Source organism: Pinus tabuliformis, chromosome 2_1 (genome assembly GCF_031772625.1).
Source record: "Pinus tabuliformis cultivar Carrire ecotype Pingquan chromosome 2_1, CPIR1, whole genome shotgun sequence".
Lineage (NCBI taxonomy): Eukaryota > Viridiplantae > Streptophyta > Pinopsida > Pinales > Pinaceae > Pinus > Pinus tabuliformis.
Window position 1 is genome coordinate 733,523,615 of NC_142299.1, and position 72,089 is coordinate 733,595,703.

Consider the following 72,089-nt stretch of genomic DNA (forward strand, 5'->3'; position numbering starts at 1 on the left):
ACCTCACAGGCTCAAATGCTAGAGAGACAATAGAGTGTGGAGGTATCTTCATTTAGAGCTCCAAGTGGCCAAAGCCAAGAAATAAGAGAGAAATATAAAGAAATAAAGGCCATGAATGAAATATTAAAGGCCAAAAGCTATGCACATTACCTAAAAATGGCTCCTACTAATCAGACAAGGCTAATGTCAGCCTTTGATGTGAAAGAGGGTAAAATGCAAATGACTTTTATCAAACCAACTACACAGTAGCCGAGGTCAATTGCAGATTACTTGAAAACTGAATTTGAAGTATTGTCAAGGGGTATCCATCCTATTGACGAAATAGAATTACAAAAGTAGATTGGGGAAATGGTCTACTCCACCTTGACCAGCAAGGCAATTGTAGCTCACCAACTCCCAAATTTGTTGAATAACATATCAACGCAATTCCAGTTATAGAACGCCTCTTCACAGTCCAAGGATACCAGAATAAAGTCCTTAGAGGAGTTAGTCATAGAACTGGGGCATGATCCCAAGGCTGTAAAAGCTACAGAAAATCTTATTAAAAAGAAAAATTATGACATAGCTACACTAAAAATGCAGCTCAAAATTCCTCCTCTTCATCATCCTTAGACAGCTGAAGTATTGGAAACTCACAAGGAGGAAGAGCTTATGGAGTTAGTCCTTAAGCTGAATGAACAACTAAAAGAAACAGAGAAAGAGTTGGATAACTTGATACAATCTGAACATAGTGAGTTGGCCACCACTCCTCAAATTGTAATCCTTACAGTCTCTACAACAATACCTTCCACGTTGGCTACTTCATTAGCACCCATAGTTCCACCAGCTACAACTCTACTGGTCACAGGTACATCAACAAGCACAGGGACATCCACAGAAAAGACAACTGAATTGGTAAAACCCATGGAGGAATGAGCATCCAGGCTACTAAGCTTAAGAAACTTAGAGAAAAAGTGTCAAATTTGGAGACTGATTGCAAACTTGCACAAATACAACAGAAAGAAGAAGATCAAAAGAATCGAAGAATGGGAGAAAGAATAAAATTCCTTGAAAAGGACATTACATTGCAACAACCACTTGGAGACATGAAAGAAATTCTTTGGGCCAACATCATTGATTCTATTAATGATGTTTGGCCATCTATTCAAGTAATTTTTGAACAACTAAACTAGTAAAAGTGGCTATAGAAGAAATACACAAGACAATAGAAGAGTTAGGAGATAAGCCTAAAGAAGCCAACCAATTGATAGAATTTTTCAACAATAGAAACAGGTACTAGCTTGATGAACTAGAAATAGAAGATAGAGAAAGACCTATCATAGAAATAAATAAGGTTCTCACTAAGAGGAACCTTATGCTCAATCTGGAGAAAAGGTGCCAAAGCATCCAAGCAGACATTAATAGATTTATTACAAAGTTTGGTATTTTATGGGAAAAAGGACTTCCTAGTCCTATGGTAATACATTACAAGCTGATGACCCAAGATGATTATGTTAAAAGACTAAACAAGTTGGCCACCATCCAAGCTAGCACTTCAGGGGTAAAAAATTTGCCCACTAGAAAGGTATTATATGATAGTCTGGAAAATTTGTTTTTCATAGAGCATGAGGTCAAGCACTTGTTTGTCAATAGGCCCAATTTTTCCAAGTATACAGAAGCTGACGAGATATATAGAAATATGATAAGGATGAAATTACCTAACAATGAATGGTGGATGAAACTAACAGATTTACTATAAAATTACTACAGTAAATCTATGTGGCTGCCAGTTAAAACAGGTAAAATAGAGTCTAAGTGTAGCAGGTAAAGAGTATCAGTAGGAAGAATATAGAAAGTGATTCCAACATCCAACTATAATGTAATTGAAAGAGGCAAACCTGAATTACAATAGCCAGCACAGTCACAATAAAAGGGACAACAAGAAGGTAGTTCTCCATCTGTCTCTATCTTCGTGCTAAAGATATTTTTGGTTTCCTTGAATAATTCTCATATTGTTATGAGATATTTTGTAACATTTTTTGTATAAATACTTCATATTTTGAAGTAATTAGGGTGGATTAAAATACATTTTTGTAGACATTTTATATTAAGATAAGGAGCTATTGTATTCAAGACTGGACTGGTTTTGCTGGGTCATGAAATAAACCTAATGACATTTCACTGGATTCTTGTGCACAATTTGAACCAAATAAGTATTTTCTCTTCAGTTTAAATATTGTTTTCTTGTCATGTTATAAATATTCACATGTGTAGATCTTAAGAAATCTGAAAAGTAAACAAGGAATGATATCTTCGAATTAGCTTAAATGGTCTTTGTTTTAACTCTTTACATTCTATATGTTTTCTACTAAACTATCTTGGTCTGGGAATTCTTAATTGCTCCCTCACTACCATAGTTTCCCCCCTACCCCCCACCCAACTTTGGTCCATAGTATAGGATTCTTAGTTTCCCTTTGCTACTGATCATCCTTATTTTATTCATCTTAATCCCGGTTAAGGATTCTTCATTGCCCTTTGCCCTGGTTAGGACTACCTCATCCATTTGAACTTGTAGATTTGGTTTTTGTTGTGCTATCCTGCCCTGTGAGCTCTTAGTTTAGTGATTTATCTGATCCATTTCATCCACTCTTTGATTGACTCCATAGCCCAATGGACTAAATACTTGTTCTGCACATCTATTTTCTTAATTCCACAACCCAATCAAAGCCAAAACATCATGAGCACTAATAACTAGCCTAAACTCCCACATAAAGCAAATTTAAATTATAAAGAGAGAGCCCTCTCTGCACTTAGGTTGGCTAGAACCTGAGTCTAAAAGATTGGGTTTGTGGTTATCTCAGACTATTCCTTCTTTGATAACTTCTAGGGAAGACATCTGAGTGATAACACTGACTCATAAAACTGAAAAAATCCCTAGTTTTTTCTTTAGGCTCATTAAAAATTTATAAATATGACCCGAGCATTATTTTAGGTATTTTTCTCACTCGTTAAACTGAAAAAATCCCGAGTTTTTGTCACCGGGCTCATTAAAAATCTACGGCAACAACCACATCACTTGCTTTTTTTGGGACCATTTCTTGCTCTTAAATCAAAAATTCACTAGTTTTCCCATTCTTTAGGCTCGTTAAATCTAAGAAGAAGGAATGAGTAGTTCATTTACCTCTTTTTCATTGCTCAATAAATTGAAAAAGATACCTAGAGTTTTCTTCATTTGACTCGTTAAAATTTGATGAAGGTATTGAGTTTATCGTCACGTGACTCATTAAAAATTCAGGACGAAAATCGAGTTTTGTCCATCTCCTCGTACTTGTAACAAAATGAGGTCAACATCTATTGAGCATAGGTTTCTCTTTATCTGGACCCAATAGATCAACTCATAGAAAAGTAACTAATTTGGGTTTACTATTAAACTTTCGTCGCACCCTATTAAAAACTATGAGAAAGGGACCACCCTGGAGTCATTCTTTACGATCTTGCAGACTCTCTAAATATGAAAAGGCCACCGAGTTGTCACGTTTGGACTCATTAAATTAAATAGACGAGGTATAGAGTTGCTATTTTTACAATCCTTTCAGACTATTAAAACATGAAAAGATCGATGATTTTGCCTGTCTGGAGTCATTAAACTAATCAGATAGCGCATAGAGTCGCTCTTTTCGCGGTCCTTCTCAGACTCTTAAAAATATGGAAAGATTAATGAGCTTACCCATCTGGACTCACTAAACTAATCATATGGGGAAAGTAGACAATACAACTATATTCAGTATTAGAAAGTGTGGTTTGGCAATAGTCGTTCCCTTCAACAAGCCACTCCCTCAGATAAACCTTCCTTGTGATGGCCTCTCAATATGAATCCTATCATCCTATGATTTTAGCCTAAAATACCTCGATGTTCTTGCATCTCTGTATCCTAACAATCTTTTGTGTTCATGATTCTAGTGCTGCATGGTTAAAACCGTTGTCAAGCCTTCTATTGTTGAAGGGTTAACCTTTTGTTTCCTCCATCAATCCGTCGAGCATATCCTTTCATTATGCCCTCTATCATTTAGACCCAATTCTCAAAGATTCCTCCAAAAGCAAATCATTCTTGTCCCGTTTTGTGTCGGTTGATGCAGGACACATCATTGCCTACCTTTCGACAGGTACATTCCTATTGACTTCAACACTCTATCTATGAAGACAACCTAGAAACACATTCAGTGCCTTGGTACTTGCAGAAATTAGTGCCAGGTCACCTTGTGTTTGATCAGGAGTTCTCATTATTGGCTCCTGGTTAAGTGATTGTACGGGTGTTTGACAACAAAAACATTTTTCAGACTCGCTAGATTGTACTGTGCATCTTAGACACCATCACCATTATTGGTGGCCTTCCTCGCATCTATTAACGGTCTCCATTATTGAGTTATAATCAGACAATTTTGTGCATGTTCGACATCAACACATATATTCACATGTATTGATCTATGTTGTTCGATGAAGCAGAAATCAAGACCTTGGGCAAAGGCTTGCATCACTCAACCTTGTTTCCTATCCCAAGTTGTGTCTATTGTTTTTTGCAGTTAGCTCATGAGAATGATACTATTATGACACCTGATCCATATTGTGCTTATCGGTGGCCAACATCGTCACATCTATTTCATGAGAAAATCACCCTGACATAGCTACTAAGCGTGGGAATGCCCAACTGAGAACATGGTTTTAGTTGTTTTATATATATGTGTGTTGTATCAGGTTTCCCGTACCTCCCGAAGCTCCGATCCTCTCTCTCTTTTTGTCAAAGAAGGAAAATTATAGTTAAGTAAAGTATTTTGGCCATGATCGTAACTTGTGATCTCACACTTTAGGGGGAATTTGTTATACAACAAAATTACCTCCTCATCATCTCAGAGGAGAAAGACATGATGGCTAAAGCAATAGCCAAAATCATAAGCCTTGTTTCCACACTAACGTTATCTATACACTGACAACATTCTTTATAAAGCTTCTTTGTAAGCCTAAGGGAGCATTAGTGACCCTACTAACTCTACTTGTTGGTTCGGGGACAACATTAGTGGATCCTAATGAGAATATAGAGGTCAAAGGAGCAAATTGACTCATTAATATCTCTATATTCCCTCCTAAATATACTCGGAAAAGTATGGAAACATATAGAGCTCAACCTATTTGGGGGATTTCTAATCCTAATGAGGGAGATAAATGGGAAAGAGCTCAAAACCATGGTAACACCATTACTTTTACCTAAAGAAACTCATGGAGGAACTTGGCAACCCTAACTCGAATGATACATAAGCAGAGCTAGGGCTATGGTGATAGAGGTTAGATCATTTGAAAGGATAGCTTACTTGATTGTCGAGCATAGTCTCAAATCTAAGCATAAGAAGTTGGTAAGAAGGGAGAGAGAGAGAGAATCTAGAGGGGTAAGGGAAGGCTGATGCAACAGATGGTTGTAATCACTCTTCTGACATTAATATAGAACTACAGTTGTACTATGTACTCTATGGTGCTACTTCTATCATTCATTTAGTTGTTTTTCCAATACCTTTTAGCATGAGTAGCTTAGTTATGTGTAACTAGATGTCTTTTATATATTCGTATATCAATTATCAAAGTTGCATGTTGTGATAATGCTTGTCTCTTCTGTGTGCAGGACTTGATTTGGAGCAACCTTAGGGGACTTCCACCTAGCGGCATTCTGCTCTCCAGAAAATCTACACGGAGGCTTGAGCTAATGAATATATTTTTCTTTGATAGCTATTCATTGAATATGGACATACATGTAGCTTTGTCATAGCTACAGATAATCTTACAGTCTACCAAGGATCTCAGGAAGACCCTTTAGGGTATCTCCATTTTACGTCATCCATTTTATCCTATAGCAAGGAAACAGATTTAGACAGTGAAGGTGAGGAAGCGACATAACTTTGAGGCCAAAGACACCCTCCAGGTATGTACAAAATGAAAATCCAGAGTTAGTTACTTGGATATCAAATACATGGTGTCTAGACCAGCAGGAAACTTGTTGGCCATAGAAGTTATGCAGATATGGCTATGTTATCATAGATACAACCCATGAACCTCTCTCAAGCAAGTGAGGACAAGTTCTGGGTGAAAGCTATGAATGAAGAACTTGATTAGATTAAAAATAATGACACTTGGGAGCTTGTTCCAAGGGCTAGAGAGAAAAATATTATTGAAACCCACTTGGGAGCTTGTTCCAAGGGCTAGAGAGAAAAATGTTATTGAAACCAAATGGGTTTTCAGAAAGAAACTAAATGAACATGGGCAAGTAATCAAGAACAAGGCTCGATTGGTCTACAAAGGGTATGCCCAAATAGAAGGGGTAGATTTCAAGGAAACCTTTGCACCAATAGAACTATCGGAAGCTATCAAGAAATTCCTTGATTTTGCTATCCAAAAGAATATAATGGTATATCACATGTATGTGAAGTATGAATTTCTCAAATGAGATTTAGAAGAAGAAGTTTACATTGAGTAGCAAAAAGGATTTATAGTCACCCTAGTTGAAGGGTTTGTATGCAAATTGAAGAAGGCCTTGTATGGACTAAAATAGGCTCTCAGAGCATGGTACGAATGGATGGATAAATACCTTCAGCAGCAAGGATTCAAGATAGGTATATTTGATAGTAACTTATATGTAAATATGAAAGGAGAACATCTACTGATAGAGGTTGTGTATGTGGATGATATAATATTTGGAAGCGATATTGAATAGTTGGGGTATTATTTACAAAATGTGTGCAAACAAAATTTGAAATTTCCATGGTTAGAGAGCTTTCCTTCTTCCTGGGTCTGCAAATTGCTTAGTCTCCACAAGGAGTGTTTATATGCTAATCCAAAGGAAACTCTGAAGAAATTTGGGCTGAAAGATTGCAAACCAGTAAGCACACCTATGACTATAGGCTAGAAGTTGTGCAAAGAAGATGGAACACCACTAGTAAATCAGACTAAACACAAATCAATTATAGGAAGATTATTGTATCTGATAACTTCAAGGCTAGAAATCATGCAAGAAGTGGGGCTTGTAGCCATATTTCAAGCTTTTTTGTGTCAGACTCATGTTGCTGCTATTAAGAGGATCTTCAAATATCTTCAACAAACAACAATGTATGGATTGTGGTATGTTAAGAGCAAAGAATTCAAGTTGAAGGCCTACATAGATGCAAATTGGGTTGGAAGCCTTGATGACAGGAAGAGTACTTTTGGCATAGTTTTATTCCTAGGAAACTGCTTGGTGTTGTGGGTCAGTAAGAAACAAGCCTCCATCTCTTTATCAACTGCTGAAGAAGAGTATATTGTTGCTACTACCTGTTGTATGCAGATTCTGTGGCTGAAGAAAACTTCGAAATATATTCAGCTAGAGCTTATTGGTCCCATTCCAATAATGCGTGACAATGCAAGTTCCATCAACATCTCCAAAAATCTAGTCATGCATTCAAAGACTAAACATAGTCCTATAAAGTTCCATTTCTTAATGGAACAGGTTGCAACTAATATTGTCAAACTTGAATATGTTTCCACTAAAGAGAAATTTCTAGATATATTTACTAAGCCACTCAAAAGAGAACCATTTTAATATCTTAGGTACTAGATAGGAGTTGTATCTCCTCTCTCCAAATGAATACATTTTGGTAGGTGGTTGTAGCTACTCAACATGTGGGAACCATGGAAGAGTAGGCTACAATGGTTCAGGGTGGGATCTCAAGAATTATTCCTTTCCATTGAGGTCAAAGGGAGAGAAGATTACTGGGGCATCGGAGAAGATCATGCCTATCCTGAGGGGGAGATTATGGTGTTGCCATCAATACCAAAGGGGGAGATTATTGGACAATTGCTAGTTCTATGTTAGTATTGGGATTAATGTTGGCATCGATTTAAACCTAGATGCCATGAATTCTTGTCATAAAAAATGCATGCGGTAATGGCTCAGGACCTCTCCTATGATAGGTGCAAGACTTTATGTATAGAATCATCACAATAGCAGGATTGTTAGAAAATCCATAAGTTGATTACTACTGTGTTTTTTAGGAGGAATCCCATAGTTGTTGGAGTGCTTTGTAGAAAATCATCATAGAAGCAGGCTTATACTAGAATATACATAAAATGATAACTATTGTGATGGACCAGATGGAATTGCATGGTAGTTGTAGGCTTCGTGTAGAGAATCATCATAGTAGAAGGTTTACTGAAGAAGCCATACAATGACGACTATGGTGGTTGGGAGGTGAGCATTCCAAGCATAATAAGAAGAGTGAAGGAGAAGAATGTGGCAAAGAGTTTGCATCCATCTCATAGGTAGTTGATGGACCTTAAGCCTACATCGAGCCTTCTCTATTGACAATTTCTCTAAATGAGCATTCCAACGATATCCAGAAGTCTAAAAATGGACTCCTCAATCAAATGATATGGTTTGCTAAAGTCTAGGGACTTGAAACCTAAAGAAGGATGAAATATCAAAGATAGGAGCCCATAGGGACCTTATATTGGAACCCAGAGAGCAACACATGAGGGCATCAGAACATCGATACATTGGAGTATCAGATATTGAGATATCGGACTAGGTGGCATATCGGATATCAGGATATCAGAGTAGGTGGCATATAAAATATTGGGTTAGGTGACATATCGAATATCGGGATATCGAAGCTTCTTATGAGAGGAAATTTTAGAAGCTATGATATCGAACAGGGCTAATAGTGTTAAAAACCATTGAGGATTGTTGTGTGAGTTAAATGTATTGATGCATAGTTAAGGATGATCGAGTCTCTTTCTCTCTCTTCTAGATGAACATGTGGCGACATGTAAGTGGGCCCGAGAGAGTGCAGTGGCTCATCGTCTAAGCATATCGAAGGATCATATATCGGACATAGAAATATCGTAACATTTCAACTGAGAAAGTTATGATATTGAGGGGCTCCAATATAGATCTAAGCCTTGGTAAAACCTCTCAGTCCCATGATAAGGAGAACACACATGTAGCTAACTACAAAAAGAGACAAAGATATCGAACAAAAAAATATCGTAAGATTTCCACTGTGTAAGTTATGATATTAGGGGGTCTGGTATATTACCAATCCATCAGTCACAGGTCTAGTCCTATGAGAAAACACTTGCTAAAGGAGCTAAAGGCTAAGGGGGACAAGGATATCAGAGAAGTACAGTATCGTAACATTCTACTAGTGTAAGTTACAACATGGCTTGTTCTGATGAAGCAATACAATTAGTTAAAGGATGTATGGGTCGGAAGCAGTAGAATTGAATGCATGATGAGGGGAGTTGGTCATTGGAATTGGTAAACCTATAGGAGAATCAATAATAAGGAATCAAAGACATCTTTTTGCAGAGATGATTGTGTGGAATGGAGAAAGAAATAAGCTACTTTACGTGCATGAGTAGGAGAAATAAGTGAAGTGACAGTATCCATCCCTAAGGTTTGTCAAGCTCTATTGAGAAATAACTAAGAATGGGACTCTTCGAAGGGTGTGTAGGCCATCTAAGTAATAATTTCTGAACATGGAGATTTATGCATCTGTTCAGTAAAACGCTCCATGGTCCATTGCCTATTTAATATTGTGATATAAAATTACCAGGAGATGCAACAATAGTACAGAAATCCATGCCAAAGTACATATGGATAGTTAGAGTAAAAACAACAAATATTGCCTTGTGAAGAGTTCCTATGAGAAGAAAAACCATTTTTAGCCTATTTTTGAAGTGCTGAGCAGCAAGAGGTGAGTATAGATACAAAGTGTTGTAAGCACCAAGTAGTAGACTGAGTGATAGAGTAGTAAGTGCAACAGGTGTGTTGTGTGGAGAACAACGATTGTAGTGATGGAGAGAAGATAGTAGAAAACCCTCGAGGTATGAGGCAGAGTGCTAAGGAGTTGCTTTTGTGAGCAATAAGAAATGAAAAATTGTCTGAGAGCAAAGATAAAGTGCAAGAGTTGAATCGACAACCAACCGGTTTGGTATTTTACTTCTAATTTGTATGCCTCTATTTTCAGTTTGAAAATTATATGAAATAGTAGAACAGTGTCAAGCGCAGGGGTGTGCTTGCACTCTAAAGTGGTTGGTGTCTGTTGGAAAGTTTCTTCTTTCTTACCAAAGGGGTTTGGTGCCTCTTGTGGGTGGGTTCTCACAAACAAAGAAATGTAATTAAGTGGGTGTTTAATTTACATCATATACAAACAAAACATTTGGTGGGTTTTTCCCTCTAGGTTTCCAGGCGAAAAACACAGTGTCAAATGTTTGTGTTCCTCATGTTATTGTTGTATGAACATGTATGTTTGAAATTTTTGTTCACTTCTTTTGTGAATGAATTCCCCCACAAGTAAAATAATATGACAAGGGACTGTAAGCATAATAAAAGAGTAAAAATAATATCATACATATCGATTCCACCCCCCTATAAGTAATTCTTTATTTCAACAAGAGAGGCATGGCTACTTAACATGAGTAGATATTATCAGGTGTATGAATATCCTATCTATTTAAAAGCTACACTATCCACTTATCACCTATAAGGGAATGAATCATTATGGTGGGAGGAGATCAGGAATGTGCATAGTATTTAAGAAAAAACTATTAGTTGGGAAGCGATTAAAATGTTCTTTAAATAAAAATATTTAACAAAGAGATAATATGATTATTAAGGAAAAAAATTAATGACCTAAAGATAGGATAAATGACCATGGACGTAATTGTGGAAAAATTTACCTAGATCTTGTGATATGTTTCCTATATTTGCAAGGAAAAGTCTAAAGTACAATGATTTCTCAGCTATCTTACCCTTTCCCTTAATGAAAAAATTGAGCATGATAACTGAAAGACAATGAATGACTCCATTCAAAAGGATAAAAATTGTTATAAAAAAAAAAAAAAACAAAGTGTAAATTCAAAATATTAGCCAAAAAAGAAAAGATAGATTTATGCAAGGCGATGAAGGGCTTAAATTTTTCTCTTCTAAAATTTTTGGTAAGATGCACTAGAACACAACTTTTAATAAAGTAAATAATGAACAATGAGGGACTCAACCTCTTATTCGATCCATACAAAGATATTTAAACATCGAGGGGACCAATGTTCAAGAAAGGGGAGCACTAAAATGTTGTGGTTGTGGAGAGAATTATCTTCTATAGAATTTTTGGGGCCTTGAAAAATGTTCAAGAATCCTTCACCCTGAATGACATGGATAGAAGCATTACTAGAATTAATCCATGCCTAGAGGAGAATTAAGAAAAGTGTTAGTCCAACATGATTAAGATAGAAGGTAAAATCCCAGTGTTGGCATGTTGGGGCCTGAACTAGGTTCAACGTTATTTAGCCAAACAAATTCCAACACAACTGGCCCTTTCAGCATCAGCTCATGGAGCGCAGACTGTAGTCTCACCTAAAGCAGTATGGGGGGATGTTGGAACCAGGTTTTTGCACTGTGAGATGGTCGTGATGTTGGATTATTCCCTCTATTATTGCCTTTACATAGGTTGCTTAGTTCTAGGGCTTTCCATACTAGCCCTCTATTCTGCTCTTCAGTACCTTCACAAAAGGGTACGATGGACCTTTACGCAGCCCTAACTTGTGGCTTAGGTACTTTCACACTGCTAGGGTAGCGTACCGTGCAAATTCCCAAACTAGTATAAGTGTCTTACTTATCTTATTAAACAATCATAGTTAGCACCATGTAAATAGATGTTCTTACTTGCATTCACTTAACTAGCGTAATTACATACATTTGCACATCATAAAAGCATTATAAATGAAGTTCATACATAATAAAACAAGATGCATTAACTAGAAAAAAGACATAGAATTTGCAGAATACTTCTCTTTATTTATATCTTCAAGTGATTACAGACTCTATCCACCCTACGCACATAACTGCAGGGGTCCGCACACTCAACTGCGGACTTCCACCCTAGGCCTATGCACACTCATCTGCAAAGACTCTACCTATGCTATGACTTGAAACATAGACTTCTTACTTTATAGCTATGACTATCTTACTCCATGACATGACTCTAAAACTACTTAGAGCTTACCTTTTTTTAAATAATCCCATGGTCCACGGACCATGGGTAGATATTTTACAGCTGACTTTACTTTACAAAAATAAGGGTGGACAACCCTTCATGACTCATGACACCTTCGTGCTCCACAACCACAAAATGCAGAGACTTTATTATTCTCTTACAAAATTCGACCCAAAACATGCGCTTTTAGCCCTAAAACTGTCCTTGGGGGATCCCGTTCCCAACAGGAGCCAAACTCAAACATCGTGACTGGCCCTTGAGTCACTTGACAGACATGAATATATTTGTGTGAAGACTTTCTAGTTCAGCTCATATGACTATAACCTCAGTTTTGCATTTTCCAGCCCCCTGCTTTGCGTCTTCAACCATTTGCTCAACCACTGCTCCTAAACTATTAGCATGAATATTTTCCTGAGTCACTTGTAGAGTCATGAGCTTGCCTTCAATAGAGCCTATAATTGTGTAAGCTTCATCTGGCGACGAATTCCGTTTTTCTGTTAGCACAACTTCCTTATGTAGTGCTACATCCACCTATTCCTTCAACTGCTTTGCCTCCCACTGCTTTGTTAGTCTTTGTGTTAGCATGATGGTTTGTGTTGTACCCTTGACCTCATCATAGCGCTATTGTAGCTCACGCGCTTCCATCTCTAGCTGCTGTACATTGGGGTCCTCCTGCAAGCTTGTCAGGAACTCAAATGACTACTCAAACAATTGTGTATAGTCTACTACTGCACTATCCACAGCTGCTACTACTTTTGTGACAGGAGTTGCCCGCTTCTCCTTCACTTCTGGTGGAGTTGAAGGTTCGGCCTTTAATTGTAATTCTATGGTTTATAGGTTCAACTCTGAATGAACCCTCATCATCATAGTATGATTGTCGCACACCCCTAAGGCCCGCTTGCAGATGTACACCTCAATTGACTCCTCCTCAGGAATGGCTAACTCTGGGACCATTCGGCACGGCTCCTCAACAACCTACATTATGCACTTATTTTGACTTGTCACCTCGATCACAACGACGATGGAAGAGTATCATTGTAGTGCCATCTACTCATTGTTGATCCACTATTCACTGATCACCTAGAGGGCATGGTACTCACAGGCCCACAGATTTGCAATCACTCCATCCTAGAAGAGGTGGAGTGCTTCATGTGGGAGTGCTACTAGATTCAACCCTATCCCTTTAGGGCATTGACAGTGGGCCTCTCAGCCTCATTCTCTGTGGTCAGTGCTCCATCGGGAAACACTATCGCATTGGATTCCTTTGTGCACAACATCTCGGTAACCTCTGAACTGCCGATAGCTAGACTGGTGGACATCATGCCATCTTGAGACGTGTGGGTTTGAAGATCCTGCAAACCTATCTAGATAGCCCCAAATATTATTTGTTTCTGCTACTCAAATTGTTATAGGGCCTCCATAGTGACATCTCGCACCGTGTCACTGATGCCATGTAGATCACCCTATGTTAATGTGATAGGGTCCAGTGATGTCTTGGTAGCCTTTGGTTTCTTCCTGGACCCTCCTTTCTCCTACTCCCTTGGGCACTTGATGCAGGTGGACATATCCTGATGGTCTGTGCAGTGTTGTTCTTCTATCTCCTCCTCTGTCTCAAGTGAAGGCACCTCGTGCCTTTGTCAGAGCCTCACTCTATCCCACCTATTGGCTTCACTCTCTACGCCACGGCCTCGCACTACACCTATGGCTTATCAACGACCTCTATTTTCCTCTTCTTGGCCCGCTCTGTCATCTTAAGCTTGTACTTCTCCTTCTTTCATTGCACAACAGACTTGCTTCCTCCCACCACCAAGCCTGTTGTAGTGCACCACTCTGTCGACCATTGATCAAGTACCCCATCAATGGTGATAATCACAGTTTTTGATTCATGGCCATGTGGATGTTCATCTCCATCAAGATCCAAAAGATCTTGTCTTCCTTCACTCGCTTCATGTCCTTGGTCGCCCATAGCGAAGCATACTTTGCTACTTCTAGGAGGTATGGCATGATCGAGGGGAACTAGCTATCATCTGGTAGCTCTCACGCTACCAGAACAATTGACAACAAGAGCCACGCATAGTTGAACGTCTTGTTGAGCTCTTGTGCTTTACAATAGTTCGATAGGAGCTCACCGTGAAGGTAGTCTGACCAATTGAACTAGACTCCTTCAGTGCGTCGGGCTATTAACACAATGAAAGGCACCGACACATCATCATCATGACACTTCCTCATCACTTTCCTTGCTAGAACCTGCGTGGCTACCTTTACAGTAGGAACACAAATGCTAGATATAAAATATCTACGCGGCTACTTCACCAGTTTAAAATTTTCTTTCATGAACTCTGCAAGGGCCTGCTCACCACCTTTTCCACTAAATATCATGGCCAAATTCTCTCTTGTGTAAGGCAAGTCCGTTGTCTAGTGAATCAATATATCTCTGATGGGTATTGTCTCCTCCAGCCACAAACACCCATCATTCACCAAGCGCAATAGCTTCTTGATGACCAATACTGTCACCGAAGTGCAGTTGTAGTGCGTCACCCAAAGCTAGTTGAGAAACCATGCCGTGTCTACTACTTTAAGCCACCTCCATGGCTCCAATGTAGTCATTCTAGTATTTGTATGAATGATGTGGTGCATCTGCTACTCGGTCACCAGGTGTGGGAACTTATCGTGATTTGACAAGTCCCAGTCCTTAAGTTTTAGTAGTGTCACCCACACCAAGCATGGTCAAATGAAAACAATCTCATATGACAATAGAGGGGTTTGCAACAGGGTCTTGCTCTCATCAATGTGTTTCGGCACCTTGATCTTGGCCTTACACAGAGGGACATGCTCAGGCGACCGAGTAATAGGGTCTGCACCCTGGGCTTCAATCTCCTCCACTTCAACTCCCAAATACTCATTGTCCATCAGTATGTCTTCAATGTCTTCCTCCTCCAGTTCCAAATTTATGGCCTTGCCTTTCTCTTGTGCAGTGGGTTTCAGTGGGTTTATCCTTGGTGATGTGCCCATCGGTATGGTAGGATACTTGCCCTTTTATCCTTGGTGGTCTCCTTGGTTGGGGTCAGCTTTGGTCTCAACGTTCTCAATGATTTACAGACTTTGGCTAGTACCTCAACAACCTCGGGAGTAGTGACTTATGCCTTCATCTCAACTTCCAGCACCAAATCCTCTACTTCGGTGTCTATAGCTTTTGTAGGTGTCGACATAATCTTTTCCAATAGTGCTTGTGACGTCTCTGCTAAGTTTGTAAATGATGGAGTGTCTTTCAAAGCCTCAAATAATTCTTGGTTCATGTGTGCCTAAGAGCTCAGCAACTCAAATCTCAAAATGCCAAGTGTTTTTCACTAGACATCCACTTGTAATTTATAAGGCATTTTGAATTCAAATCCAACCGTTTCCCCCAAATTTGGTTCATTAATGCCAGAGTGGCAGCAAATCTTCAAGGATCTGACACATAAATTTCATCTTAAATGTTAGTCGCCTGCTCCATTTGGCCGCATTTCTACCGCCAAATCATGAATAGTGACTTTAACGGTCACTTTCTGGTTGACCTATGCGATTTCATGTTGGGTAGCATAGCACCCTATGAAACTTCCTTGCTTTGCACAATCCTCCAATTGGGCAGCTTCCCAAACTAGGCAGTGTATTTTATAGTCCCGCACCTCCTTTTAGCTACCTAGAGCGCTAAGACTATGCTACCTTCATTTACTCACATGGTCAGACCACCATTGTATGGCTTCAAGCGACTGCCATTCACCTTTCCTGGGAAGGGTTCTCTATTCAATTTGACTAGCTGCACCACTCCTCCATCAGTAATCTCCTTAATGACATAGGGACCTAACCAGTGCATTTTGAATTTCCCTGGAGATTTATCAATCTTTCTATCATATAAAAAAACCATGTCATTTACCTTAATGGTGCATATCTTCATGTGTCGATCATGCCAGGCTTTGTTGCGCTGCTTTTGGACTTGTTGGTGAAATCCAGCTAGAAATCTCTCTTCCTCAAGCTCATCTAGCTGTGTAAGCCTTTCCTCCAGGGCTCTATGATCCATCATACCTGGGAGTGTCGCTATGCGCAGACTAGGCACAATATATTCCATAGGAATTACCGCTTCAACACCATAAACAAGCCTAAATGGTGTTTGTCTAGTCAACTTCTTGCATGTCATTTGATAAGCCCATAGTATTGCAAGTATGCATAGGTCCCAATCACTTCCCTAAGCATTGAAAACCTTGGTTAATGCATTCTCTAGCACTTTATTGAATCCTTTCACCGTCCCATTAGGCTGCGGGTGATAAGGTGTGCTCTTTTGGTGATATACCTCAAATTCCTCCATTAGCACGCTGATCGTCTCATTCAGAAAGTGCATACCATGATCACTCATCAAAATCTTTTGACACCCAAATCGTGTCAGTGCATACTCAAAGAGGAACTTTGCAGTAGTCATGCCCGTGCAATCCTTCACAGGCTGTGGTTCTACCCAATGAGTCAAATACTACATTGCGGTGATAATGTACCTCACTCCCCTTTTTCCTTCGGGCTGAATGGGTCCCAAAAAATATATCACCCATTTCTCAAAGGGTTGTAATGTCATCTGTGGATTCAGAGGCATCTCATCCCTCCACGATGGCCTATCAGTCCTTTGACACACATCACATGCATTTCAATACACTTTTGAATCCTGAAGGAGGGTTGGCCACCACAACCCTGCATGTAGAATCTTATGTGTGGTCGCTCTTCTTGCATAATGTCCTCCTGCAGCACCCCCATGAGCATCCGCAAGGATGTTGTTTCTTTCAAACTCGCGTACATACCATTGCAATATCTCATCAGACCCCATTTTGTACAAATGCCCAGCAATGACAGAAAAATTTGTCGTGCACATCATTAACTCCTTCTTCCACTGGGTAGTGTATCCCTCCAGGGCAGTTCCTATCGTCAGGAAGTGTATTATATCCTCAAAATGACCATCCGCGATGCGCACTACAAATAGTTGCGTGTCAGGCAATCCTTCTTCCAAATTAGTGGGCTCTTCCCCTGTTTTGATGTGCGACAGATGGTTTGGTCCCACATTCAGTCATCTACGCTTCACAATAAGTTCAAAATCATACTCCTAGAACAATTACAACCACCTCTAGATTCTACCCCCCCAACACAGGCTTATTGACTAGGTACTTCAGCACAGAGTGATCTGTATACTTCTTAAAATGACCACCCAATAAGTAGTGTCAAAACTTCTGGACCGCGTATACCATAGCTAACCCTTTGAGCTCGGTGGCTGAATAATTGTTCTCTGCCTTGGATAATCTCCTCCTTATGACACTATAGGATGGTCCAAGTCTCCTCCGCTAGCCTGTGTTAGTAGTTCTCCCAGCGCCATTCACAACGCATTGACATGTACATGACACTCCTTCTTCCAATCAGGGAAGACTAAAATCATCGTGGTGACCATCTTTTCTTTCAATACATCCAAGCTCTTCTTACAGTCCTCATTCCAACAGAATGTGACATCCTTCTTCAATAACTTCTCCATAGGCACGTCAATCTGGGCATAGCCTCTGATGCACTTTCGGTAATAGCCTATGTGTCCTAGGGTAGTGCACAGTTGTTTCACACTCCTTGGTGCTTCCAAGTTCAGTATCACTGTGACCTTCACGAGATCTACCATCAGTCCCTATATGCAAACCACATGACCTAGCAGGGTCCCAAAAGGAACACAAAATGGACACTTCTTCAGATTGACCATGATTTGGTATCTTCGACAAGTATCTAGCATCAGGCGTAAACTGGCGACATGGAATTTGATCAGTCTAAACACAGTCCAGTCATCAAAGTATACCTCGAGGAACTTATGAATAAATTCCTTGAATGAAACAACGACTACATGTGACAAAATCACAGGCACATTCTTCAATCCAAATGGCATTACATTGTACTGGAAACACCCCCACTCAGTTGCGAAGCTCGTCTTGCTCCTATCCTTCGGCGCAATTCTCATTTGATGGTACCCCGAGAACCCATGGGTGAAGGAATATGATTCCCAGCCACCTACATTGTCCAACACTTCATCCGTGAATGGAGTTTGGAAAGGATCATGTACGCAAGTGTCATTCAACTTTATGAGATCCATGCATATCCTTATTTCATCCTTCTGCTTCTTCTCTTGTATCACCATTGGGCTTACCTAGTCAGATTCCTCCATAGGCTCAATGATTCCTGCCACGAGCATCTTGTCTAGCTCTAAGCGGACCTTCTCCCTATACTTCAAATTGAGATGGTAAGGTCTTTGCTTAACCAACCTCACGTTGGGCGTCAATGTGATCTTCATAACACCCAGGTCCCCGATTATCCCCTTTCGATCTGTAAACTTGGTGGGGAACAAATCCTAGTATTCACGGAGTAATTCAGCAACCTTATCCATCGTCGTCTCATCCGAGTAAGCTCAAATCTTCGCGTATTTGGGCTCTGCCTCTATACCAACGTTTACTTGTTTCATTTACAGTGGTGCGGTTATATCAGGATTATCAATCTGTGGTCATTCAACCTCACGGTGGTCTTCTGTTTTAGGGATTTTAATCTTTCATGGATCCTCATCTTCTTATTTAGCATTCACATTATAGCATTCCACTACATGACTCAGTTGAGTAGCCCACTTAGGCTGAACCAGGTCTAAAGGATCCTGTGGTATCCTAAATATTGTTACTTTCACCTCTTGTACAGTCAAACCTGACTTCAAAACCTGGCTTCAAAACCGAATGTCATTATTAATCCTTCACGCAGAATATCCCATTCACCTATACCATGAAAAAGCTCTATTTCTATGTACCAGTTCATCAGGATGGCATCCAGGGTATGACAGAATAAGTGCACCCATTCAGGTTGGGGCTTCTCTCCACAAGCCTGAGCCCATTTGGCCAAGTGCACGCGCAGATCATCCTACCCATCATACTTGTCCAGTATTTGTACCTTCGGCTTCCCAAAGCATGTTGTCATCATCCTCCTACATTCGCGCCAATCATCAAAGCTTCCCTTATGCGTACCCCACCATCTTGCATGTGTAGTGCGCTGTGCCTAGTCTAATGCTTGGAAGTGCTACTTTTCTAGTACCTCCCTCTCAAACACATCTAAAAAGATATCTACATCATTCAAACCATCATAAGTGGCAAATTTCTTACCTCCAATGACACACAGTGCCACGACTAGGTCATCATGTTACAGCTCAGTGTAGTTACTTCATGTAACCGATTTTTCCAGCATTCTAATTCTTCATCAAAGTCTAAGGTGTAGGAACTCTAGCGATCCCATGTAATTCATCCATGCGTTGATGGATTGACCAAATATTGGTCTCACACTATTATCTTATAGATATAGTCCAGCTGATCATCACTCTTATAATCACGGACTGGTTTAGTATAGCACGATCCTTCAATAGGATGTAGGGGTACCATTACATGGAGTGATTTCTTCTCAAATATCATCTTTTGCTTCTTTAGATTGAATACCCCATTCATATCATTATCCCAATCAATTCCCAGGAGCACTGGATAGGGGTTGCTATCATCCATAATTTCTATTACTTAAAAGTCAATCAGCACGCTCACACCTTCAATATCTATAGTCACCCCCTATAGCCACACCATGGGGATGATATTCTCTTGATTCGCCATCCTTAACTGAATCGGAGACCACTGTAGCACGGGTCTCCCCATCCATTCCCATGTATGCTTCAGCAGGACATTCGCATCCGACCCCAGGTCCAATCATACGCTCCTATCTATGTGGTCAGCCTCATCTCCTGTCATGTCCTTGTTTTATGCTTACCAATCTTTTGTACTATGTGTGGCTCACCTATAGAGCTTTTGGCCCATCTATTTATGAGATCCTATAACACCTTCATAGCCTTGCTATCATGCAGTAACTTCATGGAGGTCTCCAGGAAGGTTGTAAGCATAAAAGGGTCCATCTCCTGGTCAGGCTTATCCTTGCTTCTCGAGGTGGAGGCCTTAGCGAAGTTCTTCTTTTCTTCCATGAATGTTTCATGTGTGCACTCCAAATTGAACTTAGCCTCCTTCTCTAGAGTTTCGTGAACCCATGTACTCTCTTTGGATATTTCCCCTTATCATCTCTTGTTGTGATTCCACTTCGGAGCACTATATTGATGTTCAGATCCTCTTCACATGGCTCAGAACTCATCATCTATAGGTTTTGAGTTGGTTGAGGTCATAGCCCCCCTTTGTCATGTATCCTTACTATCAACGTAGGACACTCTTCCATTTCATCATCAAACACAGTGCAATACTTGCATGACGGACGTGTTGGGTTAGTGTAATCATGGGCATAGTGTCCTGGTCCTTTGCAAATGTAGAAGATCAGCTGTCCCCAACCTCTGCCAGGTCCTCCTCTGCGTCTGTCTCATTTGGGCCCATGAAAGCCTCTCCATGCCATTCCCACACTCTGGTCAGGGGGCTGCATTTCTACCTGAACCCTATAGGTGGGAGTTCTATCCATCATCAATTCATAACTTTTACAATTACACTCATCATGCCCTACCGACCTACAAAATTTATAGAATATTTGTTGCAGTGTCTGTACAAAATTCTGCAGCAAATGAGAGCTATCTGTGGCATGTTTTCCTACTACCTGATGTATAACAAATCACAATGCAGGCCTCACACTTGGTCCTAATTGAGCTTCTAGCCTCAAAGGCATCAGTCTCCCTCCTGAAATGTAGTTCACAAAGACTAGGCAATGGTCTTTGTCATGCCCCTGACCCTTGCATTTCAAGCACCATACCTCTTCGCACACCTCTGGTTGAACCGTTTTGTCTTGCTTTAAACTTTGCATCTCGAGGCAAAGATTTTTCAGTTGCACATGGATTTGCTGAACCCCCATATTTGGATCTTGCATTGGTTTTTCATGCAGTCTCATTGCAATATCCAAGGCCTCTGCCTAACTCATTATCTTCCGTTGTGATAGTGCAACCCTTAGGTGTGGCAGGAGTGAAGCCATAAACCACTCATGGTGTTGTGCATCTGTTAAGTTCATATTAGCTTCACAGATTTTACACTTCAACCTCTGATCTAGTTCCCAAGGTGTCTCACCTGGTTGCATCGTGATTTCTTTGAACCCCATAATAGACTGTGCTTCAGATTTAGGCCTACTAAATTCTTTTTTCAGCGCAGTCTGGATGTATACCACTCCAACATTCATGTTATCATTAGAGTACTTGATGTTCTAGGTTAGCACGCGATCCTGCAGAGCACTAACCAGTGTTTCCTTCTTCATGTGATCATCTATAACAACCTGAGCCTCCCATAGGACTTCCAAAACAAACCAAACTAATCCACGTCCTCGTTTCCCAAGCCTTTCAACAAAGGTAGTTTCACTGATTTTGCCATACTGAAATGTGGTGGAGGCGGAGGTGGTATGGGTGAAGTTGTTGGTGACGGTTGTGAAGTTGGTGGTCGTGTGGGTGGAGGCTAAAGTCATGGAAATCCTTGTCTTATTAACTGAATAGCACTTCATGGAGAAGCTTGCGCTACTCCCTCTTCATCAACTTGCGGAGGTGAAATCAATGGACTATATTCAAGGCCCTTTCTTCCTTCTTTGCTGTGATTTTTTCCGCTTCACGTAGCTCCAAACATCAAGGAAGCTTCATAACCCACTTTTCGCACAATAACATTTTAATCTAGGTATTCAAAGATTTCATGTACCTACTTCACGGTCCTTTTGAAAAAGTGTTGCTGAGCATCACTATAGCTGATGAAGCTATCGACCATGAATTAAGTTACAAATCCTCCTATGACACAATCGAGCCAATGATCGACAATGTGGGCAATCTTATCCTGAAATGCTTCCAATATCTGTATCAGATCCAAGGTCCAAACAATACGACCATCAAGTCTCCACCTTCCTTGGCTATCTTCTAGCTTCACGATCCACTCATATATCTGAACTGGAAAGGAGCAGAAAAATATCTCATGGATCTCTCTATATAGGTACCTGTCCAGCCATTGTTCCTTTGGTAGTCACATCTTTCTGTTCTCCTGCGCTGTGAATTTGTGGATCTTCCTATCCCACCAGTCTCCAATCTCTTTCTTAGTTGGATTCTAGTGATACGACATCACACATCTCTTATGCAGATTCCTGTCCCAGCAACGGAACCATTTATTGCCTTGTTGGGGCCTAACCCAGGTTCAACATTAGTTAGGCAAACAAATCCTTACACGATTGGACCTTTCGGCATCAGTCCACAGAGCATAAACTGAAATCTAACCCGATTTAGTATTGGGGGATGCTGGAACCAAGTTTCCACACCCTGAGATGGTCGTGATGTCAGATTATTCCTTCTATTCCTACATTCATGAAGGTCACTTAGTTTTAGGGCTTGCCAGACTAGACCTCTATTCCACCCTTCAATACGCCCGTGAAAAGGTACGATTAATCTTTATGCAACCCTAACCTATGGCTCAGGTACTTTTGCAGTGCTAGGGTAGCATACCATGTAAATTCCCAAACTAGTCTAAGTGTCTTACTTATCTTATTAAACAATCATAGTTAGCACCACGTAAGCAGATGTTCTTACTTGCATTCACTTAACCACTGTATTTACATACATTTGCACATCATATATGCATTATAAATGATTTTCATACACAATACAACAAGATGCATTAACTGGAACAAAGACACAGAATTTGCAAAATACTTCTCTTTATTAATATCTTCAAGTGATTACAGACTCTATCCACCTCGCGCACACAGTTGTAGGGGTCCGTATACTTAGCCACAAACTTCCACCCTAGGCCTCTGTGCAATTAGCTACAGAGCCTCTACCTATACTATGGCATAAAACTTAGACTTCTTACCTAAGAACTATGGCTATCTTACTCCATGGCATGACTCTAAAAATACTTAGAGCATAGCTCTTTTTATATAATGCCATGGTCTGTGGACCATGGGTAGATCTTTTACAGCCAACTTTACTTTACAAAAATAAGGGTGGACAACCCTTTATGACTCATGACACCTTCGAGCTTTACGACCACAAAATACAGAGACTTTACTATTATATTGCAAAATTCGACCCAAAACATGGGCTTCTAGCCCCAAAACTGTCCTTAGGGGATCCTGTTCCAAACACCTAGACCAACCCGTGTCTATTATAATAGGTCTATGAGCCAGTTTCAGTTATATTAATCCACAAATAGTGGACATGTGTAAATTAAATATAGAAAACTATAGAAATTATTGGTTGGTCCAACAAGGCACTAGTAATAAAAGGAAAGTTACCAGTTGGATTAAAGACATTTCCATTGATTTAAATGGATATAAAACAATTGTAAGCCTAAATTTTTACTTAATTTTTTACCCTTAGGATATTATGATGCATTAGTGGGGATGGTTAAGTTAGAGAAGCACAAATAAATTGTTAATTGTTTAGACAAGATTGTGACCTGTACGATCGACTATCGGGACGTATATATTACTAACGGTATACTAATACCAATTATTACTGGGTGAATATCAGGTTTACAATTGAAAAGATGTGCTAAGAAAGGGTTTAGATTATTTTTTTTTGTACAGGTAGAGGATGTTTCACAAGATAGTAAAGTAAGAACTTCTATGACCTAGAGGTAGTATGGGATTTTAAGCATGTGTTTATAAATGAAATTATTACATTACCAGTTAAAAGGGGCATTGATTTCACTATAGAGTTTCTACCTGGAGTCGCAATGGTATCTAAGGCACCCTACAGAATCAATGTAATAGAGTTAATGGAACTGAAAATACAACTACAAGAATTGTTGGATAACAAATATATTAGACCAAGTGTTTCACCATGGGAAGCACCCGTATTTTTTATGAAAGAGAAATATGGTACATTTTGAATATCTATTGATTATAGGCAACTAAACAAGTTGACCATAAAAGATAAATACTCATCAATGAGGATTGTTGATCTTTTAATCAAGTGATAGGATCCAATGTCTTTTCTAAAATAGATTTAAGATATGATTATTATCAATTGAGAATTAATGATGACGAAATAAATAAAACTTTCATTTGAGCAAGATATAGACATAATGAGTTTATTTTGTTTCTGTTTGGTGTCACAAACAATCTAGCTACTTTGTGTGTCTAGTGAATAGTTCTTTCAACAAATATCTAGATAAATTTGTTATAATTCTTATTGATAAAATTTTGAATTTTTCTAAGACACCTCAAGGACATAAAAAAACCTAAGAATAGTATTTAAAATGCTAAGAGAGTGTCAAGTTTACACCAAGTTCAGTAAGTGTGAGTTCTACTAGGACTAGATTAAGTACTTGGGACGTCTAATTTCCGAGGAAGGAATTGCAATAAACCTTGAAAATGTCAAAGAAATCCTAAATATGATTGTCACTAAGGATATAGTATATTCCAAGTCATTCATCCGTATTATGGGATATTAATGTAGGTTTGATGAAGGATTTTCTAAATTAATCTACCCCATAGCCTATTTATGGAAAAAACGAGTCAACTTTGAGTGGACTTAGTGGTGCCAAGAATGTTTTGAATAACTGAAGCATATACTAACTATTGGGCATTAGATAATACATTTCTCTCTATGTTGTTTGTGACATGTGCTTAACCACCTCTAAAAGATCCATTAACTTTGGTGATGGTCATGTAATATCTTATGACTCTAGGAAGTTGCAAGATCATGAAAAGAACTGTAGTGTATGATTTGGAATTGGTTATTGTAATACATGTATTAAAGGTGTTGTGTCATTACCTATTAGGGAAGAATTTTATACTACTTAATAATCATATCAACTTAAATTACTTTTTTAGCCAACCCTATTTAAATGTTAGACAAACTAGATGGATGGATTTTCTAAGTGAGTTTAATTTTCATATCAAACATATTAAAGGAAAGGAGAATAAAGTGGAAAATACACTTAGCAGGATTGTAAAAAATGTTTGTGGAATTTATGTATGTAAATCTAAAACATATTTTATTTAACAAATTAAAACAACACCCATAGAGGATTATATTTATAATCAAATATAGGAAAAACCATTAAAGGGTGTTCGTTAAACAAAAACATCATAATATGCATTGAATACAGATGATTTATTAGATTCCATAAAAAAAATTACATTCATAATGTGCCTAAACTTAAGCAATTAATACTGGATGAGTATAACAAAAAAACCTTTTTAAGCTCATCACGATTACCATAATATTATTACAACACTTAGGAAAGAATTATTTTGGCCTAGAATGAAAGGAAAGGTAGTTGAATACCTAGCAAGGTGTCAAGAATGTCAAAAGGAAAAAGTAGAACATCAACATCACAATATATTATTGAGACACTTGCCCATTTTGGAATGGAAATGGGAGTTTATCCCCTTGTATTTTATTATGGGGATGCCTAAAACTAGCACAAAATATGCTTCTATCATGGTTGTAGTGGATAACTTAACTAAAGATGCACAATTTATACTAGTTGAATGAACATATAAAGTTCTTCATGTGGCTAAACTATTCATGAAAGAAATTTTAAATCGCACGAAATAACTAAAACTATTATATCTAATGGAGATCTAAATTGTATCTTTAGTTTTTGGAAAGAAATTTTTGTAGGAATGGGTACACAATTGAATTTCAGCATTACTTACCATCCTAAAATAGATAGAAAATTAAGAGAACTAATCAGATTCTTAAAGACACACTTCATATCTATGTGAGGCATAAACTAACAAAGTGGGAAGATTATATAAATCTATTTGAGTTTGATCACAACAAAAGTTATTATGCATCTCTTAAAATGGGTCCCTTTGAAGTCCTTTATGGATGAAAATGTCACACTCCATTGAATTGGAGTAAACTAGAAGACAATCTAGTTTTGGGATCTGATCTCTTGTAGGAAATGGATCATATAGTCAAAAGGGTAAAATAGAACTTAAATGTAGCTCAAGGCACTCAAAAAGTATGTGTATTTGAAAAGGACTTGTAAATATTACGAATAAGGAGAACATGTATACATCAAAGTCAAGATTAAGAAGAGTACCTTGAAATTGGGAAGTTGGGCTATGCTAGCACCTTAGTTTTGTGGACTATTTGAAATACTTGCTAGAATAGGATGAGTGACCTACTATTTAGAACAACTAGCCCACATAAATGCATGTAATTTCTTTCAAGTATCACTTCTGAAGAAATATGTTCATGATCCAACTCATGTTCTTTATTAGAATGTGGTATATGTTGAATCAAAATGGTGAGTTCTAGATTGAATATCTGTAAGGTTTACATAGGAGGAGAACTTCACTTTGCAATTGAGACATTGTCAAGGTTAAAGTGGAATGCAAGAAGAATTTCCTTCACTTTTCCAGAAGTGATAAATGTAGAGGAAGCATTGAGGATGATGTTCATTTAAGGGGAGGGAAAATGTAATAGCCCTAATGAAATTATTTTCTTATCCAAATTTATGGGTTTATATTGTTTACATATATTCAAATCAAATGAAAAGAAGTGGGGATAAGATCATGTTAAATATTCATAATTATAGATGTAATTATTAAGAAATTTTTTTGCATGAAATATTGTTTCATTTCACTTCTTATTTATTTGAAAATGTAAAAGGAGCTACCATGTGATTAGTCATGCTTATCCTAATGTAAAGAAATTAGTTAAATCAATTATAGTCTAAGAAGGGACAATTTGTCAAGTGATGATTGTCACAATATTAAACGTACATCTCTTACAAGATTTACAATCACTAGAGACAACTTGATGCGATATAAAGGTCATGCAATGGGAGCGAAATAGGATTATGGGAGAGAAACACAATAGATAAAAGAAGAAGTTTCCCATTTAGAATGTACTTAATAAAATAAAATATCAGAGAAAAAATTTAGACTCTGAATTAGGAGGACCCTGCAAGGGTTCAGGGAAGAAGAATATATATATAAAGTAATTTGATTTTTGATAGGAGGATAACCTTGAGGCTTTGGGGGAGATACCATAACAACAATTCATCTGGTTTAGATGAACATGCATGCTATTGTTATACCTCCAAATAATTAGATAATTGAGAGAGAGAGAGAGATTGTAAAAATATTTCAAGAATGCTTCTTGTTTTAATGGGATATGCATGTATGTATAAGTTACATCAATAAATAATTGGATATGTAATAGGTTATGAAAGAAATTGAATTCTTTATATAAATAATTCCTTGTGTTACATATTCTGAAAGAAAGAAAAATAACTACCTCTGAGTGATCTTGTGTTACATATTCTGCAAACAAGAAAAATAATTATCTCTGAGTGATTGTCTACTGGGAATTATAAGTGAGTTTAGAAAAGTCGTAGGCTTTTGTAAGATAATATTATTTGTCCAATCATTGAAAAATGCAATTTTCACTTTAGCATGGAAATTCATGAAGAATTGTGGCAGAAAGCCATTGGACTTGAAAACATTAACTAAGCTATATGTACCAAAAATACCCATAAAGTTCAATTTTTTGTGTTCAAAGGTGCTAAGAAAAAAAATAGTTAGTCAGGAAAGATACATTGAGTATGAATGTTGAAGGAATACCTTAATGAATAATAAGGCACATGGTTTATAACTCTTTATGATGGAAGAAATATTACATACATAAAAACAATAATAGGTATTTTTCCTAAAGAAACAACTAAGACGATAAACATGAACAAAAATTATAATCCTCAAATACAAGTTTGGAAGATACAACCCAATAAATTTCACTCTTTGTACTGAGAAGTCTAAAAATGGAAAGTGACCTTCAAGGTACATAAAATCACATTTCTTGTCGATGAGGAAAAGTATTTCATTCACATATTTTAGAAGAAACAAGAACCTAGAAAAAGGGATTGGCTAACTTTAAATAATCCTAGATGTAACTAGCTTCAAACATGATTCTTTATTAGCATACACAAGTAAAGTGTAGCATAGGTAGTCTAATGTGTAGGATAGAAAGAAAATTATATAATAAAAATACAAAAGCACATGTATATGTAAATTTGAGGGTCTATTCCATGTATTAAATCCTATCATAAACATAGTTTGTATACATTAAGACTATTGAGAAAATAAAAAGCTTAGTATAAAATTCAGAAAAACCCCAAAGGTGGAAATTACTGTCATCTGAGGCTATGGCCGCCAAGGGCCACAAATTTTTTTGAACCAAAGCTTAAACTGCATTAGTAGTAGGGATTTAATTAACAAAAAGTACCCGGAATACTCTTGAGATTAAGGCTTTTTCCCTGAAAATCCATCATAGAATGAGTGCTAACTTGGAGAAATTAGAGGAAAAATAGTGAGAAGTCTTCACATAATTTTTAGAAACCCTGAAAATGAACAAGAAATGAAAAGAAATTTACCCTAAATTTTAGCTAAAAATGATTTACCTATTTCACTAAAACTTCAACGAGTTGTGAGAATAGGGTTTGGTGCACATTGTGAGTACTATGGTAAAGGAAGGTTGTAACCAATGACCCTACTTATACAATAACATTTTAAAAATAAAATTGTGATAAAATATTGGTATTGAGTAGGAATGAGTTAAGGATTTTAAAATACAATAAAATAAAATGTCATCATCAAAATAGTAAAAGGCCAAGAAGAATTCCACATAGAAATTCCAAAATGAAGGAAAAATCAAGATACCAAAATCTGAGTGACAACAGAAATTACCTATAAGTGCTTGCTCCCAGTGGCCTAATTGGTAATATGGGGAGAGTACTATTTAAAATTACTCAGAGCTGTGAATATCAATTAAGTTATTAAGAGTTTCATAAACTTAAAATGATAAAATGCACAGGGCATTTGAGTGGCAAACGTAGAGGTAATTAAAGAAACAAAAAAGAGAGAAGAAATAATTCTATGAAAATTACCTGAATTAAATTACATGCAATGAATAAGGGGATTAAGACTCGGAGCAAAAAATGAAACGTCATCTCAAGGAGAGAATTTAGGAGCAAATAAGAAGGATTCCACCATTCATTATGGGTAGACCCTGATTTCATAAGGGAAGGTTGAAATTCCCTTCAAATCACATCAAACCTCCATAAGAATTTAGCAAGACATTAAAACATTCAGAAAACATGAATAGTTTAGAATTTCAATCAATCATTTTAACAACCTTATGCATGTTGAAGAGTAGTGGTTACCTAAAAGCTTCTTTTCCTTCACTATACCACTGAGTAAATGAGGCACCATAAGAAAACCACCTTAATGAAAAACAAATATAGTGTGACAAGGCGAAATTATCATAAAATCTAAGGGAAGGATCTTTGTAAGGAGTTAAATGGTATCGATGAAGAAAAACTAGGAAAGGGAATGAAAATCTCTCTTCAAATTTGGAGATCTCCTAACTACTTAAACCTAATAGTGTAAGTGGCATAATTGACTTGGGAAAAGGGGTGGGGGGGAGTAATAACCCTAATTTCCTACTAAATGATCTAAACCACTAGATCAACATGATTACATCTAGATCGGTGCCCGATTGGTCCATCACATGGCCAACCCAATTTCCACCATGATGGATAGGCCATGTAAACTATGTCTCGTGGCCTCACGTAGGAAGTGAAAGATATAATAAGTTTAACACATAATATAACAATATGGTCCAATGGTATGTATAATTACCATCAGAAACATAGTTACAAGTTCCAAATGCCTCCAAAAATTTTATTTGGAGTCTAGTAAAGGTTAATATAAATCATGAGGTAAAATTTTCAATGATGTAATGCACCTAGTTCAATAATAATACCCTTGCGCTCGATGTGGTGGAGGTGTAGAATCATCATCCTACAATTTTTAACGTATATGTTCTACAAAGGGTAAAAGTATTATTTTTAACTCAAAGGAGGGTGCACATCGAGGAAAAAAATTAAAATAATTATCTCTTAGGGTAGCAATGTAAAAATACGATATGTAATCTTGTTCTATGATTCATTATTTACACAGAGTAGAGATGGAAGGAATTGCACACACATTTATGGTCAAGCTCTATTTTTTACAGATGGATGACACTTGGCTCAGTCATTATACTCCAGAGATGATTCAAGTCTTGAAAACTCTTAATTATTATCAGATTATTGGTGCAATTGAGTTTTCTATCTCTGTATATATTTCTTCAAAAATGTTAGAACTGGCGGAAGTAAATCTGAATGGTTTAGTTGAACGTTTTTTGAAATCCCTCAAAATTCCAGATTTGTTTGAAGAAATTGAAGCAGCATATCTCCAGCAAAATACAGAAGCTGTTGTAAATACTGACTCTTTTCCTCAATATGAGTTCTTTCAACCTTTTGCTGATTGGGAGATGAGAAATGGCAGGTGTCAAAAGAAAATTCAAGTCAGAGCTTCTCAATGTGTATTGAGAACCTTGCAGTATTTAAGAACATTTACAGAACCTTGGGATTATCAGAATATGGAATTCCGTAATGCAATTGAACCGAATCCTTTTGCACAGCTTTATGGAAAGGATAGTATTGTGAAATCTACATTAGCAGAAGATCCAGATCAGATTAAAAAGATTTCATTATGGCTTCAAGATTTTCATTCTTTAAAACTACCGGAGAAACTATCACTGATAAAAACCCTAGAACTTCTGCAAGGGAAAACAAGCGTATTTCGATTAATAGTTAACCAGAAGGCAGTCATTACTATTAATGTATACTCTTGTTCATGGTCTGAAGATGCGGTTTGTTTAATCAATTTACTCCTATCTAATCGTGTCTGTTCTTCAATGGTTTTTGAAATAGGATGGCAAGAACAAGGAAATCTTAGTCATCAGTGTAAATTATGGGTTCAATCCAGCATTGAACAGTCTGTAAGTATGTTTCAGATTTTTAAGTGGGAATTATTAGATGGGGTTGAACTGGCTGTACAGTCTTTGCCAGATTTTAGAAATAGCAAGAAGGATAATTTCCTTGGAATTGAAATAGACCCCTTTGCATATGTAAATCGATGGAATAAAGATGATTATCTCTTTCCATCAAAAAGTTTAAAGAAATCTGCAGATTCGATCAGATTTACCTATGATACAGGTCAGAGTTCACATGCTCCTCAAAAGGAAGATTCCTCCATTACAATCCACGATCCAAAAGGAAAAGCTAAAGTCGATAGCGAAAAAGAAACGGTGTATGTGGATGTATATCAAGATGCTCAGCAACAACATGACCCCACTTGGGAAAAAGAATATCTATCATGGCTTACATCTTCTTGGAAAGATCCTCAAGACACTTTTTCTCATCTGACGTACCATTGGGATAGAACAAAGACTCCATCCGATTCCGAAACGGGATATGATAGTGACCGAAGTCCGAAAGGCTCTTGGTAAAGATAAGAAAGAATCTTTTGTCAGCAATGTGACACTGTTGGTTACATGTTGTGACTCGAATCTTTGTAAAAAAGAAAAGTTGAGTAGACACCGTCAGTGGAATAAAGATACTGACAGGACCCTCAATTATTTCTATTTTTATGTCATGTCTTAGGTCAGCTAGATTCGATTTTTAGGTTATTTAAGAGGGAACTCTCATTGTAAATGATCATCGTGAGTTGTGAGTGCATAGTGAGTTTGTGAGTGTGTGTGTGTAATCAGAGCTCATATCTCTGAGTTTCTATGGTGTGTAATCTTTACTTTGAATAATATTGAAGCCTGCTGGGCCGCCAGTCTGAGGACTGTTCTTTTTTAAGAGCATCGTTTGAGAGATAGTAAGGCGCGTTGGAGAAGCGACAGGAGTTCGCGTTAGTCCGTGCAAATCTCTGGTTGATGTGTTGAAAAGATTCGCAGAAGGCGTTCGCTTCAAGTGTTCCAAGTAAGTTCTAAGACCATCCATTATTTTGGTATCAGAGCCCTGTTCTAGATCCTAACTCACTAATCTGTAGACAAAATTCTATTGAACGCCAGCTAGCTTTTGAAAGGTCACTCTGTTGATCATTGGACTGAGTAGATAAAAGCTTTCATTAGTCTATTTCTGTTATAGATTAAATATGGCCAATCTGTTGCGATCATTCTCATCCATAGACAGAAAAGTCATTACTGAAGTCTCGTCACGATCGTCTGAGTCCGAGTCTGTTGAAAATGAAAATCATGAATTAGTTGAAGACCCTGAACATTGGACTCCTCCTGCTTTAAATTCTACTGATATTTATAAGCTACCCATGACTTTCCTGTTCAAGAAGAAAAACTTTCTGAAAGAGGTAGAAATCACCATAAAGATATCTGGACCTTCTGTGCAAATCCTTGCTTTGAATTTATTCTCTGATGATGAAATTAAGAAATTTCGGCAGTATGTTAAAGATGGAAAATATTTCTATCTTCATTTTGGGGGGATAAGGATTGGATTAGCTCCACTGTTTCGTCATGGAATTAATACTCCCTGTATTGTTGAACTATTTGATACCCGTCATCAAAATTATGAGCATACTAGGATTGGTACTATTCAAGGAAACCTTGCTACTGGTTGTCAATATGGAACAATATATCCAAACTATGCTATTAGTTTGAATGATGTCCATCTTAAAGATTGTTGGAAATTGTTATCTGGGGTTCAAGGGTTAACCATGGCTGAAGAAAGTGAATACCTGTCTATAATTGGACAAGCTTCTTTCCAATTGACTAATACTGCACATCCTAAACTTAAACAGCCTGTATTAAAGGATTGTGTTACTGTTGGTTTGTCTAATGCTCAAGTTGAAGGTGTTCTGTATGACCCTACTGAGTTACCTGGAAACTGGTACTTCCAATATAAATCAATAGTTGATACTAAGCAACCTCAATCAAAAATGAAAAGAGTAACTATTGATAATGGACAAGTAAAGCTGATTCCTCCAAGACCAGTAATTCCTCGACCTGTCTCTAAGCCAAAGAGATATGTGTTTCCTATCATTCCAAATGAAGTTCCTTCAAGTAGTCAAGTTCCTGCTACTATTCCAGAAGAAGAATGTTTAGGTGAACCGTCTCTCTCACCTAATGAGTTGTATATACCTGAGTATAAACCATTTCTACCCACTGTAAATAAAATGCATCGTATGCGTACTTCTTTTGCTCCAGTTGAAGAATGGCAATATGCCAATCATAGATTTGTGAAAGGTGGCAAATGGCCTCCTAGAACAAAGTTCTGTACTACTTCCTCCTCTTCTCGTCAGCCACCTACCAGAGCAAATTGTGCTCCGTTGATAGAACACAATTCCCAAAATACAAATGATTTAGATCAAACTTATCAGATTGGGAATTACTTAACCACATGGTGTGCACATGCTGAAGATGTTTTAGATGATTTGGGTTCTCAAAGTGATTTGATTTTAGCCAATCTTAAACTTCTTCATGATGAACAATCCGCTAAACAGCAGCGAAGAGAAGAGAAAGAGAAAAGAAGAAGACAGAAAAAGAAACGAGAAGAACAGCCTCCAAAGTTTGTGAAAACAATGGAAATTCCTCCTAAATGGGAAACCAGTGATTCCCAAGAAGAAGCAGCTGATTTTGCTGAATCTAGTAATAGCCAATTAAGTACTAAAACTGCAATTCCAAAATTTTCAAGTTTATATAAGAACAAAGGTGAATTGGCTACTATAGAAAATGCTGCAACTTTATTTCCATCGTTTATTATGCCATCCCTGCAGAAAGCAAATCTGCATAAAGAACCTAAATATCCAAGAGTCGAAGAAGATCTCTTTCATACTAATTCCTCTGGATATGTTCTAGATTTAGATAAGTCATCTAATCCAGCAGAATCTATCCGTATTTGGATAGGCGCTTTATATCAAATGCAAGTTGTGTCAAAATTGGATAATTTTTCCATTTTCTTGCTGGCGGAGAAACGTATGGCTGGAATTGTTTGGGATTGGTGGATGGGCGCTTCTCAAGAAGAAAGAAACAATGTGGCAGCTTTAGGCTTAGCTACATTAGAAGTTTTATTGTTAACTCAATTTGTTCCCGAACCACAAGATGAGAAAAAGACAATCATCACAGATCTGACCCGCATGCAGTTAATCGATCTGAAAGATTTAGATCAGTTTGGATCTGAATACATGGGTAAGATATATAAAGCTAATCTTTTTAATGATCATACCCAGAAGATTGCTTTTCTTTCTAAGTTACCAGGAAATATAGGAGACATGATAATGAAAGATCTAGAGGTTCAAGGCAAAAAAATAGAGCTTGACCTGTAAATTAGGTAGAGGATAAACCTTTACCAATTCTTCATTCAAATTGAGAAAGACGCCAACATTTTTATGCTGCCAAGCTTGGCATCTTTGGATCCACTGATTTCTGCGTAAGCTGAGACCAATTATCTTCTTGATTTGATCAGTAACATCAGATAACAAATATTCTAAAATCTTAAAACACTGTACAAAAGTTTCAAAAGAATCAGTAGCTGGACTTGATCCTGCAATAGTGAAAAGGCTCTGACTATGTACATGAACCTTATTCATTTCTCTGGTTAAAGCATCTGGTAAGTAATTTGAATTACCAGGAATCCATTCAACATCAAATTCATACATCTGAAACCACATTTGCCATGCTAATAATCTCACACGAGCCAATTGCTGAGAAATCTTGGCATTTAAGAAATACTTGAAATTCATAGAATCAGTTCTAATTAAGAACTTCGAAGGTGCCAAATAAATTTCAAACTTCTGAATACCATTGAAAATCGCAAGAGTTTCTTTTTCAGCAGGGAAATAACCTTTCTGATGTTGAGAGAATTCACCTGAAGCATAAGCGCAAAGAACTTCTTCAATATCTTCTCCTTCTACCCTTTTTTCAAAAAGAGTTGCTGCCCAAAAATTATCGGATGCATCAGTTTGTAGAATTAAAAATCCATTTCCAGGCGGTTTTAAGGTAGGTAATGTCTGACATTCTTGTTTCAACAACTGAACTGCTTGAGTAGCTTTATCAGACCAACCACCATTAATAAATTCTCGAATTGGAGAAGTTTTCTCAGAAAGATTGGGAATATATTTATGAATATAATTAAGAATTCCCAAGAATCTCTGAATCATCGGCTTATCTTTTAATTGATCAGGAAATTCAGATAATTTCTGTAAAACATGAGGCTGCATCTGAATTTTACCTTGGTTGACCATGATGCCCAGAAAATCAATATGATCTTGAAATAAGACCATTTTCTTTTCAGATAATACTAAACCATGATTTCTGGCTTCTTCAAGAAAGATGTGAAGATGCTGCAAATGAGAATCAAGATCTGGACTAAAAACAAGTATATCATCAATATATACAACGATGAAATCGTATGAACCAAAAATATGATCCATTCGACGCTGAAAAAATGCAGGAGCATTTTTAAGACCAAACGGAACAACTCGCCATTGATAGAAACCAGCAGGACATGTAAATGCAGTTTTGGGACGATCTTCTTCTGCAATTTGAATCTGATAATATCCTGATTTCATATCAAATTTGCTGAATATTTTACTGCCATGAATTTTCTGCATAATTGTTTCTTGTCGAGGCATAGGATAATTAAAGCTTTTGGTTATGGCATTGAGAGGCTTATAATTGATAACCATTCTATCTTTACCACGAACAATTTCAGAATGATTGCGAACTAGAAATGCAGAACAAGAATAATGAGATTCACTGACTTCAATCAATTTAAGGTCTAGCAATTCTTGTATCTGTTTTCGCATTTCTTTTTCTTCATCTGGAGTACAAGGTATCAATTTTCCAGTTACTCCATTATCATGCAGAGTTATAATTTCTTGTTTTGGGCTTTGAGTTGTCCAAAAAGCTTGAGGATCATTTGAGCAACATTTTAACAAATCCTCATATATCTGAATCTGTTCAGGAGACCAATTAGGATCCCTATTGGCCTTTTGGGTAGGTTGAGCTTTAGCTTCATAAATTTTTAGCAATTCTTCCCAATCATGAGATTCTTTCTTCTCTTTGGGTTGCTTCTTTAATCCTACCTTTTTTCTGACTCGGATCTCTTCTGGCTTCAGAATTAGCCATATTTAACCTGGGGACTGAGACTGCTTTCTTCTTGATGTTACAGATAATTTTATCATTGCTTATTGTAACAGGCAAGACAGAATTGATAAAAGGCATTCCCAGAAATAAACTTGTTGAGTTATCAAAATGCTGTATAGCTGAGATCTTAATAATAACCCCCCCAAGTTTCATTGAAACATTATCAACATAATGAGTCAGATTAACAGATCCACCAATGGTTTCTGATCGAATAATATGCTGTAAAGGCTTCCATAATCCTTTAAAAAGAGATGGTCGAGCTAGATTATTGGAGCCACCAGTATCAATAAAAGCATCAACAGAAATCCATTCACCACGAACTTGAACTTCAACAGGAATATACAACATATCACTAGTTCTTACTATCTTTTTCAGAAAAGCTTGTTCCTCAGCAGAACTAGGTTTAGGAAGTGATGAGGGAGAAGATGCAACTGTCTTAGGATAGGGACATAAAGAATTCTGAATTGGCTGTGGTGTAACTGAAAGTAAACTTGGCACAAAATTCTGAGTGACAACAGTTGAATCAGAAAGAGTATCAGAAAACTCTTCTGTATCATCTTCTTCAAAAACTTCAGAATCACTATCATCACTATAGTGATCATCTTCATAAACTTCGGACTCAATATCAGAATCTTGATAAGCAAGATTCATTTTATTACTAACATCAGGCAGAGACTCGGTATCAGAAAGAGAAGCATCAGTCAAAATATATACATCTGAAACTTCATCATCAGAATCAACAACTGACCAGTCATCTGCAAATTCTTCTAATTCAAAACAGGCTTTCAACTTGTTAGAGGAACTCTTGGGACATTTGCGAGCAAAGTGTCCTTCTTGCTTACAGATAGGAAACACATATCTCTTTGGCTTAGAGACAGGTCGAGGAATTACTGGTCTTGGAGGAATCAGCTTTACTTGTCCATTATCAATAGTTACTCTTTTCATTTTTGATTGAGGTTGCTTAGTATCAACTATTGATTTATATTGGAAGTACCAGTTTCCAGGTAACTCAGTAGGGTCATACAGAACACCTTCAACTTGAGCATTAGACAAACCAACAGTAACACAATCCTTTAATACAGGCTGTTTAAGTTTAGGATGTGCAGTATTAGTCAATTGGAAAGAAGCTTGTCCAATTATAGACAGGTATTCACTTTCTTCATTTTGGGGGGATAAGGATTGGATTAGCTCCACTGTTTCGTCATGGAATTAATACTCCCTGTATTGCTGAACTGTTTGATACCCGTCATCAAAATTATGAGCATGCTAGGATTGGTACTATTCAAGGAAACCTTGCTACTGGTTGTCAATATGGAACAATATATCCAGACTATGCTATTAGTTTGAATGATGTCCATCTTAAAGATTGTTGGAAATTGTTATCTAGAGTTCAAGGGTTAACCATGGCTGAAGAAAGTGAATACCTGTCTATAATTGGACAAGCTTCTTTCCAATTGACTAATACTGCACATCCTAAACTTAAACAGCCTGTATTAAAGGATTGTGTTACTGTTGGTTTGTCTAATGCTCAAGTTGAAGGTGTTCTGTATGACCCTACTGAGTTACCTGGAAACTGGTACTTCCAATATAAATCAATAGTTGATACTAAGCAACCTCAATCAAAAATGAAAAGAGTAACTATTGATAATGGACAAGTAAAGTTGATTCCTCCAAGACCAGTAATTCCTCGACCTGTCTCTAAGCCAAAGAGATATGTGTTTCCTATCATTCCAAATGAAGTTCCTTCAAGTAGTCAAGTTCCTGCTACTATTCCAGAAGAAGAAAGTTTAGGTGAACCGTCTCTCTCACCTAATGAGTTGTATAAACCTGAGTATAAACCATTTCTACCCACTGTAAATAAAATGCATCGTATGCGTACTTCTTTTGCTCCAGTTGAAGAATGGCAATATGCCAATCATAGATTTGTGAAAGGTGGCAAATGGCCTCCTAGAACAAAGTTCTGTACTAATTCCTCCTCTTCTCGTCAGCCACCTACCAGAGCAGATTGTGCTCCGTTGATAGAACACAATTCCCAAAATACAAATGATTTAGATCAAACTTATCAGATTGGGAATTACTTAACCACATGGTGTGCACATGCTGAAGATGTTTTAGATGATTTGGGTTCTCAAAGTGATTTGATTTTAGCCAATCTTAAACTTCTTCATGATGAACAATCCGCTGAACAGCAGCGAAGAGAAGAGAAAGAGAAAAGAAGAAGACAGAAAAAGAAATGAGAAGAACAGCCTCCAAAGTTTGTGAAAACAATGGAAATTCCTCCTAAATGGGAAACCAGTGATTCCCAAGAAGAAGCAGCTGATTTTGCTGAATCTAGTAATAGCCAATTAAGTACTAAAACTGCAATTCCAAAATTTTCAAGTTTATATAAGAACAAAGGTGAATTGGCTACTATAGAAAATGCTGCAACTTTATTTCCATCGTTTATTATGCCATCCCTGCAGAAAGCAAATCTGCATAAAGAACCTAAATATCCAAGAGTAGAAGAAGATCTCTTTCATACTAATTCCTCTGGATATGTTCTAGATTTAGATAAGTCATCTAATCCAGCAGAATCTATCCGTATTTGGATAGGCGCTTTATATCAAATGCAAGTTGTGTCAAAATTGGATAATTTTTCCATTTTCTTGCTGGCGGAGAAACGTATGGCTGGAATTGTTTGGGATTGGTGGATGGGCGCTTCTCAAGAAGAAAGAAACAATGTGGCAGCCTTAGGCTTAGCTACATTAGAAGTTTTATTGTTAACTCAATTTGTTCCCGAACCACAAGATGAGAAAAAGACAATCATCACAGATCTGACCCGCATGCAGTTAATCGATCTGAAAGATTTAGATCAATTTGGATCTGAATACATGGGTAAGATATATAAAGCTAATCTTGTCAATGATCATACCCAGAAGATTTCTTTTCTTTCTAAGTTACCGGGAAATATAGGAGACATGATAATGAAAGATCTAGAGATTCAAGGCAAAAAGATAGAGCAAATCTAATGGATAGATCTTTTATTTAGATGCCAAGAGAAAGTTAAATACTTGTGTTGGCAGAAACAAGTTCATGATATCTCTCCTAATTTGAATGTGTGTCGTTCTGTGTTACCCTGGACTCCTTTCAAGAAAATGAAATCAAAAAGATATGGTAAATACAGACCCAAGCGAGTTGTCAATCCTAAACGACCATTCAGAAAATTTAGATATGTGAAAAAGAGGAAACAACAGAAGAAAGATAATGCTTGCTTTATCTGTAAGCAAGAAGGATACTTTGCTCGCAAATGTCCCAAGAGTTCCTCTAACAAGTTGAAAGCCTGTTTTGATTTAGAAGAATTTGCAGACGACTGGTCAGTTGTTGATTCTGATGATGAAGTTTCAGATGTATATATTTTGACTGATGCTTCTCTTTCTGATACTGAGTCTCTGCCTGATGTTAGTAATAAAATGAATCTTGCTTATCAAGATTCTGATATTGAGTCCGAAGTTTATGAAGATGATCACTATAGTGATGATAGTGATTCTGAAGTTTTTGAAGAAGATGATACAGAAGAGTTTTCTGATACTCTTTCTGATTCAACTGTTGTCACTCAGAATTCTGTGCCAAATTTACTTTCAGTTACACCACAGCCAATTCAGAATTCTTTATGTCCCTATCCTAAGACAGTTGCATCTTCTCCCTCATCACTTCCTAAACCTAGTTCTGCTGAGGAACAAGCTTTTCTGAAAAAGATAGTAAGAACTAGTGATATGTTGTATATTCCTGTTGAAGTTCAAGTTTGTGGTGAATGGATTTCTGTTGATGCTTTTATTGATACTGGTGGCTCCAATAATCTAGCTCGACCATCTCTTTTTAAAGGATTATGGAAGCCTTTACATCATATTATTCGATCAGAAACCATTGGTGGATCTGTTAATCTGACTCATTATGTTGATAATGTTTCAATGAAACTTGGGGGGGTTATTATTAAGATCTCAGCTATACAGCATTTTGATAACTCAGCAAGTTTATTTCTGGGAATGCCCTTTATCAATTCTGTCTTGCCTGTTACAATAAGCAATGATAAAATTATCTGTAACATCAAGAAGAAAGCAGTCTCAGTCCCCAGGTTAAATATGGCTAATTCTGAAGCCAGAAGAGATCCGAGTCAGAAAAAGGTAGGATTAAAGAAGCAACCCAAAGAGAAGAAAGAATCTCATGATTGGGAAGAAGTGCTAAAAATTTATGAAGCTAAAGCTCAACCTACCCAAAAGGCCAATAGGGATCCTAATTGGTCTCCTGAACAGATTCAGATATATGAGGATTTGTTAAAATGTTGCTCAAATAATCCTCAAGCTTTTTGGACAAATCAAAGCCCAAAACAAGAAATTATAACTCTGCATGATAATGGAGTAACTGGAAAATTGATACCTTGTACTCCAGATGAAGAAAAAGAAATGCGAAAACAGATACAAGAATTGCTAGACCTTAAATTGATTGAAGTCAGTGAATCTCATTATTCTTGTTCTGCATTTCTAGTTCGCAATCATTCTGAAATTGTTCGTGGTAAAGATAGAATGGTTATCAATTATAAGCCTCTCAATGCCATAACCAAAAGCTTTAATTATCCTATGCCTCGACAAGAAACAATTATGCAGAAAATTCATGGCAGTAAAATATTCAGCAAATTTGATATGAAATCAGGATATTATCAGATTCAAATTGCAGAAGAAGATCGTCCCAAAACTGCATTTACATGTCCTGCTAGTTTCTATCAATGGCGAGTTGTTCCGTTTGGTCTTAAAAATGCTCCTGCATTCTTTCAGCGTCGAATGGATCATATTTTTGGTTCATACGATTTCATCGTTGTATATATTGATGATATACTTGTTTTTAGTTCAGATCTTGATTCTCATTTGCAGCATCTTCACATCTTTCTTGAAGAAGCCAGAAATCATGGTTTAGTATTATCTGAAAAGAAAATGGTCTTATTTCAAGATCATATTGATTTTCTGGGCATCACGGTCAACCAAGGTAAAATTCAGATGCAGCCTCATGTTTTACAGAAATTATCTGAATTTCCTGATCAATTAAAAGATAAGCCGATGATTCAGAGATTCTTGGGAATTCTTAATTATATTCATAAATATATTCCCAATCTTTCTGAGAAAACTTCTCCAATTCGAGAATTTATTAATGGTGGTTGGTCTGATAAAGCTACTCAAGTAGTTCAGTTGTTGAAACAAGAATGTCAGACATTACCTACCTTAAAACCGCCTGGAAATGAATTTTTAATTCTACAAACTGATGCATCCGATAATTTTTGGGCAGCAATTCTTTTTGAAAAAAGGGTAGAAGGAGAAGATATTGAAGAAGTTCTTTGCGCTTATGCTTCAGGTGAATTCTCTCAACATCAGAAAGGTTATTTCCCTGCTGAAAAAGAAACTCTTGCGATTTTCAATGGTATTCAGAAGTTTGAAATTTATTTGGCACCTTCGAAGTTCTTAATTAGAACTGATTCTATGAATTTCAAGTATTTCTTAAATGCCAAGATTTCTCAGCAATTGGCTCGTGGGAGATTATTAGCATGGCAAATGTGGTTTCAGATGTATGAATTTGATGTTGAATGGATTCCTGGTAATTCAAATTACTTACCAGATGCTTTAACCAGAGAAATGAATAAGGTTCATGTACATAGTCAGAGCCTTTTCACTATTGCAGGATCAAGTCCAGCTAATGATTCTTTTGAAACTTTTGTACATCGTTTTAAGATTTTAGAATATTTGTTATCTGATGTCACTGATCAAATCAAGAAGATAATTGGTCTCAGATTACGCAGAAATCAGTGGATCCAAAGATGCCAAGCTTGGCAGCATAAAAATGTTGGCGTCTTTCTCAATTTGAATGAAGAATTGGTAAAGGTTTATCCTCTACCTAATTTACAGGTCAAGCTCTATTTTTTACAGATGGATGACACTTGGCTCAGTCATTATACTCCAGAGATGATTCAAGTCTTGAAAACTCTTAATTATTATCAGATTATTGGTGCAATTGAGTTTTCTATCTCTGTATATATTTCTTCAAAAATGTTAGAACTGGCAGAAGTAAATCTGAATGGTTTAGTTGAACGTTTTTTGAAATCCCTCAAAATTCCAGTTTTGTTTGAAGAAATTGAAGCAGCATATCTCCAGCAAAATACAGAAGCTTTTGTAAATACTGACTCTTTCCCTCAATATGAGTTCTTTCAACCTTTTGCTGATTGGGAGATGAGAAATGGCAGGTGTCAAAAGAAAATTCAAGTCAGAGCTTCTCAATGTGTATTGAGAACCTTGCAGTATTTAAGAACATTTACAGAACCTTGGGATTATCAGAATATGGAATTCCGTAATGCAATTGAACCGAATCCTTTTGCACAGCTTTACGGAAAGGATAGTATTGTGAAATCTACATTAGCAGAAGATCCAGATCAGATTAAAAAGATTTCATTATGGCTTCAAGATTTTCATTCTTTAAAACTACCGGAGAAACTATCACTGATAAAAACCCTAGAACTTCTGCAAGGGAAAACAAGCGTATTTCGATTAATAGTTAACCAGAAGTCAGTCATTACTATTAATGTATACTCTTGTTCATGGTCTGAAGATGCGGTTTGTTTAATCAATTTACTCCTATCTAATCGTGTCTGTTCTTCAATGGTTTTTGAAATAGGATGGCAAGAACAAGGAAATCTTAGTCATCAGTGTAAATTATGGGTTCAATCCAGCATTGAACAGTCTGTAAGTATGTTTCATATTTTTAAGTGGGAATTATTAGATGGGGTTGAACTGGCTGTACAGTCTTTGCCAAATTTTAGAAATAGCAAGAAGGATAATTTCCTTGGAATTGAAATAGACCCCTTTGCATATGTAAATCGATGGAATAAAGATGATTATCTCTTTCCATCAAAAAGTTTAAAGAAGTCTGCAGATTCGATCAGATTTACCTATGATACAGGTCAGAGTTCACATGCTCCTCAAAAGGAAGATTCCTCCATTACAATCCACGATCCAAAAGGAAAAGCTAAAGTCGATAGCGAAAAAGAAACGGTGTATGTGGATGTATATCAAGATGCTCAGCAACAACATGACCCCACTTGGGAAAAAGAATATCTATCGTGGCTTACATCTTCTTGGAAAGATCCTCAAGACACTTTATCTCATCTGACGTACCATTGGGATAGAACAAAGACTCCATCCGATTCCGAAATGAGATATGATAGTGACTGAAGTCCGAAAGGCTCTTGGTAAAGATAAGAAAGAATCTTTTGTCAGCAATGTGACACTGTTGGTTACATGTTGTGACTCGAATCTTTGTACAAAAGAAAAGTTGAGTAGACACCGTCAGTGGAATAAAGATACTGACAGGACCCTCAATTATTTCTACTTTTATGTCATGTCTTAGGTCAGCTAGATTCAATTTTTAGGTTATTTAAGAGGGAACTCTCAATAATGGATGGTCTTGGAACTTACTTGGAACACTTGAAGCGAACGCCTTCTGCGAATCTTTTCAACACATCAACCAGAGATTTGCACGGACTAACGCGAACTCCTGTCGCTTCTCCAACGCGCCTTACTATCTCACAAACGATGCTCTTAAAAAAGAACAGTCCTCAGACTGGCGGCCCAGCAGGCTTCAATATTATTCAAAGTAAAGATTACACACCATAGAAACTCAGAGGATATGAGCTCTGTTTGATTACACACACACTCACTCACAACTCACAACTCACAACTCACGATGATCATTTACAAAGAGAGTTCACTCTTAAATAACCTAAAAATCGAATCTAGCTGACCTAAGACATGACATAAAAGTAGAAATAATTGAGGGTCCTGTCAGTATCTTTATTCCACTGACGGTGTCTACTCAACTTTTCTTTTGTACAAAGATTCGAGTCACAACATGTAACCAACAGTGTCACATTGCTGAAAAAAGATTCTTTCTTATCTTTACCAAGAGCCTTTCGGACTTCGGTCACTATCATATCCCATTTCGGAATCGGATGGAGTCTTTTTTCTATCCCAATGGTACGTCAGATGAGATAAAGTGTCTTGAGGATCTTTCCAAGAAGATGTAAGCCACGATAGATATTCTTTTTCCCAAGTGGGGTCATGTTGTTGCTGAGCATCTTGATATACATCCACATACACCGTTTCTTTTTCGCTATCGACTTTAGCTTTTCCTTTTGGATCGTGGATTGTAATGGAGGAATCTTCCTTTTGAGGAGCATGTGAACTCTGACCTGTATCATAGGTAAATCTGATCGAATCTGCAGACTTCTTTAAACTTTTTGATGGAAAGAGATAATCATCTTTATTCCATCGATTTACATATGCAAAGGGGTCTATTTCAATTCCAAGGAAATTATCCTTCTTGCTATTTCTAAAATCTGGCAAAGACTGTACAGCCAGTTCAACCCCATCTAATAATTCCCACTTAAAAATCTGAAACATACTTACAGACTGTTCAATGCTGGATTGAACCCATAATTTACACTGATGACTAAGATTTCCTTGTTCTTGCCATCCTATTTCAAAAACCATTGAAGAACAGACACGATTAGATAGGAGTAAATTGATTAAACAAACCGCATCTTCAGACCATGAACAAGAGTATACATTAATAGTAATGACTGCCTTCTGGTTAACTATTAATCGAAATACGCTTTTTTTCCCTTGCAGAAGTTCTAGGGTTTTTATTAGTGATAGTTTCTCCGGTAGTTTTAAAGAATGAAAATCTTGAAGCCATAATGAAATCTTTTTAATCTGATCTGGATCTTCTGCTAATGTAGATTTCACAATACTATCCTTTCCGTAAAGCTGTGCAAAAGGATTCGGTTCAATTGCATTACGGAATTCCATATTCTGATAATCCCAAGGTTCTGTAAATGTTCTTAAATACTGCAAGGTTCTCAATACACATTGAGAAGCTCTGACTTGAATTTTCTTTTGACACCTGCCATTTCTCATCTCCCAATCAGCAAAAGGTTGAAAGAACTCATATTGAGGAAAAGAGTCAGTATTTACAAAAGCTTCTGTATTTTGCTGGAGATATGCTGCTTCAATTTCTTCAAACAAATCTGGAATTTTGAGGGATTTCAAAAAACGTTCAACTAAACCATTCAGATTTACTTCCGCCAGTTCGAACATTTTTGAAGAAATATATACAGAGATAGAAAACTCAATTGCACCAATAATCTCATAATAATTAAGAGTTTTCAAGACTTGAATCATCTCTGGAGTATAATGACTGAGCCAAGTGTCATCCATCTGTAAAAAATAGAGCTTGACCTGTAAATTAGGTAGAGGATAAACCTTTACCAATTCTTCATTCAAATTGAGAAAGACGCCAACATTTTTATGCTGCCAAGCTTGGCATCTTTGGATCCACTGATTTCTGCGTAATCTGAGACCAATTATCTTCTTGATTTGATCAGTGACATCAGATAACAAATATTCTAAAATCTTAAAACGCTGTACAAAAGTTTCAAAAGAATCATTAGCTGGACTTGATCCTGCAATAGTGAAAAGGCTCTGACTATGTACATGAACCTTATTCATTTCTCTGGTTAAAGCATCTGGTAAGTAATTTGAATTACCAGGAATCCATTCAACATCAAATTCATACATCTGAAACCACATTTGCCATGCTAATAATCTCCCACGAGCCAATTGCTGAGAAATCTTGGCATTTAAGAAATACTTGAAATTCATAGAATCAGTTCTAATTAAGAACTTCGAAGGTGCCAAATAAATTTCAAACTTCTGAATACCATTGAAAATCGCAAGAGTTTCTTTTTTAGCAGGGAAATAACCTTTCTGATGTTGAGAGAATTCACCTGAAGCATAAGCGCAAAGAACTTCTTCAATATCTTCTCGTTCTACCCTTTTTTCAAAAAGAGTTGCTGCCCAAAAATTATCGGATGCATCAGTTTGTAGAATTAAAAATCCATTTCCAGGCGGTTTTAAGGTAGGTTATGTCTGACATTCTTGTTTCAACAACTGAACTGCTTGAGTAGCTTTATCAGACCAACCACCATTAATAAATTCTCGAATTGGAGAAGTTTTCTCAGAAAGATTGGGAATATATTTATGAATATAATTAAGAATTCCGAAGAATCTCTGAATCATCGGCTTATCTTTTAATTGATCAGGAAATTCAGATAATTGATGTAAAACATGAGGCTGCATCTGAATTTTACCTTGGTTGACCGTGATGCCCAGAAAATCAATATGATCTTGAAATAAGACCATTTTCTTTTCAGATAATACTAAACCATGATTTCTGGCTTCTTCAAGAAAGATGTGAAGATGCTGCAAATGAGAATCAAGATCTGAACTAAAAACAAGTATATCATCAATATATACAACGATGAAATCGTATGAACCAAAAATATGATCCATTCGACGCTGAAAGAATGCAGGAGCATTTTTTAAACCAAACGGAACAACTCGCCATTGATAGAAACCAGCAGGACATGTAAATGCAGTTTTGGGACGATCTTCTTCTGCAATTTGAATCTGATAATATCCTGATTTCATATCAAATTTGCTGAATATCTTACTGCCATGAATTTTCTGCATAATTGTTTCTTGTCGAGGCATAGGATAATTAAAGCTTTTAGTTATAGCATTGAGCGGCTTATAATTGATGACCATCCTATCTTTACCACGAACAATCTCAGAATGATTACGAACTAGAAATGCAGAACAAGAATAATGAGATTCACTGACTTCTATCAGATTAAGATCTAGCAGTTCTTGAATCTGTTTTCGCATTTCTTTTTCTTCATCTGGAGTACATGGAATCAATTTGCCAGTTACTCCATTATCATGCAGAGTTATAATGTCTTGTTTTGGGCTTTGAGTTGTCCAAAAAGCTTGAGGATTATTTGAGCAACATTTTAACAAATCCTCATATATCTGAATCTGTTCAGGAGACCAATTAGGATCCCTATTGGCCTTTTGGGTAGGTTGAGCTTTAGCTTCATAAATTTTTAGCACTTCTTCCCAATCATGAGATTCTTTCTTCTTTTTGGGTTGCTTCTTTAATCCTACCTTTTTTTTGACTCGGATCTCTTCTGGCTTCAGAATTAGCCATATTTAACCTGGGGACTGAGACTGCTTTCTTCTTGATGTTACAGATAATTTTATCATTGCTTATTGTAACAGGCAAGACAGAATTGATAAAGGGCATTCCCAGAAATAAACTTGCTGAGTTATCAAAATGCTGTATAGCTGAGATCTTAATAATAACCCCCCCAAGTTTCATTGAAACATTATCAACATAATGAGTCAGATTAACAGATCCACCAATGGTTTCTGATCAAATAATATGCTGTAAAGGCTTCCATAATCCTTTAAAAAGAGATGGTCGAGCTAGATTATTGGAGCCACCAGTATCAATAAAAGCATCAACAGAAATCCATTCACCACGAACTTGAACTTCAACAGGAATATACAACATATCACTAGTTCTTACTATCTTTTTCAGAAAAGCTTGTTCCTCAGCAGAACTAGGTTTAGGAAGTGATGAGGGAGAAGATGCAACTGTCTTAGGATAGGGACATAAAGAATTCTGAATTGGCTGTGGTGTAACTGAAAGTAAATTTGGCACAAAATTCTGAGTGACAACAGTTGAATCAGAAAGAGTATCAGAAAACTCTTCTGTATCATCTTCTTCAAAAACTTCAGAATCACTATCATCACTATAGTGATCATCTTCATAAACTTCGGACTCAATATCAGAATCTTGATAAGCAAGATTCATTTTATTACTAACATCAGGCAGAGACTCAGTATCAGAAAGAGAAGCATCAGTCAAAATATATACATCTGAAACTTCATCATCAGAATCAACAACTGACCAGTCGTCTGCAAATTCTTCTAAATCAAAACAGGCTTTCAACTTGTTAGAGGAACTCTTGGGACATTTGCGAGCAAAGTGTCCTTCTTTCTTACAGATAAAGCAAGCATTATCTTTCTTCTGTTGTTTCCTCTTTTTCACATATCTAAATTTTCTGAATGGTCGTTTAGGATTGACAACTCGCTTGGGTCTGTATTTACCATATCTTTTTGATTTCCTTTTCTTGAAAGGAGTCCAGGGTAACACAGAACGACACACATTCAAATTAGGAGAGATATCATGAACCTGTTTCTGCCAACACAAGTATTTAACTTTCTCTTGGCATCTAAATAAAAGATCTATCCAATAGATTTGCTCTATCTTTTTGCCTTGAATCTCTAGATCTTTCATTATCATGTCTCCTATATTTCCCGGTAACTTAGAAAGAAAAGCAATCTTCTGGGTATGATCATTGACAAGATTAGCTTTATATATCTTACCCATGTATTCAGATCCAAATTGATCTAAATCTTTCAGATCGATTAACTGCATGCGGGTCAGATCTGTGATGATTGTCTTTTTCTCATCTTGTGGTTCGGGAACAAATTGAGTTAACAATAAAACTTCTAATGTAGCTAAGCCTAAGGCTGCCACATTGTTTCTTTCTTCTTGAGAAGCGCCCATCCACCAATCCCAAACAATTCCAGCCATACGTTTCTCCGCCAGCAAGAAAATGGAAAAATTATCCAATTTTGACACAACTTGCATTTGATATAAAGCGCCTATCCAAATACGGATAGATTCTGCTGGATTAGATGACTTATCTAAATCTAGAACATATCCAGAGGAATTAGTATGAAAGAGATCTTCTTCGACTCTTGGATATTTAGGTTCTTTATGCAGATTTGCTTTCTGTAGGGATGGCATAATAAACGATGGAAATAAAGTTGCAGCATTTTCTATAGTAGCCAATTCACCTTTGTTCTTATATAAACTTGAAAATTTTGGAATTGCAGTTTTAGTACTTAATTGGCTATTACTAGATTCAGCAAAATCAGCTGCTTCTTCTTGGGAATCACTGGTTTCCCATTTAGGAGGAATTTCCATTGTTTTCACAAACTTTGGAGGCTGTTCTTCTCGTTTCTTTTTCTGTCTTCTTCTTTTCTCTTTCTCTTCTCTTCGCTGCTGTTCAGTGGATTGTTCATCATGAAGAAGTTTAAGATTGGCTAAAATCAAATCACTTTGAGAACCCAAATCATCTAAAACATCTTCAGCATGTGCACACCATGTGGTTAAGTAATTCCCAATCTAATAAGTTTGATCTAAATCATTTGTATTTTGGGAATTGTGTTCTATCAACGGAGCACAATCTGCTCTGGTAGGTGGCTGACGAGAAGAGGAGGAAGTAGTACAGAACTTTGTTCTAGGAGGCCATTTGCCACCTTTCACAAATCTATGATTGGCATATTGCCATTCTTCAACTGGAGCAAAAGAAGTACGCATACGATGGCTACTATAGAAAATGCTGCAACTTTATTTCCATCGTTTATTATGCCATCCCTGCAGAAAGCAAATCTGCATAAAGAACCTAAATATCCAAGAGTCGAAGAAGATCTCTTTCATACTAATTCCTCTGGATATGTTCTAGATTTAGATAAGTCATCTAATCCAGCAGAATCTATCCGTATTTGGATAGGCGCTTTATATCAAATGCAAGTTGTGTCAAAATTGGATAATTTTTCCATTTTCTTGCTGGCGGAGAAACGTATGGCTGGAATTGTTTGGGATTGGTGGATGGGCGCTTCTCAAGAAGAAAGAAACAATGTGGCAGCCTTAGGCTTAGCTACATTAGAAGTTTTATTGTTAACTCAATTTGTTCCCGAACCACAAGATGAGAAAAAGACAATCATCACAGATCTGACCCGCATGCAGTTAATCGATCTGAAAGATTTAGATCAATTTGGATCTGAATACATGGGTAAGATATATAAAGCTAATCTTGTCAATGATCATACCCAGAAGATTGCTTTTCTTTCTAAGTTACCGGGAAATATAGGAGACATGATAATGAAAGATCTAGAGATTCAAGGCAAAAAGATAGAGCAAATCTATTGGATAGATCTTTTATTTAGATGCCAAGAGAAAGTTAAATACTTGTGTTGGCAGAAACAGGTTCATGATATCTCTCCTAATTTGAATGTGTGTCGTTCTGTGTTACCCTGGACTCCTTTCAAGAAAAGGAAATCAAAAAGATATGGTAAATACAGACCCAAGCGAGTTGTCAATCCTAAACGACCATTCAGAAAATTTAGATATGTGAAAAAGAGGAAACAACAGAAGAAAGATAATGCTTGCTTTATCTGTAAGCAAGAAGGACACTTTGCTCACAAATGTCCCAAGAGTTCCTCTAACAAGTTGAAAGCCTGTTTTGATTTAGAAGAATTTGCAGACGACTGGTCAGTTGTTGATTCTGATGATGAAGTTTCAGATGTATATATTTTGACTGATGCTTCTCTTTCTGATACTGAGTCTCTGCCTGATGTTAGTAATAAAATGAATCTTGCTTATCAAGATTCTGATATTGAGTCCGAAGTTTATGAAGATGATCACTATAGTGATGATAGTGATTCTGAAGTTTTTGAAGAAGATGATACATAAGAGTTTTCTGATACTCTTTCTGATTCAACTGTTGTCACTCCGAATTCTGTGCCAAATTTACTTTCAGTTACACCACAGCCAATTCAGAATTCTTTATGTCCCTATCCTAAGACAGTTGCATCTTCTCCCTCATCACTTCCTAAACCTAGTTCTGCTGAGGAACAAGCTTTTCTGAAAAAGATAGTAAGAACTAGTGATATGTTGTATATTCCTGTTGAAGTTCAAGTTCGTGGTGAATGGATTTCTGTTGATGCTTTTATTGATACTGGTGGCTACAATAATCTAGCTCGACCATCTCTTTTTAAAGGATTATGGAAGCCTTTACAGCATATTATTCGATCAGAAACCATTGGTGGATCTATTAATCTGACTCATTATGTTGATAATGTTTCAATGAAACTTGGGGGGGTTATTATTAAGATCTCAGCTATACAGCATTTTGATAACTCAGCAAGTTTATTTCTGGGAATGCCCTTTATCAATTCTGTCTTGCCTGTTACAATAAGCAATGATAAAATTATCTGTAACATCAAGAAGAAAGCAGTCTCAGTCCCCAGGTTAAATATGGCTAATTCTGAAGCCAGAAGAGATCCGCGTCAGAAAAAGGTAGGATTAAAGAAGCAACCCAAAGAGAAGAAAGAATCTCATGATTGGGAAGAAGTGCTAAAAATTTATGAAGCTAAAGCTCAACCTACCCAAAAGGCCAATAGGGATCCTAATTGGTCTCCTGAACAGATTCAGATATATGAGGATTTGTTAAAATGTTGCTCAAATAATCCTCAAGCTTTTTGGACAACTCAAAGCCCAAAACAAGAAATTATAACTCTGCATGATAATGGAGTAACTGGAAAATTGATACCTTGTACTCCAGATGAAGAAAAAGAAATGCGAAAACAGATATAAGAATTGCTAGACCTTAAATTGATTGAAGTCAGTGAATCTCATTATTCTTGTTCTGCATTTCTAGTTCGCAATCATTCTGAAATTGTTCGTGGTAAAGATAGAATGGTTATCAATTATAAGCCTCTCAATGCCATAACCAAAAGCTTTAATTATCCTATGCCTCGACAAGAAACAATTATGCAGAAAATTCATGGCAGTAAAATATTCAGCAAATTTGATATGAAATCAGGATATTATCAGATTCAAATTGCAGAAGAAGATCGTCCCAAAACTGCATTTACATGTCCTGCTGGTTTCTATCAATGGCGAGTTGTTCCGTTTGGTCTTAAAAATGCTCCTGCATTCTTTCAGCGTCGAATGGATCATATTTTTGGTTCATACGATTTCATCGTTGTATATATTGATGATATACTTGTTTTTAGTCCAGATCTTGATTCTCATTTGCAGCATCTTCACATCTTTCTTGAAGAAGCCAGAAATCATGGTTTAGTATTATCTGAAAAGAAAATGGTCTTATTTCAAGATCATATTGATTTTCTGGGCATCAGGGTCAACCAAGGTAAAATCCAGATGCAGCCTCATGTTTTACAGAAATTATCTGAATTTCCTGATCAATTAAAAGATAAGCCGATGATTCAGAGATTCTTGGGAATTCTTAATTATATTCATAAATATATTCCCAATCTTTCTGAGAAAACTTCTCCAATTCGAGAATTTATTAATGGTGGTTGGTCTGATAAAGCTACTCAAGCAGTTCAGTTGTTGAAACAAGAATGTCAGACATTACCTACCTTAAAACCGCCTGGAAATGGATTTTTAATTCTACAAACTGATGCATCCGATAATTTTTGGGCAGCAACTCTTTTTGAAAAAAGGGTAGAAGGAGAAGATATTGAAGAAGTTCTTTGATCTAAATCATTTGTATTTTGGGAATTGTGTTCTATCAACGGAGGACAATCTGCTCTGGTAGGTGGCTGACGAGAAGAGGAGGAAGTAGTACAGAACTTTGTTCTAGGAGGCCATTTGCCACCTTTCACAAATCTATGATTGGCATATTGCCATTCTTCAACTGGAGCAAAAGAAGTACGCATACGATGCATTTTATTTACAGTGGGTAGAAATGGTTTATACTCAGGTATATACAACTCATTAGGTGAGAGAGACGGTTCACCTAAACTTTCTTCTTCTGGAATAGTAGCAGGAACTTGACTACTTGAAGGAACTTCATTTGGAATCATAGGAAACACATATCTCTTTGGCTTAGAGACAGGTCGAGGAATTACTGGTCTTGGAGGAATCAGCTTTACTTGTCCATTATCAATAGTTACTCTTTTCATTTTTGATTGAGGTTGCTTAGTATCAACTATTGATTTATATTGAAAGTACCAGTTTCCAGGTAACTCAGTAGGGTCATACAGAACACCTTCAACTTGAGCATTAGACAAACCAACAGTAACACAATCCTTTAATACAGGCTGTTTAAGTTTAGGATGTGCAGTATTAGTCAATTGGAAAGAAGCTTGTCCAATTATAGACAGGTATTCACTTTCTTCAGCCATGGTTAACCCTTGAACTCCAGATAACAATTTCCAACAATCTTTAAGATGGACATCATTCAAACTAATAGCATAGTCTGGATATATTGTTCCATATTGACAACCAGTAGCAAGGTTTCCTTGAATAGTACCAATCCTAGCATGCTCATAATTTTGATGACGGGTATCAAACAGTTCAGCAATACAGGGAGTATTAATTCCATGACGAAACAGTGGAGCTAATCCAATCCTTATCCCCCCAAAATGAAGATAGAAATAGTTTCCATCTTTAACATACTGCCGAAATTTCTTAATTTCATCATCAGAGAATAAATTCAAAGCAAGGATTTGAACAGAAGGTCCAGATATCTTTATGGTGATTTCTACCTCTTTCAGAAAGTTTTTCTTCTTGAATAGGAAAGTCATGGGTAGCTTATAAATATCAGTAGAATTTAAAGCAGGAGGAGTCCAATGTTCAGGGTCTTCAACTAATTCATGATTTTCGTTTTCAACAGACTCGGACTCAGACGATCGTGACGAGACTTCAGTAATGACTTTTCTGTCTATGGATGAGAATGATCGCAACAGATTGGCCATATTTAATCTATAACAGAAATAGACTAATGAAAGCTTTTATCTACTCAGTCCAATGATCAACAGAGTGACCTTTCAAAGGCTAGCTGGCTTTCAATAGAATTCTGTCTACAGATTAGTGAGTTAGGATCTAGAACAGGGCTCTGATACCAAAATAATGGATGGTCTTAGAACTTACTTGGAACACTTGAAGCGAACGCCTTCTGCGAATCTTTTCAACACATCAACCAGAGATTTGCACGGACTAACGCGAACTCCTGTCGCTTCTCCAACGCGCCTTACTATCTCTCAAACGATGCTCTTAAAAAAGAACAGTCCTCAGACTGGCGGCCCAGCAGGCTTCAATATTATTCAAAGTAAAGATTACACACCATAGAAACTCAGAGATATGAGCTCTGATTACACACACACACTCACAAACTCACTATGCACTCACAACTCACGATGATCATTTACAATGAGAGTTCCCTCTTAAATAACCTAAAAATCGAATCTAGCTGACCTAAGACATGACATAAAAGTAGAAATAATTGAGGGTCCTTTCAGTATCTTTATTCCACTGACGGTGTCTACTCAACTTTTCTTTTGTACAAAGATTCGAGTCACAACATGTAACCAACAGTGTCACATTGCTGACAAAAGATTCTTTCTTATCTTTACCAAGAGCCTTTCGGACTTCGGTCACTATCATATCCCATTTCGGAATCGGATGGAGTCTTTGTTCTATCCCAATGGTACGTCAGATGAGATAAAGTGTCTTGAGGATCTTTCCAAGAAGATGTAAGCCACGATAGATATTCTTTTTCCCAAGTGGGGTCATGTTGTTGCTGAGCATCTTGATATACATCCACATACACCGTTTCTTTTTCGCTATCGACTTTAGCTTTTCCTTTTGGATCGTGGATTGTAATGGAGGAATCTTCCTTTTGAGGAGCATGTGAACTCTGACCTGTATCATAGGTAAATCTGATCGAATCTGCAGACTTCTTTAAACTTTTTGATGGAAAGAGATAATCATCTTTATTCCATCGATTTACATAGGCAAAGGGGTCTATTTCAATTCCAAGGAAATTATCCTTCTTGCTATTTCTAAAATCTGGCAAAGACTGTACAGCCAGTTCAACCCCATCTAATAATTCCCACTTAAAAATCTGAAACATACTTACAGACTGTTCAATGCTGGATTGAACCCATAATTTACATTGATGACTAAGATTTCCTTGTTCTTGCCATCCTATTTCAAAAACCATTGAAGAACAGACACGATTAGATAGGAGTAGATTGATTAAACAAACCGCGTCTTCAGACCATGAACAAGAGTATACATTAATAGTAATGACTGCCTTCTGGTTAACTATTAATCAAAATACGCTTGGTTTCCCTTGCAGAAGTTCTAGGGTCTTTATCATTGATAGTTTCTCCGGTAGTTTCAAAGAATGAAAATCTTGAAGCCATAATGAAATCTTTTTAATCTGATCTGGATCTTCTGCTAATGTAGATTTCACAATACTATCCTTTCCGTAAAGCTGTGCAAAAGGATTCGGTTCAATTGCATTACGGAATTCCATATTCTGATAATCCCAAGGTTCTGTAAATGTTCGTAAATACTGCAAGGTTCTCAATACACATTGAGAAGCTCTGACTTGGATTTTCTTCTGACACCTGCCATTTCTCATCTCCCAATCAGCAAAAGGTTGAAAGAACTCATATTGAGGAAAAGAGTCAGTATTTACAAAAGCTTCTGTATTTTGCTGGAGATATGCTGCTTCAATTTCTTCAAACAAATCTGGAATTTTGAGGGATTTCAAAAAACGTTCAACTAAACCATTCAGATTTACTTCCGCCAGTTCGAACATTTTTGAAGAAATATATACAGAGATAGAAAACTCAATTGCACCAATAATCTCATAATAATTAAGAGTTTTCAAGACTTGAATCATCTCTGGAGTATAATGACTGAGCCAAGTGTCATCCATCTGTAAAAAATAGAGCTTGACCTGTAAATTAGGTAGAGGATAAACCTTTACCAATTCTTCATTCAAATTGAGAAAGACGCCAACATTTTTATGCTGCCAAGCTTGGCATCTTTGGATCCACTGATTTCTGCGTAATCTGAGACCAATTATCTTCTTGATTTGATCAGTGACATCAGATAACAAATATTCTAAAATCTTAAAACGCTGTACAAAAGTTTCAAAAGAATCATTAGCTGGACTTGATCCTGCAATAGTGAAAAGGCTCTGACTATGTACATGAACCTTATTCATTTCTCTGGTTAAAGCATCTGGTAAGTAATTTGAATTACCAGGAATCCATTCAACATCAAATTCATACATCTGAAACCACATTTGCCATGCTAATAATCTCCCACGAGCCAATTGCTGAGAAATCTTGGCATTTAAGAAATACTTGAAATTCATAGAATCAGTTCTAATTAAGAACTTCGAAGGTGCCAAATAAATTTCAAACTTCTGAATACCATTGAAAATCGCAAGAGTTTCTTTTTCAGCAGGGAAATAACCTTTCTGATGTTGAGAGAATTCACCTGAAGCATAAGCGCAAAGAACTTCTTCAATATCTTCTTGACCATCTCTTTTTAAAGGATTATGGAAGCCTTTACAGCATATTATTCGATCAGAAACCATTGGTGGATCTGTTAATCTGACTCATTATGTTGATAATGTTTCAATGAAACTTGGGGGGGTTATTATTAAGATCTCAGCTATACAGCATTTTGATAACTCAGCAAGTTTATTTCTGGGAATGCCCTTTATCAATTCTGTCTTGCCTGTTACAATAAGCAATGATAAAATTATCTGTAACATCAAGAAGAAAGCAGTCTTAGTCCCCAGGTTGCATATGGCTAATTCTGAAGCCAGAAGAGATCCGAGTCAGAAAAAGGTAGGATTAAAGAAGCAACCCAAAGAGAAGAAAGAATCTCATGATTGGGAAGAAGTGCTAAAAATTTATGAAGCTAAAGCTCAACCTACCCAAAAGGCCAATAGGGATCCTAATTGGTCTCCTGAACAGATTCAGATATATGAGGATTTGTTAAAATGTTGCTCAAATAATCCTCAAGCTTTTTGGACAACTCAAAGCCCAAAACAAGAAATTATAACTCTGCATGATAATGGAGTAACTGGAAAATTGATACCTTGTACTCGAGATGAAGAAAAAGAAATGCGAAAACAGATACAAGAATTGCTAGACCTTAAATTGATTGAAGTCAGTGAATCTCATTATTCTTGTTCTGCATTTCTAGTTCGCAATCATTCTGAAATTGTTCGTGGTAAAGATAGAATGGTTATCAATTATAAGCCTCTCAATGCCATAACCAAAAGCTTTAATTATCCTATGCCTCGACAAGAAACAATTATGCAGAAAATTCATGGCAGTAAAATATTCAGCAAATTTGATATGAAATCAGGATATTATCAGATTCAAATTGCAGAAGAAGATCGTCCCAAAACTGCATTTACATGTCCTGCTGGTTTCTATCAATGGCGAGTTGTTCCATTTGGTCTTAAAAATGCTCCTGCATTCTTTCAGCGTCGAATGGATCATATTTTTGGTTCATACGATTTCATCGTTGTATATATTGATGATATACTTGTTTTTAGTCCAGATCTTGATTCTCATTTGCAGCATCTTCACATCTTTCTTGAAGAAGCCAGAAATCATGGTTTAGTATTATCTGAAAAGAAAATGGTCTTATTTCAAGATCATATTGATTTTCTGGGCATCACGGTCAACCAAGGTAAAATTTAGATGCAGCCTCATGTTTTACAGAAATTATCTGAATTTCCTGATCAATTAAAAGATAAGCCGATGATTCAGAGATTCTTGGGAATTCTTAATTATATTCATAAATATATTCCCAATCTTTCTGAGAAAACTTCTCCAATTCGAGAATTTATTAATGGTGGTTGGTCTGATAAAGCTACTCAAGCAGTTCAGTTGTTGAAACAAGAATGTCAGACATTACCTACCTTAAAACCGCCTGGAAATGGATTTTTAATTCTACAAACTGATGCATCCGATAATTTTTGGGCAGCAACTCTTTTTGAAAAAAGGGTAGAAGGAGAAGATATTGAAGAAGTTCTTTGCGGTTATGCTTCAGGTGAATTCTCTCAACATCAGAAAGGTTATTTCCCTGCTGAAAAAGAAACTCTTGCGATTTTCAATGGTATTCAGAAGTTTGAAATTTATTTGGCACCTTCGAAGTTCTTAATTAGAACTGATTCTATGAATTTCAAGTATTTCTTAAATGCCAAGATTTCTCAGCAATTAGCTCGTGGGAGATTATTAGCATGGCAAATGTGGTTTCAGATGTATGAATTTGATGTTGAATGGATTCCTGGTAATTCAAATTACTTACCAGATGCTTTAACCAGAGAAATGAATAAGGTTATTGTACATAGTCAGAGCCTTTTCACTATTGCAGGATCAAGTCCAGCTAATGATTCTTTTGAAACTTTTGTACAACGTTTTAAGATTTTAGAATATTTGTTATCTGATGTCACTGATCAAATCAAGAAGATAATTGGTCTCAGATTACGCAGAAATCAGTGGATCCAAAGATGCCAAGCTTGGCAGCATAAAAATGTTGGCGTCTTTCTCAATTTGAATGAAGAATTGGTAAAGGTTTATCCTCTACCTAATTTACAGGTCAAGCTCTATTTTTTACAGATGGATGACACTTGGCTCAGTCATTATACTCCAGAGATGATTCAAGTCTTGAAAACTCTTAATTATTATCAGATTATTGGTGCAATTGAGTTTTCTATCTCTGTATATATTTCTTCAAAAATGTTAGAACTGGCGGAAGTAAATCTGAATGGTTTAGTTGAACGTTTTTTGAAATCCCTCAAAATTCCAGATTTGTTTGAAGAAATTGAAGCAGCATATCTCCAGCAAAATACAGAAGCTTTTGTAAATACTGACTCTTTTCCTCAATATGAGTTCTTTCAACCTTTTGCTGATTGGGAGATGAGAAATGGCAGGTGTCAAAAGAAAATTCAAGTCAGAGCTTCTCAATGTGTATTGAGAACCTTGCAGTATTTAAGAACATTTACAGAACCTTGGGATTATCAGAATATGGAATTCCGTAATGCAATTGAACCGAATCCTTTTGCACAGCTTTACGGAAAGGATAGTATTGTGAAATCTACATTAGCAGAAGATCCAGATCAGATTAAAAAGATTTCATTATGGCTTCAAGATTTTCATTCTTTAAAACTACCGAAGAAACTATCACTGATAAAAACCCTAGAACTTCTGCAAGGGAAAACAAGCGTATTTCGATTAATAGTTAACCAGAAGGCAGACATTACTATTAATGTATACTCTTGTTCATGGTCTGAAGATGCGGTTTGTTTAATCAATTTACTCCTATCTAATCGTGTCTGTTCTTCAATGGTTTTTGAAATAGGATGGCAAGAACAAGGAAATCTTAGTCATCAGTGTAAATTATGGGTTCAATCCAGCATTGAACAGTCTGTAAGTATGTTTCAGATTTTTAAGTGGGAATTATTAGATGGGGTTGAACTGGCTGTACAGTCTTTGCCAGATTTTAGAAATAGCAAGAAGGATAATTTCCTTGGAATTGAAATAGACCCCTTTGCATATGTAAATCGATGGAATAAAGATGATTATCTCTTTCCATCAAAAAGTTTAAAGAAGTCTGCAGATTCGATCAGATTTACCTATGATACAGGTCAGAGTTCACATGCTCCTTAAAAGGAAGATTCCTCCATTACAATCCACGATCCAAAAGGAAAAGGTAAAGTCGATAGCGAAAAAGAAACGGTGTATGTGGATGTATATCAAGATGCTCAGCAACAACATGACCCCACTTGGGAAAAAGAATATCTATCGTGGCTTACATCTTCTTGGAAAGATCCTCAAGACACTTTATCTCATCTGACGTACCATTGGGATAGAACAAAGACTCCATCCGATTCCGAAATGGGATATGATAGTGACCGAAGTCCGAAAGGCTCTTGGTAAAGATAAGAAAGAATCTTTTGTCAGCAATGTGACATTGTTGGTTACATGTTGTGACTCGAATCTTTGTACAAAAGAAAAGTTGAGTAGACACCGTCAGTGGAATAAAGATACTGACAGGACCCTCAATTATTTCTACTTTTATGTCATGTCTTAGGTCAGCTAGATTCGATTTTTAGGTTATTTAAGAGGGAACTCTCATTGTAAATGATCATCGTGAGTTGTGAGTGCATAGTGAGTTTGTGAGTGTGTGTGTGTAATCAGAGCTCATATCTCTGAGTTTCTATGGTGTGTAATCTTTACTTTGAATAATATTGAAGCCTGCTGGGCCGCCAGTCTGAGGACTGTTCTTTTTTAAGAGCATCGTTTGAGAGATAGTAAGGCGCGTTGGAGAAGCGACAGGAGTTCACGTTAGTCCGTGCAAATCTCTGGTTGATGTGTTGAAAAGATTCGCAGAAGGCGTTCGCTTCAAGTGTTCCAAGTAAGTTCCAAGACCATCCATTATTTTGGTATCAGAGCTCTGTTCTAGATCCTAACTCACTAATCTGTAGACAGAATTCTATTGAAAGCCAGCTAGCTTTTGAAAGGTCACTCTGTTGATCATTGGACTGAGTAGATAAAAGCTTTCATTAGTCTATTTCTGTTATAGATTAAATATGGCCAATCTGTTGCGATCATTCTCATCCATAGACAGAAAAGTCATTACTGAAGTCTCGTCACGATCGTCTGAGTCCGAGTCTGTTGAAAACGAAAATCATGAATTAGTTGAAGACCCTGAACATTGGACTCCTCCTGCTTTAAATTCTACTGATATTTATAATCTACCCATGACTTTCCTGTTCAAGAAGAAAAACTTTCTGAAAGAGGTAGAAATCACCATAAAGATATCTGGACCTTCTGTGCAAATCCTTGCGTTGAATTTATTCTCTGATGATGAAATTAAGAAATTTCGGCAGCATGTTAAAGATGGAAAATATTTCTATCTTCATTTTGGGGGGATAAGGATTGGATTAGCTCCACTGTTTCGTCATGGAATTAATACTCCCTGTATTGCTGAACTGTTTGATACCTGTCATCAAAATTATGAGCATGCTAGGATTGGTACTATTCAAGGAAACCTTGCTACTGGTTGTCAATATGGAACAATATATCCAGACTATGCTATTAGTTTGAATGATGTCCATCTTAAAGATTGTTGGAAATTGTTATCTGGGGTTCAAGGGTTAACCATGGCTGAAGAAAGTGAATACCTGTCTATAATTGGACAAGCTTCTTTCCAATTGACTAATACTGCACATCCTAAACTTAAACAGCCTGTATTAAAGGATTGTGTTACTGTTGGTTTGTCTAATGCTCAAGTTGAATGTGTTCTGTATGACCCTACTGAGTTACCTGGAAACTGGTACTTCCAATATAAATCAATAGTTGATACTAAGCAACCTCAATCAAAAATGAAAAGAGTAACTATTGATAATGGAGAAGTAAAGCTGATTCCTCCAAGACCAGTAATTCCTCGACCTGTCTCTAAGCCAAAGAGATATGTGTTTCCTATGATTCCAAATGAAGTTCCTTCAAGTAGTCAAGTTCCTGCTACTATTCCAGAAGAAGAAAGTTTAGGTGAACCGTCTCTCTCACCTAATGAGTTGTATATACCTGAGTATAAACCATTTCTACCCACTGTAAATAAAATGCATCGTATGCGTACTTCTTTTGCTCCAGTTGAAGAATGGCAATATGCCAATCATAGATTTGTGAAAGGTGGCAAATGGCCTCCTAGAACAAAGTTCTGTACTACTTCCTCCTCTTCTCGTCAGCCACCTACCAGAGCAGATTGTGCTCCGTTGATAGAACACAATTCCCAAAATACAAATGATTTAGATCAAACTTATCAGATTGGGAATTACTTAACCACATGGTGTGCACATGCTGAAGATGTTTTAGATGATTTGGGTTCTCAAAGTGATTTGATTTTAGCCAATCTTAAACTTCTTCATGATGAACAATCCGCTGAACAGCAGCGACGAGAAGAGAAAGAGAAAAGAAGAAGACAGAAAAAGAAACGAGAAGAACAGCCTCCAAAGTTTGTGAAAACAATGGAAATACCTCCTAAATGGGAAACCAGTGATTCCCAAGAAGAAGCAGCTGATTTTGCTGAATCTAGTAATAGCCAATTAAGTACTAAAACTGCAATTCCAAAATTTTCAAGTTTATATAAGAACAATGGTGAATTGGCTACTATAGAAAATGCTGCAACTTTATTTCCATCGTTTATTATGCCATCCCTGCAGAAAGCAAATCTGCATAAAGAACCTAAATATCCAAGAGTCGAAGAAGATCTCTTTCATACTAATTCCTCTGGATATGTTCTAGATTTAGATAAGTCATCTAATCCAGCAGAATCTATCCGTATTTGGATAGGCGCTTTATATCAAATGCAAGTTGTGTCAAAATTGGATAATTTTTCCATTTTCTTGCTGGCGGAGAAACGTATGGCTGGAATTGTTTGGGATTGGTGGATGGGCGCTTCTCAAGAAGAAAGAAACAATGTGGCAGCTTTAGGCTTAGCTACATTAGAAGTTTTATTGTTAACTCAATTTGTTCCCGAACCACAAGATGAGAAAAAGACAATCATCACAGATCTGACCCGCATGCAGTTAATCGATCTAAAAGATTTAGATCAGTTTGGATCTGAATACATGGGTAAGATATATAAAGCTAATCTTGTCAATGATCATACTCAGAAGATTGCTTTTCTTTCTAAGTTACCGAGAAATATAGGAGACATGATAATGAAAGATCTAGAGGTTCAAGGCAAAAATATAGAACAAATCTATTGGATAGATCTTTTATTTAGATGCCAAGAGAAAGTTAAATACTTGTGTTGGCAGAAACAGGTTCATGATATCTCTCCTAATTTGAATGTGTGTCGTTCTGTGTTACCCTGGACTCCTTTCAAGAAAAGGAAATCAAAAAGATATGGTAAATACAGACCCAAGCGAGTTGTCAATCCTAAACGACCATTCAGAAAATTTAGATATGTGAAAAAGAGGAAACAACAGAAGAAAGATAATGCTTGCTTTATCTGTAAGCAAGAAGGACACTTTGCTCGCAAATGTCCCAAGAGTTCCTCTAACAAGTTGAAAGCCTGTTTTGAATTAGAAGAATTTGCAGACGACTGGTCAGTTGTTGATTCTGATGATGAAGTTTCAGATGTATATATTTTGACTGATGCTTCTCTTTCTGATACTGAGTCTCTGCCTGATGTTAGTAATAAAATGAATCTTGCTTATCAAGATTCTGATATTGAGTCCGAAGTTTATGAAGATGATCACTATAGTGATGATAGTGATTCTGAAGTTTTTGAAGAAGATGATACAGAAGAGTTTTCTGATACTCTTTCTGATTCAACTGTTGTCACTCAGAATTCTGTGCCAAATTTACTTTCAGTTACACCACAGCCAATTCAGAATTCTTTATGTCCCTATCCTAAGACAGTTGCATCTTCTCCCTCATCACTTCCTAAACCTAGTTCTGCTGAGGAACAAGCTTTTCTGAAAAAGATAGTAAGAACTAGTGATATGTTGTATATTCCTGTTGAAGTTCAAGTTCGTGGTGAATGGATTTATGCTGATGAGTTGAGTTTAATAGAGAAAAAAAAATATTTTTTTTAGTCAAAATGGACTTTGGGGTACAATACAAAAATTAAATGATAAACCTAAATTAGTTACATAATTAAGACACTAAGAGAACCTTGAACCATATAATTGTTGTTAGAAAATAGAAAAAATATGAGGGTGCACTACCAATAGTAAAATAAGGGATAAAAAATAATTCACAAATTGGAACAACTTATTTCATGTAATAAATATGGTTGGGAAATACAAATGAGAATAAATATGTGTTAGAATAAGCTGTGGTGACCTTAGTTTTGGTATAATATTTAGTAAATATTGGTATAATATTTAGTAAATATTGAACTATAAAAAGGATAGAAATATTTATAAATGATGACCTCGTTCCAGAAGACCAAGTTGTATCAAGGAAAAGGGTTCAAAATATAAAGGAAAATTGAAAGGAAGGAAAATGGGCAATAATTAGAAATAGGAAATGCACTATTATAGATAGAGACCAAAATGAGAGCAATAGATAGGAATTAGGAACATTCCATGTCCTTTTTTGGAGCTTTCATGGATTTCCATGGGATAAATCTCTTTTGTTAAGTTGGATCCCAAGTGTCATGGGTATTATATTTTTATTTGAATATTTGAAGAGAGTTCCATCAGTCTAATTTTCCTCACATACATGGACTCCTTTTTTTGTCAGTGTGGAGCAAAAAATAATCTTGAAAAGGAGTTAGAGTAATAGTCTGTTATAAATAAGATTTCTTTCACTCAGAGTCAACTTTATAAGATAGAACATCTCAATTGGCACGTTTGGATCAAAATATCTAGCATTAAGCTAGGATTTATATTCTAATTTGTTAATTCACACCTATCAATTCTACCTTTTACAATATTATTATAATACCCTAGAGAAAGATATTCATAGACTAAGAAACGAAGACAATATCCACTTGTTATAAGACATTGATGCTAAAAATCTAAATATGAAATCTATTCTTGTTAGTAATCATTCAAACCCTAATCCTCTTTGGGTAGATGAGAACCTTGATTTAGATAGTACATACAAAAGAATATTTTTGTAAGACGTGATTGAGAATTTATTTGGTACTAATCTTTGTATTTCTGAAGACCTTATAAGGTGCAGTGGTGTAATCAAATGGCCAAACTCCAACCATATTACTTGTATTCATGGCATTGAAATTAGCTTTTTGGATTATTTGCTATCTAGTATGCCTGATTTCAATCAAGTTGTAAACATCACTCTCATAAATGGTTGTGAGCCTGAATAGAACTTTATCCTTAACTCCAATATTTTCCATTCACAATAGTCACATCTAAGAGAAATTTGACGTCAAAGGCATCTACTTTTAGACAAAAGTAAAATGGATCTCTTCCTAGAGGATTTAATAGATATTTACACATCGTAAACATATAAGGATAACGTAAAAAATCTCCATCATCAGTTTACTACAACCCTCTATGCTTTTAGTATAATTTCCTCTTCTAAGGTGTCAAATAAAAGGAATAATGAGTTACTAACCATTGGTATTACAATGATTATAAAATTATTGGGAAAGTGATTAGGCATGCTCCTAAAAAAACCTTAAAACTCAAAAATATAAATACACATAAATCTCTTATTAAATGAAATAAAATATACAATATTAATAGAAACAAAAAAAATCTACAATACCTTTCTAAACATGATCCTTGAAAATTTATGAAGAAAATTATAACATGTAAAACTAAAGAAAACAATTTGATTCCCTTAAAAAATTGCAATTCCTACCTTAAATTTTTTATGAATATTGTAATTCCATGGACACCATTTTGAATGCCTCTATGGAGTGTTGAAAATTGTTGTAGGTATGGAAAAAATTTCCCCTTAGGAAGAAAAGGACCCAAACAGGGAAAATGTTAAGGATGGAAATTTATCTTAAAGATTAGAAACCTCGACGAATCCCACTAGTCCATAATATGAAATCTATAAAATGTTTGGAGATATTTTTGTAAAAACATTCAAATTTATAATATTTTTATATAGTCTATATATAATTTTCTGGCGACTTTTAGGGTAAAATAATTTCATTCTATAAAATTTGGGCGAATCATTTTTACAAAAAAATGGAAATTAACGAATATTTATTTTGGAAAAAGTATAGAAAATTATCGCATGGGCGAATATTAGCCCCTAAAATTTTCCATGGACCCAAAGGAACCCCAGTTGCTCCAGAGAGAATTCAAGTGGAAGAAATAAATATCATTATTTAATATGGCACAAAATTAATTTGGACAAGTAATCATTGAACATACTATTTTTGAGAAAAAATTAATTTACGATTCCCTCCAAATTAAAAAGTCTACTTGACTTCTATTGGAACCTATTTGATCTCTATATAGGCTATAAACAAAATATTTCTCCTCATCCCAAGGGACAATACTGATCGAACGATAGTGAAAGGTATTAGGCTGCATTTCTATGAAGAATTGAAAATATCTATCGCTCTTTTTATCTGAGGCCCACTTTATCTTAGGCTCACATATATATTCTTTGTGTCTCTCATCACATTAGTAATGGATCTGTGGCTTTGTACCATATTATGGCTCACATATTATGTTCACCATCTCACGCTTATGATTTGCATTCTTCTTTGAGGCTGACATATCTTCTACTTTGGTTCTCAACAATGTTTTTATGGCTGACAACATAACAATGGCATCACATTTATATGGGGCATAACATCTATTTGTGGTATTGCATTTATCTATGGCATTACATTTATTTTTTTCTCCCATTACTAATTATGTTATCACATCTATGTGATTGAAATTATCTTTGTGGATTATGTTTTATGTAGTATCCCTGATTCCAATCAAATTGTAAATATCACTCGTAAATGACTGTGAGCCTAAGTAGACCTTTATCCTTAACTCCAAACTTTTCCATTCCCAAGAGTCAGATGTAAGAGAATTTTGAGGTCAAATGAATCTAATTTTCGAAAAAAAGTAAAATGGATCTCCTCCTAGAGGATTTAAAAATATATATTTCACCTCTTAAACATATAAGGATAATGTAAAAATTCTCCATCATAATTTTTTACAACCCTCTATACTTTTCATAGAATTTTCTCTGTTAAGGTGTCATATAAAAGGAATAATGAACTACTAACCCTTGGTATGAAAATGATTGTAAAATTGTTGGGAAAGGGATTAGGTATGCTCCTAACAAAACTTTAAAACTTAAAAATAAAAATACACCGAAATCTCTTATTAAATGAAAGAAAATATACAATATAAATAGAAAGAAAGAAAATCTACAATACCTTTCTAAATATGATGCTTGAAAATTTATGAATAAAATTATAACATGTAAAACTAAAGAAAATGATTTGATTCCCTTGAATAATTGTTAATCCTACCTTAAAAACCTTTATGAATATTGTAATTACATGGACACCATTTTGAACGCATCTATGGAGTGTTGAAAATTGTTGCAGTTATGGAACAAATTTCCCCATAGGAATCAAGAGACCCAAAGGAAGCCTAACTACCCCAAAGAGAATTCAATTGGAAGAAAGAAATATCATTATTTAATATGGCTCAAAATTGATTTGGACAAGTAATCATTGAAAATATTATTTTCGAGCAAAATTTTAATTGATGATTCCCTCCAAATTAACAAGTCTAGTTGACTTTTATTGGAACCTATTTCATCCTAAGATAGGCTATTAAAAAAACAGTGATCCTCATCTCAAAGGAGAATACTGATCGCACGATAGTGCAAGGTCTTAGTTTGCATTTCTATGAAGCAATGAAAATATGTATGGCTCATCTTATCTAAGGCCCACTTTATCTTAGGCTCACATATATATTTTTTGTGTCACTCATCACATTAGCAATGGATATATGGCTTCGTATCATACAATGGCTCACATACTTTGGTTAGCAGCTCACTCTTGTGACTTCCATTCTTCTTTGAGGTTGGCATATCTTCTGCAGTGGCTTTCAACAATGTTTTTATAGCTCACAACATAACAATGACATCACATTTATATGTGGCATCACATCTATATGTGGTATTGCATTTATCTATGGAGTTGCATCTAGTTTTTTCTCCCTTTATTAATTATGGTATCGCATCTCTGTGACAAATAACAATTTCTGTATATGTGATTTGTATTATGTTTATGTGGTTCATTACATTACTATGGCTTAGTGGCTCACTCTTTATTACGACGGTTCATTGTTCATTACAATGGACCTCTTTAATCTACTCTAATATTAACTTATCTCTATCATGGCTTTTCTATACTTTGTGCATCACTATACTATACAGTGGCATCTATACTTCACATCATAGTGGCCTTTTATAATATAAGTTGTGGTATCTTTGGCTCGTATAATTTGAGAATCATGACATCATAAACTTTGAGAAATATTGGTATACCCTATCATTTTTATTACATCGCAGTGGAATCGCATTTGAGGCTTGGCATTACACAATTGGTATCACAATGGGGATTTACATTATTCTGTGGCTCACACATATGTGGCATGATGTATGAACAATGATCTTGGCATAAGATAATGATATATATAAATATGATTACAATATACAACAATGATAATATGTAATAGTGATTATAGTGATTGTAATATTTATTCTTCCAATAATATATATGAAAAGTGTCTATGATTTACGAAAATTTTTGTGAAATAGTGACCCTTGTTGATAGTAAAATAGTGTCTCTCATTGACATTCAGACATTGATCTATATGACAGTGAGACACTAATAAATATGATAATAACATTTTTCTATAGAAAGTGATCTTGATGGATGATAGTAATCGTGATATTTGATATGGAATTGACCTTAACATGACAGTGGCGTTGATATGAAAATGACAAATGTAACCTAGATGATAGTGATAACATTGTGCCTACAGTACTCTTGTGACAATGATATGTGGACCTGTGTAATCTTGTCTGTCGTTTGGTTTGTTCTAGGAGGCCTAATGTATTGGATGAAATGTCTCATACTATTGTAAATTGTATCTTACCTGAGGATTTGACTAATATCTAATAGAATAAGAATATTATATGTGTTTCCCCTTGCAGGGTTTTTCTTGGTCTCTGACCTAAATGTTGGTGTCTTTATTGTGCATGCTTCTCCTCTACTATTCCTATACTATTATACTACATTGTCGATGTTATTTTTATCTACATAATTTCTAGTGATAAAATGATTTTATGGGGTGAAATTTATATCAAAATGTTTAAAAAAATAAATAAATTTGCAATTACCTACAACATAGAACAACCTAGCACTGCAAATTAACATGGTATCATGATTAGGTGCAAGAAATGTCATTGAAGATCACCCTCATGAGGACACCTATTATGAAGTTAATGATAAAAGCATAGTTAAAGGGATGAAGATGGTAGGGACCTACAAGAATGATAGGGTTTGAAGGAAAACCTAGGTAACCTTTATTGTTGCAAACAGAAGCTATGGTTTGGAGAAACCCTAGGAGTCACTTTGATATGAAAAGGGCCTAACATGATTCAAAACATTTCACGACATGATGTGATTAGTAAGAATACATTTATATATTCAAGTACTTATGATTGATTTATAGAAACACTAGATAAAATTTCTCCTATTGAATAAGCGACGATATGATACAAATCCAATGATTCTCTTGTACAATGATAAGTTGGGCTTGGTTTCCAATGAAAGAGATCAAGGATATAAGTGGTTCTCAAGAGGAAGCATTTCTTATTTTGCAAATAAATTTTAAATATGGTTTATGATCTATGGTGCAAGAAAAAAAGGGAGTCGAGAAAGGATAACTACTTACAAGACCCATGTTATTTCTTTGTGACATTGTTATTGTCTAGTTTTATCATTTTAGTATATTGTTTATTATTCCTACATCTATATTTGAATTATTTTCTCACTAATGTCTTGGATGTGGTTGTGATTAAGTAAAGTAGATCTTGAGGATCACCATGATGTAAAATATTGTAGGTGAAATCCTGAGAGGAAGATGGTGTAGGAAGAGTAAACTCCAAGAGGAAGTTGTCACAAGATAATGAATAAGGCACTCTCCTATCTAGAAAAAGGATGTAAATCCTACCTAATAATCAAGTACACCTTAATTATATTTATTCAATTTTATATTACTACTTTTGCTTGATTTTTGGGATCGCTGGGTACATTAAATTGACATAAGGACCAAGTCCTCAATATAGAGATTGAGAAGGATGCAAATCTATCACATGATTGTGAGTGTTTATTTAAAATAGATAAGGTCCTAGACCTTAACAGAGTAATTGTAGTCTTTGAGGTTGATGACCATGACTAAAAAGGGCTTCCTATTTGAAGGAAGCAGATTGTCATGTGATGAGATATTTTTAGATTATGAGATGAGAAGAAATATGTCCTTCACGCAAGGACCATTTTAGATGATAAGATGCAACAATATCCTATGCCTCTATGATGTTAAAATTCATTCGTGATAAGGAATATTCTTTCAAAGGGAGATTATTGTAGCTCCTCATTCCAGATGCACTATTATCAGATGTTTGTGAGGTTGGCTTCCTCCATGATGAGCTCTAGGAAGAAGAATACTTTGAGTTACCTGAAGGACACATGAGAAAAAGACTCATTATTGTATATTGAATAAAGTCCCATATGGACTCAAGAAACACGCCTAGACTTGGCATGTTCAAAATGATGGACATCTGATGCAGACTCCAAAAACTCTTCATGATTGAAGGTATGTATTTAATGTTTGTTTTATATATGATAACAATTTATTTATGATAGGATCATATCATCTCATCGATACCAAAGAAAGTTGACCTCTACACCTCATAAATCCACTTATTAAGAAGTGTGTCATTGAAATGATGAGGATTTCCTTGTCAAGGGAAGTATATTGACAAAGATTTGGCATGATAATTTACACTGTAGAAGTTGAGAGAGATTCCTCTTCATATTAATATTTGATGGATCCCATGATGATCTAGAAGTCATATGAGTTGTTTATTTACAACATGAGATGGATATACCATGGATATTTATATTGGGTTGCCATTAAAAATGAGTTGAGATATCTACATGAACATATTAATTATGGAATGAGACACACTATCAGGAACATGAAATATACAACGATGATTGGTTAAGGTTGAAGCTGTTGTCGACAGGAAAAAAAAATCTCAATGTTTCTATAGCTTGTGGTCTACCATGATTTCCTCGATAAACTAGAAACAAAAGTTTGTTGATTTGAATACGTCTTAGGTAAAGAAAATTGTTACTAGCATGGCTACATAAAAGGAAGTGTGATTGAGAAATCTGTTTGGAAAGATATTTGAGCATTTCTTGAACATGACTATGATATACTATGATAATATGATTTGGATCTAGATTTCAAATAATCACATGTTTTGTGATCGGTCTAAGCATATTAATATTGCATATCACTATATCTATGATAAGGTGAAGAATGAGCAATAGGGCTTTGGAAGTTATTTTTTGTGGAATTGAATTAATGAGGCTTTAGTAGGTAAGGTAATTTCTAACATTCTCACTGATTCTTTTCCAAAGGGGAAGTTCTTGGTCTTCATAGAGAAGCTTGGAATGATGGATATGACGCTCCAGGGAAGGGGTCATGGTTGATCAAGAACACTAAGCTACACTCCCCCCCTTTGTTTGATCTCCCAAGGTGGGAATGGATCCAGAGAGATCTTTGGGTTGAGGGAACAATTGGAAAATAGTATATATTGTGATCCTTACCTTCCATGGAAAGTAATATCCTGCTTATTATTACCATAGGGTGTGTGTGTGTGTGATATCCTTGTCACTTATGGCAAGTAGAGGTATCCTCACCTACTATCAAGTCTGGGACTTGGAAAACTATACCCCAATATGTATTCTCCCAACAAGATATGATTTTTTGCATTGCCACCCTTTTGACCAATGGGTGAGGAGAGAGTTGGGTATGTTTGGTCCTTACGATTGGTAAGTAGAGGTATACTCTATAAGTTAAAGGCAGTACGTGTTCTACCACTTCATTCTTAAAGGTAAAGGTGGGAATATTAGAAGATAATAGGATAGACTGTTATCCTTACCTCTCATGGTATGTACCATCATGCCTATTGTCATTGGAAATAGGGTGGTAAATTTATATCCGCTATGATTTTTCTTCTTCTTTAGATTGAGATATCATTTTCCAACTAATGATTTAGGAGAAGATGATATGAGATGAGATGAGATGTGACATGATGCAGTAGACCTATACATATGAAATGGGACAAATGGTGGAGATGGATATTCCTCCCTTAGTGATAAGGAGCATTGAAAATTAGTGCAGCGATGGGATAAATTCCCCTATAAGAACCTAAACTCCCAAAGGAATGCTAACTTCCCCAAAGAGAATTCAATTCGAAGAAAGAAATATTAGTTTTTAATATGGCACAAAATTAATTTGGACAAACAATCATTGAAGATGTTACTTTTAAGCAAATTTGAATTTATGATGCCATCCAAATTAACCAGTTGGCTTGAATTATATTGTAATCTATTTTATCTTGAGATAGGCTATAAAGAGAATATTAACCCTCATCCCAAAGGACAATATGGATCTCTAAAATTATGCAAGGTATGAGCTTGGATTTCTATGAAGCATTGAAAATATATATAACTCATTTTAGCTACGACTTGCTTTATATGAGGATCACATATCTATTCACTATGTCTATCATCACATTAGTAGTCACTATGCGGCATCACATCATATAATGGATCACATACTATGTTCAACATCTTGC